This window comes from Capra hircus, chromosome 4 (genome assembly GCF_001704415.2).
Source record: "Capra hircus breed San Clemente chromosome 4, ASM170441v1, whole genome shotgun sequence".
Taxonomy (NCBI): domain Eukaryota; kingdom Metazoa; phylum Chordata; class Mammalia; order Artiodactyla; family Bovidae; genus Capra; species Capra hircus.
The window spans coordinates 37,508,563-37,566,916 of record NC_030811.1 but is presented as its reverse complement, the minus strand read 5'-3'; the positions used below and the strand labels follow the sequence as shown (position 1 = coordinate 37,566,916).

The following is a 58,354-nucleotide window of genomic DNA, read 5'->3' as shown; positions in this document are numbered from 1 at the left end:
CCCTGGTCACCACACTTCTCCACGAGAATTCCACAACCACAGGTCAAGGTTTCAGGTCCTTCTCACTTCTGTGACTGCAAAAAAGAAGGGATTGGTTAGTAAAGGAACCAATTTGAACTTGCTTTTCTGGGCCAGGGACCATGTCATTTTAACTATTTCGCAACTTCAGAAAGCCTGAAGCATAAACTTACTGTTGTTTATATTTTTCCAATAAGGTTCTGTTCTGCACATTTATTTCCTTAATCTGCTTTGAATTCACATTTTGGGTATGGGGGTAATGTAGAGAACTCTCTGCAGAGAGTATTTTATACAACAAATTTTTCCTGACATCTGAGTTCTAAGAATTTTTTATGGAAAAAATAGGCATAACAACTCTATCAAGTCAAAGAAAAGTATCAGGATGGAACACAAAGACATGCCCCTTGATGATCACGTTTGGTGCTGCACCGCTCCATATCACCCTGCTGGGAAGGACAGAAATGTTCTCCATAGGTGGCAGGAAAAGAGAGTAGAGGACTTCCAGCTCAGTCATGGGCACTGAATTGATAGGTTGGTTTGACCACTTTCTTTGCTGGAATTCTTCACTGAAATTCTTTCGGACACACTCCTGATCTCATTGGTAACAGTCTGAGAGCTGCTCAGAAATGGAAAACCCTTTGTGATAAGAACCTGAGCATTAGGGTGTATGGTGTAACTAAGAGGTCATTGTGCCTGAGCTGGGAGAGGACAAGTTCATGGAGGAGGCGGCCACCACATTGAAAAAATTCAAAAGTGAAGCAGGGATTTTCGGAAGCAGCTGTACAGAGTGTTAATCGACTTACTGTGTGCCATTCAAAGACTGTGTTGGAGCATGTTCCTTTCCACCTATGACACCCCTGTTTTCTAATATGTGTAGGTACCCACACAAGGCATACAGCAACCTTGCTCACTGTTCTCAGCTTCAGTCTCTCCATTATTTAAAAGGATGTAATAAGTGTTCCCATGTTGTAGGATTGCTGGAAGATTTATTGGGTCAATACATATAGAGAACTTAGACCTGTGCCTGTCACACACTAATAACCGTTAGTGCTTGTTAATGTTATCTGTGGCCTCAGCCCTGAGTAAAGAGGGTATTAGTGAGACAGACAGGAGTCCTCCACAATGAGCTTTCCTCCCAGGAGCCACTTGGAGCCCAGATGGTTAAAAGACAAAACCACAGCCTTGGCTGAGATAGGCCCATGACTCTCTGCTTCCTCTCTGCTGCCAAAAGTATTCAGCAAGGGCTGAGCACAAAGGAGGTGCCAGAAGTCTTAGTGGAGCTAGAAGATTTAAATTAATATGTAGCTGAATGAGAAAGGGCCTCCCTGGTAGATCAGGTGGTAAAGAATCCGCCTGCAATGTGGGAGACTTGGGTTAGATCCCTGGGTTGGGAAGATTCCCTAAAGAAGGGAAGGGCTACCCACTCCAGGTATTCTGGCCTGGAGAATCCAATGGACTGCAGTCCATGGGGGTCACAGAAAGTTGGACACAACTAAGTGACTTTCACTTCACTAAATAAGAAAATGAGAGGGTCTGCTTTTGTCATACTTGGCATGGTTGAACCAGTAAGAGGGATCAGTAAAACAGCTTCTGGAATCGTTTTCTATACTGAAAGAATAGGTCTTTGGAGAAGAACATCCCAAAGTTTCAAACTTCCTGTGTCTCCTTGGCACAGGAAAAAATAGAATATTTGCACTCAGCTCCTTCTTTACCTTGGTTTGCTGTGAGGTGACTGAAATCTTACTGAAGGACTTGGATAGGATGGCTCCCTACAACCTTGACCTTGAAGCTCCACCACAGAGTGTGTATTGGGATATTAAAACATCTTTTTCTTTACTTTCAGCATTGTTGATAATTTTAATTTTCCCACGTGAATACCTTAGGAATTCTGACAAACATGCTAATATTTATTGTACCAGCCCTTCTGTCCATCCTCACTGTCACTGCAGCAACCTGGGTCCTCAGACCCACTCAGTGGCTTATGGCGACCATCTCTGAAACATGTCTGCTTCCCTGGGATTGCTCCCCTGAGCAACTCACCTTCCTGCACTGTATCTTCCTAAAGCTCAGAGCTGATCATGTCACTCTTCTCTCTACAATCTTCAGTATCTTCTCGTAATGAATTCTTTTTAAAACATACTGATCTGGAAATGCTGTAGAAAGGAAAGATTGTCTATATCCCTCTTTCTTAAAAATTAAGTATGCCTCCTGTTCTCTTGTCACCTTTCTATTCCAAGTTTCTCTACCCAAGGACCCAATTAGTTTCCTGCTTGTTCTTTCCAGCTCATACCTCTAGACGCTTTTAAATATAAATCTAACTTATGGTGTTTGATAGAAAGCTATTTTTGTTTTTGTAACAAATAACCAATAGTTCAAGTCTAGTTTTAAAATAATCTATCATTTCTCCAACATTTAAACATGCTTTTGTAGTAGTTTTATTTCAGTACATACTTGGAGTATTGGCTGGAAGATTTTGGATCCATTTATGTCTCACTATTCCTATACCATTATTATATTATTTGCAATAGCAGATGAGGTCTGCTATGCCAAATGTCTATTCATTATTATTCTCAAAAAATAATTTTTAAATTATTTTTATTTATATAACTTAACTAGCTTACTCCCCAACACTTATACAATAGAACAAAAACAAAATATTTTCTTAATCTGATTGGAATTATAAGCATATACATGAATTTAGGAAAGATTAGCATCTTTATGATTTTGAGTTTTCTTTCACAACTATGATATGTATTTCATTTACTCAGGTTTAATTTTAATGCCCTTTACTAAAATCTAATATGTTTTTTCTTATAGTTCTTGTATTTCCTTAAGAGTTAATAAATAAAAGATTAAATAAATGATTTTATAACTATACTTATATTTTGCATTTTATTATTCAAAACTTTTATAAATTTTGAAATATATGCAGCTCACATCTATTTCTGTTTTATTGACTATGGCAAAGCCTTTGACTGTGTGGATCACAAGAAACTGTGGAAAATTCTTCAAGAGATGGGAATACCAGACCACCTGACCTGCCTCTTGAGAAACCTATATGCAGGTCAGGAGGCAACAGTTAGAACTGAACATGGAACAACAGACTGGTTCCAAATAGGAAAAGGAGTATGTCAAGGCTGTATATTGTCACCCTGCTTATTTAACTTATATGCAGAGTACATCATGAGGAACGCTAGGCTGGATGAAGCACAAGCTGGAATCAAGATTGCTGGGAGAAATATCAATAACCTCAGATATGCAGATGATACCACCCTTATGGCAGAAAGTGAAGAGGAGCTAAAAAGCCTCTTGATGAAAGTGAAAGAGGAGAGTGAAAAAGTTGGCTTAAAGCTCAACATTCAGAAAACGAAGATCATGGCATCTGGTCCCATCACTTCATGGCGAATAGATGGGGAAACAGTGGAAAGAGTGTCAGGCTTTATTTTTGGGGGCTCCAAAATCACTGCAGATGGTGATTGCAGCCATGAAATTAAAAGATGCTTACTCCTTGGAAGAAAGTTATGACCAACCTAGATAGCATATTAAAAAGCAGAGATATTACTTTGCCATCTAAGGTCTGTCTAGTCAAGGCTATGGTTTTTCCAGTAGTCATGTATGGATGTGAGAGTTGGACTGTGAAGAAGGCTGAGCACCGAAGAATTGATGCTTTTGAACTGTGATGTTGGAGAAGACTCTTGAGAGTCCCTTGGACTGCAAGGAGATCCAGCCAGTCCATTCTAAAGGAGATCAGTCCTGGGTGTTCACTGGAAGGACTGATGCTGAAGCTGAAACTCTAATACTTTGGCCACCTCATGCAAAGAGTTGACTCATTGGAAAAGACTCTGATGCTGGGAGGGATTGGGGGCAGGAGGGAAAGAGGATGACAGAGGATGAGATGGCTGGATGGCATCACCGACTCAATGGACATGAATTTGAGTAAACTCCGGGAGTTGGTGATGGACAAGGAGGCCTGGCGTGCTGCAATCCATGGGGTCGCAAAGAGTTGGACATGACTGAGCGACTGAACTGAACTGAATGATAGAATAAAAGATTTTTTTAATATATTTTTTTCTAGCTTTTAAAATTTATTTTATAATTGGTGGAAAATTTCTTTACAATGTTATGTTGGTTTCCACCATAGAACAGCACACACAAATCAGCCATAATTATATACATAACACCTCCCTCTTGAGCCTTCCTCCCCTCCCCTCACCCCCCTTCTGGGTAATCACAGAGAACCAAGCTGGACTCCCTGTGTCAAGTAGCAACTTCTCACGAGTTATCTATATTACACATCATAGTGTATATATGTCTATTCTACTAATGAAAGAGATGGTTTAAAAATGTGTTCATAAATTCTGGAAGCCTTGTACGGGGCAGTTAAAAGTCACACCTCACTTTAATATGTGGAGAAAGAGCGAAGGGCACCATAATCTATCCTCTGTTACTTAGTAGCTGGGACTTTTTCAAGTTACATGATGGCTTGAATTTCTATTTGCATTGAAAATAAGAACAACAGTGACCACGTACCATCTACTGTAGATGAACAGCCAGGCTATAATTCAATGGCAACTTTTCTTCCTTTTACCTCTTCCTGGGTTGTTTCAAACCACACAATGTTTGTATTTATCTAGCAGCTCTTTTTAATGACTACTTTATTTTCCCCTACAGATAGAGACTTTGATGTAGACATGTCCCCCAAGCCCACTATGTTTCTTCCTTCAATTCCTGAAATCAACTGCGATAATGCTGGAACGTACCTTTGTCTTCTGAAGAAATTTCCCCTCATGTTATTAAGGTTTATTGGAGAGAGAAAAATGGCAACAGAGTTCTGCCATCCCAACAGGGAAACACCACAAAGACCACTGACATATACTTGAAGTTCAGCTGATTAACCATGACTGAAAATGCATGGAGAAAGAACACATACGTATCATCAAACATGAGAAAAATAAAAGAGGAAAAGATCAGGAGATCTTTTTTCCTTCAGTTAGTCAAGGTATGTGTACGTACTGACAGCCTCCCGGAACATTTTTTTCAAAGGGAATACCCCATATCTTCTGTCCGTTAATGAAAAACAAAGATAAATCTTTTTTAAAATGTTGAGCTATGTCCTTACCAGAGAAGGCAATGGCACCCCACTCCAGTACTCTTGCCTGGAAAACCCCATGGACGGAGGAGCCTGGTAGGCTATAGTCCATGGGGTCGAGTTTGAAGCTTAAGAAAGCGATAAATGTGCTTAAATACTACCCACCTTGATTTCATCAGCCAAAATATTTTTTATAATGATGCCTTTAAGGACTGTTATATGGTTTAAATAAAACAATATATATGGAAGCACCTAGAAGACTCTTGAGAGTCCCTTGGACTGCAAGGAGATCCAACCAGTCCATTCTGAAGGAGATCAGCCCTGGGATTTCTTTGGAAGGAATGATGCTAAAGCTGAAACTCCAGTCCTTTGCCACCTCATGCGAAGAGCTGACTCATTGGAAAAGACTCTGATGCTGGGAGGGATTGGGGGCAGAGGGAGAAAGGGACAACAGAGGATGAGATGGCTGGATGGCATCACGGACTCGATGGACGTGAGTCTGAGTGAACTCTGGGAGTTGGTGATGGACAGGGAGGCGTGCTGCAATTCCTGGGGTCGCAAAGAGTTGGACACGACTGAGTGACTGAACCGAACTGATAGTGTTCATAGTACACTTGTTCAGTCTCTCAGTTGTGTCTGACTCTTTGCAACACCGTGGACTGCAGATCGCCAGCAAAGCACACAAAGAGAAATTCCACTGTTGTTGATCTTACATGATCAGGAAGGAAGAATAATTGTGTCTTTTATGAATATTCTGCTTATCAAGCAAAGTCACCTCGTTTCAATCTTGCTTACTCAAACTATAATCCAGAAATACATATTATTGACAAAATGGTGTTTGTATGAGGGAGTCAGATTGCAGCTCAATAGAAAGTGGAATAATTTGACCACTGTACTTTTATTATGATACAGGGTCTTACATTTTCAAGATTTGTGTTTTATATTCCACCATAAGGTAAAATTTTGTAAACAAAAATGGGGTGAGGCTAAAGTGTAGAGACGTACATTCTATATAATGAATGTATTGCTTGCTAATGGAAAATTCCTCCCACAACTCTCATTGCAACCCTAGCACACACCAGGCCTGAAGGGATGTGTGGATGAACACACTGGGGTGAATTACTCTTCCAGGAGGATGCCGTACAGCAATGAGTATATGGCCTTTCTGTAATCACTCAAAAGTTCTGAATCACTTAAAGTCCTTCATATGAACACAACTGCCTAAAGGTCCCAGAGGGCCCATAAGAAGGAATCAGTTTGAACTTTTCCCTCTGGTTAAAACCCTTTTTAAACAGTGGGAAACATGTCCAAAATATAATAAAATGTACAGAGACTTTTGCACTGAGCCATCCATATTTCTGAAGTAAGTTTCTCTGACCCTTAGTTTGTCCAGTGATCAAATTAGGTTCAAACACTTACTTTGAACATTTTGTCCTGGGACTGCAATGAAGAGTAAGTGAAGCAATGACAGTGAAAATGCTTGCTTTCAAAAACATAACACAGGCGTACTTATTCATAACTTCATTGTGGGTTTTTTGTATCTTTTATAAGACTCTTTAAGATTTTAAAGTAACCCTGAATCTTTATTTCTGTGGCTAACGAAGGGGAAGCAAATAGACAAAGTGCTGGTTTAATATAACTATGGACTTAATTGTCCTTAGATTTTAAGTTTTCTAGTGATCAGAAAAAAATAAGAATTCAAGTAACTTTCATGATGATGATTATCATAAAGGAGAGGTTTGGGTTATAATGTGTTACACTTGGCACTTAATTGATCAGACAAATGTTTCCCATAGGCTACTCATGGCAACAAAGTTCCTGAGGTCATTTCAGTTAACTTTATTTTGCAGCAAATTTCTAAGGAGGAACCCAGTTGACTTTTGTGACTGTTTTCCTCTATCCAACAAACCATTATCTATACAAAAAATGTTTTACTTATATGAATGCCTTTTTAAAATTGCAAATAAATACAATTCTTGCCTTTGGTTTTCAATGGTCAGGGGATTATAAACATGATTTGACCTATTTTTCTGTCTTGTAAAAAATTCCACTGAAATGCCAAGCTCCCATAATAAAATTGTCATTGGTAAGAATACTTGAGATATATAGAAGAGAAGGTTTTAGCGTCCACAGTGGTGGAATTCTGTTTTCTTTCTATAGATTAATTTCTTACATTTCTATGTTATTTTTACAAAGTACCTTCCATATGTTTTGTCTCATTTATTCCCCCACCATGATCCTTGGAATGCTGGCTCTGCCATCACTGGTATGACTCTCGGCAAGTTACCCTCTAATTCTTATTCCTGTTTCATATCATGAAATCTTCCAAAACACAGTTCACTCCAGTATCACTGGGACAAGATATCGCATGTGCAGTATTTAAATCAGTGCCTGGCACAGTAATAATCGCTCAGTGACTATTAGACTCTCAATATTGTTTTCTTTATTCCCACCCACACCGCATCTGTAGGATCTTGTGCAAGAGTAGCTGATAATGGGAATATGAGTGATACAGAAAGGTGTGGCTGGTTGTTTATTTTACCCAGATTGGAAATTTGCTTGAGCCAGAGCCAGACTCCTTCAAACACGAGATTCTGTTTTAGTTTCTGGGATCAGATGAGTTCATTTTGATGCTGAATTGATCTACTGAATTACACAGAATCATACCAACTATTCTTGGTTTACGGGGCTCCTATTTTTAATGAATTTTTTTTTTGTCAGCAGAGTATATACATAGGTGTGTGTTACAATTACACATGTATAAACCCATGTGCACACTGTCAAATAACAGGCATGAAAAGCTTATTAATAACTGTTCTCATTTCTTGTAGTTGTCACTTCAATTGTCATTACTATTGAACTTCCAAATAATGGTTTGATGGATGAAAGTGGTAAGTTTTTGTATATGTTTGCCCGTAAGTCAGGCTTCAGTCACTTTTCCTTTCTGATTATTTTCCCTTTTGAAGTTTTCCTGGCTTAAAAGGCAACCCACACCAGTATTCTTGCCTGAAAAATTCCATGGACAGATGAGCTTGGTGGGCTACAGTCCGTGGGGCCTCAAAGAGTCGGACAGGACTGAGCAACTGAACAAAGTAAAAAAGACCAATTAACTGCAATTGGGTTCATCATTGTCAAACTTTTAATGACTCCTCTTTTGTCTCTCTGTCAGGAGAATATATATATATATATATGTACAGATATATGCACACAGACACACATGTATATGTACAGACATATGGACAGACTCTAAAATAATAGGCAAAGTTGACTGATATTATTTGATCTCATTTCTTCTAGAAGGCACTGATATTTATTCTACAAAAGCTGTCCAACACAGGAAAACGGTAAAATTTTCAATATATCTGCATTCATTTCATCCTCTAGCTTTTCCCCCTCCTGATCAAATTATCTTTTTAACTTCCCTGATCTATAGTGGGAAAGACCAATTATTTGTGGGTTTGTGGGGCTGATATTTTTAATCAGTATCTCTCCTGACTCTTTATTGGCAAAGTATATATTCTTCCCTGGTATATATATATATATATAATACATAGATTATACATGATAAAATATGTAGATTATGAGTGTGTATATAGACACACACATACATTCATATCGTGGTGTCAAAAACTAGGTATGAACAATAAACTAATACTTGGTCTCCTTTCTTCCAGAAGTCACTGATGTTCATTCTACAAAAGCACGTCTGAACGATGGAAACAGTAAGTTTTGTCTATGTTTGCCTTTATGGCAGGCTACAGCACATTTTTTTTCCTCTGGATAAACTTAAGTTTTGAACTTTCTTGGTTTAAGGTAGAAAAATCAGACTGTTTGGATTTGCAGAAATAGACTGAGTGATATTTTAATTCAATATACTATCATTTCCTAGGACCCATCTTAATACAGTAAATGCTGGTTTTGGTGTGAGTGGACTGTAAATTAGAGGGTATAGTGATAGGCCCTGAATTATCTAAACAATGGGCTTCATTCATTAGTGTGGCTTTGTTTCTTTTTAAATTATTTTTAATTTTTTTCTCTTTCTTATTTTTTAAATTATGAAAGTACAATAACACATTAAGAGGAGACTTGGAAAATACAGACTTGATTGAGGTCATACCTGAATGGTCTAGTGGTTTTCCCTACTTTCTTCAATTTAAGTCTGAATTTGGTAATAAGGAGTTCATGATCTGAGCCACAGTCAGCTCCTGGTCTTGTTTTTGTTGACTGTATAGAGCTTCTCCATCTTTGGCTGCATAGAATATAATCAATCTGATTTCGGTGTTGACCATCTGGTGATGTCCATGTGTAGAGTCTTCTCTTGTGTTGTTGGAAGAGGGTGTTTGCTATGACCAGTGCATTTTCTTGGCAAAACTCTATTAGTCTTTGCCCTGCTTCATTCCGCATTCCAAGGCCAAATTTGCCTGTTACTCCAGGTGTTTCTTGACTTCCTACTTTTGCATTCCAGTCCCCTATAATGAAAAGTACATCTTTTTTGGGTGTTAGTTCTAAAAGGTCTTGTAGGTCTTCATAGAACCGTTCAACTTCAGCTTCTTCAGTGTTACTGGTTGGGGCATAGACTTGGATAACTGTGATATCGAATGGTTTGCCTTGGAGATGAACAGAGATCATTCTGTCATTTTTGAGATTGCATCCAAGTACTGCATTTCGGACTCTTTTGTTGACTGTGATGGCTACTCCATTTCTTCTGAGGGATTCCTGCCCGCAGTTCCAAATAGGAAAAGGAGTGACTCAAGGCTGTATATTGTCACCCTGCTAATTTAACTTGTATGCAGAGTACATCATGAGAAACCCTGGACTGGAAGAAACGCAAGCTGGAATCAAGATTGTCGGGAGAAATATCAATAACCTCAGATATGCAGATGATACCACCCTTATGGCAGAAAGTGAAGAGGAACTAAAAAGCCTCTTGATGAAAGTGAAAGAGGAGAGTGAAAAAGTTGGCTTAAAGCTCAACATTCAGAAAACGAAGATCATGGCATCCGGTCCCATCACTTCATGGGAAATAGATGGGGAAACAGTGGAAAGAGTGTCAGACTTTAATTTTGGGGGCTCCAAAATCACTGCAGATGGTGATTGCAGCCATGAAATTAAAAGATGCTTACTCCTTGGAAGAAAAGTTATGACCAACCCAGATAGCATATTCAAAAGCAGAGACATTACTTTGCAGACTAAGGTCCGTCTAGTCAAGGCTATGGTTTTTCCCGTGGTCATGTATGGATGTGAGAGTTGGACTGTGAAGAAGGCTGAACACCGAAGAATTGATGCTTTTGAACTGTGGTGTTGGAGAAGACTCTTGAGAGTCCCTTGGACTGCAAGGAAATCCAACCAGTCCATTCTGAAGGAGATCAGCCCTGGGATTTCTTTGGAAGGAATGATGCTAAAGCTGAATCTCCAGTACTTTGGCCACCTCATGAGAAGAGTTGACTCACTGGAAAAGACTCTGATGCTGGGAGGGATTGGGGGCAGGAGGAGAAGGAGACGACAGAGGATGAGATGGCTGGATGGCATCACTGACTCGATGGACGTGAGTCTGAGTGAACTCTGGGAGTTGGTGATGAACAGGGAGGCCTGGCGATTCATGGGGTCACAAAGAGTCAGACACGACTGAGCAACTGAACTGAACTGAACTAGAAAATACATAACAAACTTACATATAGTTCCACTATATATTACAGTTATTTTTTAAGTAGGTAAATTAAGATTTTAGTTGGAATTTCAATATCAAACTCTGAAAATTAATAGAATGAATATACAGAAAACTAGGAGGATAGAGTAGATACGAAAATCACTATGAACCAACTCAACATAATTAAAATTTATATAATTTTCAAACAGCAGCAAGATACAAATTCTATTTAAGTTCCCATAGACTATAAACCAGGAGACACTGCAACATATCTGGGGACATAAAGCAAGGTGCAAAAATTTCATAGTTTTGTACTGAAATCATACTGAGTCTGTTCTCTTATCACAGTGGAATTATGTTATAAATCAATATAAAAAGATATTTGAAAACAGCCCACATATTTTCTAGTGCAGGCTAAGTTGTGTTCAACTCTTTGTGACCCTATGGACTCACCAGATTCCTTTGTCCATGGGCTTCTCCAAGAACACTGGAGTGGGTTGCCATGCCCTTTGCCAGGGTATTTTCCTGACCCAGTGATGGAATCGCGTCTCTTTTGTCTCCGGCATTGGCAGGCGGATTCTTTACCACTAGCACCACTTGGGAAGCCTCATTTTCAAGGACAACATGACGTTTACCAAGAGAGATCTTTGATTAAGCCATTGAAAGCCTCAGTGAAGATGAAAGACTGAGAAAACATAGAAGGTGATTGTAGAGAAAGTGAAAGAAAGAAAGAAAGAAAGTGAAGTCACTCAGTCATGTCCGACTCTTTGTGACCCCATGGACTATAGCCCACCAGGCTCCTCCATCCATGGAATTTTCTAGGCAAGAGTACTGGAGTTGCCATTTCCTTCTCCAGGGGATCTTCCCGACCTAGGGATTGAACCCGGATCTCCCGCCTTGCAGGCAGATGCTTTTACCATCTGAGCCACCAGAGAAGAAAGTATTTAAATGAGAATTTATATCAAAATGAGAGGTTAATATTCAAGATACTTTTGAAACCCCATGGGTTTGGAAATCAAATGTTTACTTTTAAATTATGGGCAAGAAGAGTGTTACTTTCCTTCTAATGACCAGGGAAACCTGATTTCTCTTTGCTTCTAGATTTTATCTGTATTCAATGCTAGTAGCTAATACATGAAATCTGACACTAATTGAAAGCTTCTTATGCACAAGGTGTTGGGGTGTCTCTTGCATCCATATATTTTCTGCTTAATCCTCATTAAACTCCCAGGAGGTGGTATAATATTTCCCCTGTCCCGACTTTGGTGATGGGAGCAAGATGTTAAAATTAAGCCCCTTGAACAAAGCCACACAGCTAGATTTGGGGATTCAACCAAGTCCATCTGAATCAATGGTTTATCAGTTCACAATGGTTTATACATTTACTCAATTCTCTATTCCTACTCTATGATGTAGATATAGAGCAAGAATCCCAAAGCCCAGGCCCTGAGACAGGATGGCCCATGGGCAAGGGTGTAAGTGCATGGGCTTCTGGGTATCACAGACTGAAATTTAAACACCAGTTCTTTTCTTTATTAGCTATATGAAAAATGGGTAAATTCCTTACATTTTCTGAGCAATATGTTCCATTTTTGCTAATAGGGAACAGATTCCTTGGGGACTCTTAATCCCTTTGCCTGATCCCCAGATTGGATAGTCTGATGTGGGGCCTAGAACCTTCACAACAGTGTGAGAACTTCACTAATGTTATTGTTCTCCAGTTTGTGGGTCACCAACCCAGGGGGTATGGGATTTGATTTTAACATGATTGCATCCCTCCTACCATCTCATTGCAGTGTCTCCTTTGTCCTTGGACCTGGGGTATATTTTTTTTTGTGCATTCCAACATCCTTCTGTCTGTGGCTGTTCAGCAGCTAGTTGTGATTTTAGTGTTAAGACAAATGCACGTACTTCTACTCTGTCATTTTGGGAGCGCCAACTCATTGGAAAAGACCCTGATACTGGGAAAGATCGAGAGCAGGAGGAGAAGGGGGTGACAGAGGAAATGATGGTTGGATGGCATCACCAACTCAATGACATGAGTTTGAGCAAACTCCAAGAAACCATGAAGGACAGGGAAGCCTGGCATGCTGCAGTCCATGGGGTTGCAAAGTCGGTCATGACTTAGCGACTAAATAACAATAGGGAACAATCACACCAACTCAGTTATTGGAGAGATAAGATCACATATGTGGAAAGTCTTCCACAAGGTATCCATTTAGCTAGCACAGAATCAGAACTAGTTGGTGGCCTTTTCTCCCTACATGAAGGTTCTTAGTGAATTTAGACGCTCTGGCTCTGGTCCTGCTGATCCCTCCTCCATTCCCAGTATCAGGGGGCCTGGAACTAAGCTAACACCTGACCTGATCAAGGGCAGTGAGATATGAGCACGTCACCCTCTGAGATCCTTTCCATACCAAATGCTAGTGACTCCGGAGTTCTGACTCTATTGAGATAAAGTGTGGAAAAGGAAAATTTCCACAGGAAGAAACTCAGCCTTATAGTTATTTGAGTAGACAAGTCACGTCCATCATCATTGTTGTTAATTAATTTTTGAGATCATATATTTCTTGCAAAACTTCAAAGGAGAGTAAGTGCAATTTTCCTATAACATGACAGCTGTGATGTTAGACATTGAAGAAAAACAGGTGAGTGAGGCTTGAGCTCCTAACGTTTCAGGGACCTGGCACCAAGACTTTGATCTGTTATTTACAGTATCCTCTTTACTAAAAGCTCCTGCCCACACGACTGTGAACCCCACCTGATCTCCATGGTTTCTATTCTTCTTGGGAATCTCATTGTTGCACAGTATATAATGGCTCAGATGCCAAATCAGCTATTTAAGTTCATATTTATACTTAACTCTAATGTCTGGAGTATTTATTGCACATGGAAATGCAGGATTACAGAGCAGCTAAGACTATATTCTTCAAAGTCACGTTGCTGCCACTGAAATGTGGTTTCTTGTACTTTTTAAATGTAAGGCATCAGGCAAATTATTTCTGTGTTCAGTTTACTGGTAAAATGGGATTGAAACTAATAATCTCATTGGTTATTTTTAAATAAGAGTAGAATTTTACATATGAAGCTCACAGAATAGGTGTTTGACATTTGATTAGTTGTTAATGAATATTACCTATTATTAATACTCAGAGATGTGGTGGGGGAAAAATAAAAGGCTAAGTGCTACTTATCAAAAATACTTTTTTCTATTGGACTCATTCATTAAAAGCATAACCTTGCTTTTTAATATCTGGGGAGGATCTAGTGAATTTAGCTGAGGTTGTTGATTGACTTGAATTGTCAAGTGGGTTCTGCGTTGTACTGGTGCTGACAGTGCTCATGGTGGTTGTACTTGTTTTCTTTGGGTACAAAGATGGTGGAGAGGTGTCACTAGGTTACTAGAAATAAATAGTTGTGACCACTGCTTCCATTAATATATCCTATTCTCTCAAAAGAACACTTGAAACTAACCAAAATGACTTCTCCTAGATACCCTGCAACTACAGCTCATGAACACCTCTGCCTACTACACCTACTTCCTCCTCATCCTCAAGAGTGTGGTCTATTTTGTCATCATCACCTTCTCTGTGTTTACAAGAGGCATCTGCTGTGATGGAAAGAGCTCGTGACAGAGGGGACCACAAAAGGGTCAATTTTCCCTCATCATCTATCCCTAAAATTCTCTACTTTTTTGCTGGATTTGGATTGTCTCAGTTCATAGGTGTATTTATCTATTATGTCATTTTTAGGTAACAATTTTTCAAGCCATTGGGCAAACAGAGAGTTTGACTCTGCAACAAGAATTCTGCCATTACTTGGGGCAGGGCCCGGGGCTGGTCCTGGGAGCCTTTCCCACCACTGTCCCCACAACCTCAGCAGCTCCTCCCACCCCTGAATCCACAGGCCTCCTGAGCACACACAGCAGGCAGCTCCCTGTCTCCTCCCTCAGCGCAGCCACCCAGACCATGACCCTGCCCCTCCCTGCCCCACACCCTGGAGCCTCCAGCTTTGTTGCTTGAACTCTGAATTTTAATTTTCATAATAGGCATAAAATTTAAAAATATATAAAAAGTCAATTTTTGTCTGTGTATACTTTAATTTCATGAAATTGAATCAAGATAAGAAACAGCATGACAACTGAGCTATCAAATTCAGGATGCTTGTAATAAGGTCAATACCACATTTTTATGTTTCAGTGATTATGGTCTTTGGGGCACTGGTTCCAAGACGAGCTACAGCTAAAAGAAAGTGCCCATCTAGTGACTTCTCTTTCAAAGTCATCAGATTCAGACTCATTGGTTTGGGATATTTGTATGGTGATACTGTGACACCCAGCAGACTTTGCACTGTGTGTGCTCAGATTGTACTGGAGTCTCACAAACACTACCTCCTGATCCTCACATAAACCCCATGAAAACTGCTCCAGCACCAGAGGAGCATCAGGTGGAGGGTGAAGCATGTAGACCTTTGAAGCCCTGTGTTTGAACCCTGGGCCTGTATTAGGATCTGTGTGACCTCAGCAGCAATTTGAACTCTCTGTGCCATCATTCCCTCATCTGCGTAATGAAGGTACAGAGCCCTGTCTCCTGGGCATGTGGAATAGAGTCAGTGATGCCTGATCCATGCAAGTCCTCAACAGCAACTAGTTTCTACTGTTGGTAGCTCTACCGTAGAATCAGTAGGTTCCACATAAACATGGAACCACTAAGAATCATCTCTAATTTAATTTCCTTCATAGGTTAGATGTGGATAAAATAGGGATTCAGTTACTATCTTTCACTAGGTAATTTAATTAATCCTCTAAGAGCCCTTGAAGGAAAGTACAGTTATAGTCCACAGTTTAAAGATGGAAGAGGTGGAGTTATCTGCTCACTACAACCATTTTGTAAGTAATAATTATTTAGAGCCCAGTTTCTCTGATCTCTGTGCCTGTATTTTGCTATCTCATATCTCTGCTGCTGCTGCTGCTGCTGCTAAGTCACTTCAGTCGTGTCCAACTCTGTTCCACCTCATATCTCTAATTCATTCATAAGAAGGAGGTCCCAGAGAGGTGAGGAAATACCCAAGGTTAAACACAGAGCAGTAGCAGAGTCCACACAGGCCAGGTCTGCCTGACTTAAATCCTGCTGCTTTTTTCAGTGTATCAGTGGCTCTCTTATTATAACTGTAAATAAATGATTACACTGATAAATAAATGAACAATACGTGCCTACATGCTCAGTTGCTAGGTCATGTTCGGCTCTTTGCAACCACATGGACTGTAACCTGCCGGGTCCTCTGTCCATGGGATTCTCCATGCAAAAATACTGGAGTGGGTTGCCATTTCCTTCTCCAGGGGGTCTTCCTAACCCAGGGATCGAACCCATGTCTCCTGCATTGGCAGATGTATCCTTAACCATTGAATCACCAGGGAAGCTGAAGTAATACAAAGATAATAATAGTAAATAGATAAATTAAAAAAAAGTAATTAATCATATAAGAAAAAAAAGTTACCAGAGTCAGAGTTCATCACAGCCCAGATATCAGACTTTTAAAATCTCCTTCAATATTAAATAACTCTAACGTGCAGCCAGGTTGAGGCATCAAGTGACTGAAATAGTTCCAGGGTTGCCAGCTCAGATCTCAGGCACAAGGAGCCATCACAGAACTCATTATACAAGTGCACCATGTGCTTTGCTCTGAAAGTGACTTACCATCCACTTATCAATTTCACAAGGAAAGAAAATGTACGTACTAAACTTATGTGCCTGGATGTTCATTCATTGTAGTACCATTTACTGCAGCCCCTAGTGAACTGTAATCCTCAATAAGAAACTGAAAATAAATGATGTCATGTGACAGACTACTTTGCATCTTAAAAAAATTAGATTATTTTTAGAATTGGAACATCAATCAGGAAGTGTCATTGAAAAATAATTTGCATTATGAAAGTGAAAGTCACTCAGTTGTGTCTGACTCTTTGTGACCCCATGGATTACACAGTCCATAGAATTCTCCAGGCCAGAATACTGGAGTGAGTAGCCTTTCCCTTCTCCAGGGGATCTTCCTAACCCAGGGATTGAACCCATTGCAGGTGGATTCTTTACCAGGTAAGCCACAAGGGAAGCCCAAGAATACCGTAGTGGGTAGCCTATCCTTTCTCCAGTGGATCTTCCCGACTGAGGAACTGAATCAGGCTCTCCTGCATTGCAGGCAGATTCTTTACCAACTGAGCTATCAGGGAAGCCAATCTTCATTATAGTATCCACCAAAAATTTTGGATAATATCTTTGCATGGATCTAAAATCAATCAAAACACTCTAAAAAATATACCAAGTAATCTTGCTTGAACCATTTTATTTACCCTTCTTCATCTTTAACGTTATGCTTTTGCTTTCTCTGAATCTTTTATAACAAATATGAGTGCACATATAAATATATATGCATTTATACATACTCTAACTTCCCTCTTTATACTCAAAGGTAGCATACAGCATATATTGTTTTGAACTTCTCTGTACTTACACAACCTAGAGCTCTTTTTCTGCAAATGTACAGAAAAGTTTGAATAGCTAGGTTAGTGTATAATAATTTATAAAATAATTTTCCCTTATAATACACTATTATCTTACACATTTTGCTATTATTTTAAAAATGCTGAAATCATAATAGTGTGTTATGTCATTAAGACCGTGTGTATTTGTCATTTTTATGGAGAAAAAGTGAAAGTCAAAGTTCAGTGGAAAGAATCTGTCTGCTAAAGCAGGAGACTCAGGTTCAATCCCTGGGTAGGGAAAATCCCCTGGAGAAGGAAATGGCAACCCACTCCAGTATTCTTGCCTGGGAAATCCCATAGACAGAGGAGTCTGGTGGACTACAGCCCATGGGATCGCAAAGAGTCAGCCATGACTTAGCGACCAACTATCAATTCACCTTTTTTTTCCAATCATGAAGTAAGTGAATGTCGAGAGACTGTTGTGAAATGTAGGATTTTGCTAATTGGACAAGTGAAAATAGACAAAACCTAATCTACTCAACTCTTTGTTGTTTAGTTTGTGAGCTGTGTCTGACACTTTTGGGACCCTACAGACTGTAGCCCTCCAGGCTCCTCTGCCCATGGGATTATTCCGGTAAGAATATTGGAGTGGGTTGCTGTTTCTCCTCCAGGGGATCTGCCCAACCCAAGGATCTAACTTGGGGTCTCCTGCATTGGCAGATGGATTCTTTACCCCTGAGCCACTTGGGAAGTCCAGATCAACTTCTTGGTTCTTAGGAATTTGATCAGACCTCTTTAGATGAAATATGTGGCCCTGGTCTTAGAGATTTGAAACTATTTCTTCACTGTGAGAAAACAGTGTATTTAAGTGTAGAAGGCAAGAAAGGGAAACGTGCAAATCACTGAAAGTTTTATGCAGCTGATGTCACAGTCAGGGCCCTGCTGGGCATGTCTCCTGTGGTTTCCAACTTCTCAGCAACCTCCTGCCCCAACTTGCCCTGGACTGCCCTGGCCTGGGAGGGGCAGAGAGGGAAGGGCAGTGGGGCTGGGGGTGACAGTCTGCGAGGCAGCAGGAGGGCATTGATGTGCTGATGTGTTGATCGGGTTCCATTTTCTCAGGCTTCTTTGTTCACCTGCTCTGTCGAATGTGGTTGATTCGTGGAAAATGCTCAAACTGGCCTCTACTGGTTGGGACTGTACAAGGGGTAGGTGGGTGTAGCAAGGAAATGAGAACAGTTAAACCACAGCCAACTTTGCTCACTTTCAAAGGGTCACAGCTAATGGAAGAAAAGATTCTTCTGCAAGCACATGTGATTGTTATCAAACATACTCTAGACTATGTGACCCGAATTCCTCATTATTTCATTGTATAGTTCCTCTGATGAGCTCCTACGTGAGTTGGGAACTTTATGCTCAGGATGTTCATATCTGAATCTTTGTCTGTGCTCATGACCCTGAGAAAGGAGCAGACAAGACTCCTTGCAGCAGTAAGATCATCCCTGACTTTCCACCAGCCACCTAGGATCTTCCATGATTTGTGACTTTCTGAGGAAGCTACTTCTTGGTTTCATTTTTCTCTGCGTAGACTAGGTGACACAAGACCCAATCCTTGAACCAAGCTTCATGGACAGATGTGACATGCTTGGTTCCTCACAAGAACAGAGATTTGGAGGCCTGATCTCACCAGTGCAATTGAGTCTGTCATATACTAAGTCATGCAAGTTCTCTAAAAAGGAAAAAATGATTTCATAGTCAATCTGAGCAAGGCTTGCTAGGGGCACTAACATCAGATATGCAGATGACACCACCATTATGGCAGAAAGTGAAGAGGAACTCAAAAGCCTCTTTGATGAAAGCTCAACATTCAGAAAACGAAGATCATGGTAGCTGGTCCCATCACTTCATGGGAAATAGATGGGGAAACAGTGGAAACAGTGTCAGACTTTATTTTTTGGGGCTCCAAAATCACTACAGATGGTGACTGCAGCCATGAAATTAAAAGACACTTACTCCTAGGAAGGAAAGTTATAACCAGCCTAGATAGCATATTGAAAAGCAGAGACATTACTTTGCCAACAAAAGTCCATCTAGTCAAGGCTATGGTTTTTCCAGTAGTCATGTATGGATGCGAGAGTTGGACTGTGAAGAAAACTGAGTGCCGAAGAATTGATGCATTAGAACTATGATGTTGGAGAAGACTCTTGAGAGTCCCTTGGACTGCAAGGAGATCCAACCAGTCCATTCTAAAGGAGATCAGCCCTGGGTGTTATTTGGAAGGAATGATGCTAAAGCTGAAACTCCAGTACTTTGGCCACCTCATGCGAAGAGTTGACTTATTGGAAAAGACTCTGATGCTGGGAGGGATTGGGGGCAGAAGGAAAAGGGGATGACAGAGGATGAGATGGCTGGATGGCATCACCCATTCAATGGACGTGAGTCTGAGTGAACTCCGGGAGGTGGTGATGGACAGAGAGGCCTGGCATGCTGCGATTCATGGGGTCGCAAAGAATCAGACACGACTGAGCGACTGAACTGAACTGAACTGGACATCAGGTGACAATGTAACGGGTAACTAACAGAGGGCTGCTCAGACACATGAGCATGAAGAGCAGGTGTCCTACCCCCTCCCCACCCAGCAGGCCCAGGATGGGGGTCCATGTCCTGGATTCCACCTGTCCAGCCTCAGAGGGAAGCAGGGCTCCACTGCTGAGGTCATGGTTTCAGCTCTCACATTCTGACCTCAGGTCACATTCAAGTCACATCCTTCATTCCTCTTGGTCTCTGCTCTGAGAGTCAACATCTAGGGAGCCTTGGCCTCCTAGGAGGACTGGCTGCATCTAACTGGTGCAGCCAGTGTGTCAGGAGTGGAGTCCCTTCTCAGGTTAAAGTCACACCCTGACGCCGAGCTCAGGCCCCATCTGTGGTCGGGTTGTAGACACGAGTCCACTCCTGACACAGGATAAATCATTGTGATGACACTATTGAATTCTTGAGGTTTCGGTCCAAGGCCAGACTCAGCATGTTCCCCATGTAAGGAGCTCTCCCTGCTTAGACCTCATCTTCCCAGGGAGCCTTCGTCTGCATTTCTGTCCTGTGGCCCATTCTTAGACCAAGCATGGATGAAGTTGATTAGATCCACATAAATGACCAGTATCCACCTGAGCCAGACCATTTCCTTCATGAAGTTGGATTTTGCTTGAATGATGGTACATAACGAAAGGAAACTGGCAGACACACTGCCTCCCCATGAAGCATTGCATTGAATACTTCTGTTTTACAAAAGCAACTCAAAATATAATTGAGTTCATTTGAATTCAAACTAGCTAAACACAAGGGAAAAAGATTTTATAGTTTGGGTTCAAAATAACAGTACTCAGACTATCTTAGAGGCTACATCTGTAAGAAAACTATTATTTCATAATACATAATAAAAAATGTCTAGTACCTTTTATATATATTCAAAATCCATCATGTTGTCTTACTGTGATACCAGTACTTCAGGCCAAATACATAATGCAAAATAAGAAAAACAAAACTAATCATTTTGATGTTTCAGTATTATTACTTTTTACAATAGTACAAATAGCGCATGTGCGTGAGCTAAAAACCTGCAAAGAAATGTAAGGTGTTGAAAAACATAAAAAAGAAATCTCAGACATGAAATGAGAATTACCTTCTGTAAATCAAAACAGAAAGAGATGTTGCTTACAAATAAATGCTACTCGAATTTATTAAGAGGTTTTTTGATCAGGAACACAACACAAAACTTGTCTCCAACTTTTCATTAAGAGATCACTCAGTCTCACTGAATATAGGGTGGATCTTAACATTATCTTACCAGCCACAGTCAGGTGTATGTATATATGTGTGGATATGATACCATGTCTGTGAATCAATAAATTTTTTACTAGTCATTCACTAACGTCAGCAGTGGGTGTCATCATTTCAACTTTCAAAAAGGAGACATCATCTTCAGTTTTTTCCCTTTGGTGACTTTCAACTATGTTTCTTTAATTAATTAATTTTTTATTGAAGGATAATTGCTTTACAGAATTTTGCTGTTTTCTGTTAAACCTCAACATGAATCAGCCATAGGTATACATATAACCACTCCCTTTTGGAACTCCCTCAATTATGGTTTTATTTTCATGCTTAAAAAGACAGAACCCCCAAAAATTTGAGATGCAATGTGAAAAGCAAAAAGCTACATTTAACTCTATTTTTATAGCAGTTTATGTATCAAACATGAGCCATGAGATAGACACTGAAGAGACCAAGAATGAGGTCAGCCAAGAATTTAAAGTATTTTAAAAAAGGATCGTACTCTTCACATGCCCACATTTTTGCTTTATGTCTGAACACTGTTGTGGAAAAGAGAGGCTGGAGTGTCTTGGGAACCATACATTCAGGGCAGGGCTCCTGTTTGCTGCAACTGGCTGCTTCTGCTGGCTTGCTTGCCGCTATGCCTGCTGCACAGATACTTCATTCAATCCACTACTTTTCTCTCTTTTTAAAAAACATATTTAAAAAATAAATATTATATTATTCTCAGTTATACAAGATAGAAATTTTATAGTTTATATATTGAAATGGTCACTGCATTATGTCAATATCCTTCACTGTATATAGTTACAGATTATTTTTTTCTTATAAGATAAAATTGTAAGATCTCCTCTTTCCCTTCTTGGTTAAATATTTAAGCAGAGTTACGCTTACTTATTGGAAGAAAAGTTATGACCAACCTAGATAGCATGTTGAAAAGCAGAGACATTACTTTGCCAACAAAGGTCCATCTAGTCAAGGCTGTGGTTTTTCCAGCGGTCATGTATGGATGCGAGAGTTGGACTGTGAAGAAAGCTGAGCGCTGAAGAATTGATGCTTTTGAACTGTGATGTTGGAGAAGACTCTTGAGAGTCCCTTGGACGGCAAGGAGATCCAACCAGTCCATTCTGAAGGAGATCAGCCCTGGGTCATTCCTTTGGAAGGAATGATGCTAAACCTGAAACTCCAGTATTTGGCCACCTCATGCAAAGAGTTGACTCATTGGAAAAAACTCTGATGCTGGGAGGGATTGGGGGCAGGAGGAGAAGGGGACAACAGAGGATGAGATGGCTGGATGGAGTCACTGACTCGATGGATGTGAATCTGAGTGAACTCTGGGAGATGGTGATGGACAGGGAGGCCTGGCGTGCTGTGATTCATGGGGTCACAAAGAGTCAGACACGACTGAACAAATGAACTGAACTGAACCGAACTGCTTTTATAATCAACTGTATGTTTATATGCTCCTTGTTGTGAGACTGAAGTATTTTTTTTGATGTTTGGAAGGGACTGAACAATATTATCTGACCTGGATGCACATGGATTCTGTCTTCTGTAGCTGGACCACATCTGTCATCTAAGAAGCTCCAAAACACTCCAGTAGAGTGCTGTAAATCCACCACATAATTAGGGCACAAAATGGTAATTCTCTCTCTATATATATAACACACACATATATACCATATATATATATATACACACACATATATATACCATACTTAGTTTATCTGTCCATCTGGTTTTGGGCACTTAGGCCGTTTTTGTGTCTTGGTTGTTATAAACAATGAACATAGAGGTGGTGGTATCTCTTAGCATTTTTGTTTTCTATGGATAAACACTCAGAAGTGAAATTGCTGGATCGTGTGGTAGTTCCATTTCTAACTTATGGAGGAAGCTCCATATTGTTTTCCATAGTGACTACACCAGTTTACATTCCCATCAACAGTGCACAAACCTTCTCTTTTCTCCACATCTTTAACACTTGTTATTTCCAGCCTTGTTGATACTAGCCATTCTGACAGGAGTGAGGTGAAATCTCATTGTTGTTTTGATTTGCATTTCCCTGAATTTCAGATAGACAAAATATATATTTTCAGTTCAAGTTTGTTCCAAATATTGTAAAGCTCCTTGCTTTATTTATTTTTGTTTTTTTTTGAGAAACCTGGAAACCCAGTGTGAGGTGGCTTTTTACTTAGGGATGAACATACACTGTCTATCAAAATGATTTGTAACGCAGATACACACACACACATATCCCTTTACTATTGAGAGTCAAATGCAGACCAACATTATAACCTTAACTTTAATAGAGCAGGTTCAGTTCTTATTGGATTTGCTGTTTGTTGTCTCAAAGTTTGCTTACAGGCATAAGAGGAAAGGTAGCCAGGGAAAGACTATAGACGCTTCATCACTGGAGAAGACCATGGCAGCAGCATTAGCACTGAAAGCTTGAACTGCAGGGAGCTTAGCCTCATTCAGGTCTGCTCACTCCACTAGGCAACAGGCAAATTTTGTCCGTGTTTCTCCATCCACCCCCCACCTGATCCCTCTGCTTGCAGTTCTGAGCTTTCAGAGCTCAGGCTTCTCTTCTCCCGTCGGGGAGGTGGCTGCTCCCAGCCTGCCACAGGGGGCCCTCAAGAAAGGCATTGGTGTAGAGAGGCGGGGCTCCTCCGTAGGCCTCCTCCAGCACCCACCCCTTCTGGGCTCAGTCTGGTGGTCTTTAAGAGAGATCCTCGCTAACTCCCCTGCCCGTCACATCTGCTGGGAACCCCAGTCTCACTATTGTCCCAGCCATGCTGCGGGCCCCAGTGCTGCTTCTGGTGTTCCTGGCTCTTGGTGAGTGTGTTGCCTGGATGCTCCTGGGATTTTTCTGTATTTTTTTGGCAATGGTGTGTATGTGTACGTGTGGTATGTGTGGGGGGGTCATACTAAGAAATGCTGTTTCCTCTTCCTCAGGATTTTTTGTTGCTTTTCCCATTGCAGTCACTCAGGTATCTTCCAACATGGAAGGCAACAGGATGTCAATCACCAGGGCAATTGGGTCCTCTGCTGTAATCCCTTGTGATCTTCCTACGCAAAACATCAAATATATCCACTGGTACAAATTCCAGGAGGGAACCATACCCCGACGCCTTCTCTACTATGATGTCTCCTACTCAAAGGTTGTGTTGGAATCAGGAATCAGTCCAGGGAAATACCACTGCTATGAAGGCACAGACAAGATATATAAATTTGTAATCTCAAGTCTTCAAGAAAGTGATTCTGGAGTGTACCGCTGTGCTGTCTGGGAGAAGCACATTGGTTCAGCCCTCCTTTACACTGCACTGAAATTTTGCTTGTCACTGCCAAAAAACAGCCCAGATAGACCAACCCCTGCCTCACTTCCTGCTGTCAATGCCAATTCTCTTTACTCTGAACAAAATGAAATCCTGAGCTCATCGCCCATCCCCCAACTTTTATACTCAATTGTCACTCACCCCTCCCCACCAAAGCCACAGTTTTTTCTAAAAGCAGGCTTCCATCTTCATGCCTCAGACAAGCAACTGTCAGGCTTCATCTTCTTTTAACTCGCCTAGGAGGTGCTGGAGTCTATTCAACCTCCTCTTTAGGAGACAGGGCACCTAGGATTGATCTGTTAAGGGAAATATTTAGGAGAGCATGGAAAGGTTGGGAACCTCACTGTGGTTCAGTGTTTAAGAATCTGCCTTGAAATGCAGGGTACTTGTATTCTGGAGCAACTACACCTGCATGTTTTGAAGACCCTGTTCCACGACTAGAATTTCCTGCGCCACAAGGGAAGACCTCACACGATGCAACAGAGATCCTGCATGTCGCAACTAAGACCTGATGCAGAAAGTAAATAAGTTTTAAAAAATAATGAAAGAAAAATCACAAACATAAAAAATAATGAAAAGCTTAGCTATACTGAATCATTGATCTGATCATTATCCAGAGAAAATGGCTGGGAATGAAGCATCTTCAATATTCAGGAGTATGAAGAGTAAGACAAGATGAAAATGAAAACTTGGACTTCCTGAACCTCAAACTAGTATCATATTTCTCTTGGAAAAACTGATATTTTCCTCATATAACCAATCAGGGCATGGCTGACATAGTGAAAGTGTAGGAAAACAGTGATTTCTGTAACAATGTCAACCATTGTATTCTTCTTCCACTTTCTTTTGAATTCAGCCCACAACCAGAACTGTTCTGCATTAAACAAGTCAAGCCAGGGGTTCTTTCCACCCCTACACTCTACATTAACATGGCCAAGTCCCAAACTGGAATGAGATTTATCAGGTTATTTTTTTCTCAATAATTCATCATAAAGAATGCTTTGGGTGAACAATTAGACAATGAATAGTATCTCTTTCAGCTGAAGAGTCATACATGAAAGGAGTATGGCTTTCTTATTGGGCTAGATTTAAGGATGTGAAATTCCTGGCGGCTCAGTGGTAAAGAATCCACCTGTAATTAAGGAGCTACAGGAGACCTGGGTTTGATCCCTGGGTCGGGAAGATCCCCTGAAGGAGAGCATGGCAACTCACTCCAGTGTTTTTGCCTGGAGAATCCCATGGACAGAGAAGTTGGTGGGCTTCAATCCATTGGGTCGCAAAGAGTCAGACACAACTGAAGCAACTTAGCATGAACAGAAATGTGAGATTCACATGCATGTGATCTCCTGTGTATTGGATCCTCCAAATTTCTACCAGAGGAGTGTTTCTTAAACTGTGGTCCGTCGACCACTTGCATCAGAAACACCTGAGTTGGGATAATCGTGCTAGTTCTAGGTGGCACCTAACACCATGAATACAAATATAGGAATGAAGGCTGAAAATGTGCATTTTTCAATAAACTCCATAGCTGATTCTTATTCAAGTTGATTTTTAAGAACTGCTGTCCTGGTGGTAAGAGATAAAGTGACACACTTCTCTCTGAAATGGACAGTTTCCCAGCCTGACACAGAAATGCATTCCAGAATGGTACTCATGGGCTTGTTCCTAACCCAAAACCCTTCCTGTCTTCTTGCACCCTGTACACTCCTGCTTTCCCAGGTCATCATATTTTTGCTTGAGAATCCCACAACCACAGGCCAAGTTTCAGGTTCTTCTTATTTCTGTAATTGCAGGGAAGAAGGAATTGGATAGTAAACAAACCAACTTTAACTTGGTCTCTTGTACCAGGGACCATGTGTTTTAACTATTTTATGACTTTAAAAAAGACTGAAGCATAAACTTATTGTCATTTATATTTTTCTAATATTGTTTAGGTTTTGTTCTGCATATTTATTTCCCTTATCTGCTTTACAATGAAGTTTTGTGTATTGGGAAAATGTAGAGAATTCTCTGCAGAGGGATTTTTTTATGCAATGAATTTTTCCTGACTTCTGAGTTCTAGGAATTTTTTTTCAAGGCAAAGAGACATGACAAATCTCTTGAGCAACAGAAAATCATAAAAATGAAACACTAAGATGCCCTTTGATTACTGCATTTGGGGTTGCACTGCCCCATCTACCCTGCTGGGAAAAACAGAAATATTCTTCACAGGTCATAGAAAAGAGTAAATGATTTCCTGCTCAATCACGGGGACTGAATTGAGAGGTTGGTTTGACTGGAGTTCTTCACTGGAACTCTTTTGGACACACTCCAGACCTCACTGCTAGCAGCTTGAGAGCTACTCATAAATGAAAACCTTTAGTGATGAGAACCTGAAGTTTAGGGTGTATGGTGGCAAGGAGGTCATAGTGCCCAAGCTGGGAGAGGATAGGTTCATGGAGTAGGTGGCTGCCATATTGAAAAAAATTCAAAAGTGAATCAAGGATTTTTGGAGGCATCTGTACAAAGGCTTATGGGCTTATTGTGTGCAGTTCAAAGCTTGTGATGAAGCATGTCCCTTTCCACCTCAAATGCCCATTTTTTCAAATATGCATAGGTGCCCCCACACAGGACACGCAATTACCCTGTTCAACATTCTCAGATTCAAGCTCTCCCTCAGTTAAAGGGTTGTAATAAGTGTTCCCACCTTGGAGGGTTTGCGGACAATTCATTGGGTCAATCCATGTAAAGAACTTAAACCCATGCTTGTCACACAGTACGAGTTCAATAACCGTTAGTGCTTGTAACTGTTATCTGCGGCCTGGCCTCTATGTAAAGAATATACAGATGAACCAGACAGGAGTGTTCCTCCCAGGAGCTACTTGCAGTCTACACAGTTGAGGACAAAACTGCAGCCTTGGCTGAGATGGCCCCATTACCCTGTGCTTCCTCTGCGGCTGCTGGGAACACTTGGCAACGGCTGAGCACCACTAATTTCCAGACCTGAACTTGACCTCATTTTTCTGACTTAGGTACTATCATATCCTCCCTTACCCCTAATGCATGGTGAACTTGGAATTCAGAGAAACTCTGTAGCATCCAAGATCACAAAGGTATTGATATCAGAAGAGACACAGTTTGAAGCCAAGTATAAATGCCATTTAAACATATGCTTTTCCCTACACTCTACCCAGAACCAACAAGAAGTAATGAAAGGGTAAAGAAGAGAAGTGGGGGAGTCAGGGTGATCTGTATATTCACAGAGATGCAGCATGTGTTCTTGCAAATGTATCCAGGTAGGAAAATTGATCCTCTGATGAAAATGGTTGGAACAGAAAGAATTCCCATCTTTTGGATAAAACATGACTAAGCGATATAACAGCTCACATATTTAGAAAATAATGATAGGAATTGCACTGTGCTATTTACTATGTACCTCAAAGGAAATATCAAATTAAACTAATGATTTGTTCATTTCCTGTAGTCAGAAATTAATGGACCTTTGAGAGTGCTTTGTGGAGCCAGAAGATCCAAGTCAATATGTAGCTGAAAAGTGAGAGGGTCTATATATGTCACACTTTGTGTGGTTGAACCAATAAGAAGGATCAGTAAATAGCTTCTGTAGTTAAGTTTTCTATACTGAAGGGACAAAATTTATAAAATAGCAGCCTGAATTTTTGATCATCATCTATCTGCTTGGCACAGGAAAAATAGACTATTTACACCCAGCTCCTTCCTTGCCCCTGATTGCTGTGAGATGGGTAGGAATTTCCCTGAAGGACAAGGATGTGTGTGGCTGCCCCACAGTCTTGACCATGAAGCTTCACTACACAGAATGCGTCCCAGGATGTTAAAACATCTTTTTCTTTACTTTCAACCTTGCTAATGGCCATTTCATTTATCTTTTGTGAATTCCTTAGAAGCTCTGACAAATCTGCTGATATTTATTGCACCAGCCCTTTATGCATCCCCACTGTCACTACAGTAACCTGGGTCCTCAGAGACCTCTCAGTGGCTCATGGCAACCATCTCTGAAATGTGTCAGCTTCCCCAGGATTGCTCCCCTGACAACCAATTTTCCTGCTCTTTTTCTTTCTAAAGCACAGATCTGATCATATCACTTTCCTCCCTACCACCATCAGTATGTCTTCATCGTTCATTCTTTTCTAAAACTATATATTTGAAAATGCTGTAAAAATTGCTCACATTCCTACTTCTTAAAAAATAACTATTAAGTAAGGATGTCTCCTGTTCTCTTTCTATTTGAAGTTTCTCTACCCAAGGATTCAAGTAGTCTCTTACTTGTTCCTTTTAACTCACATCTCTCAGTTCAGTTCAGTCACTCAGACATGTCTGACTCTTTGTCACCCCATGGACTGCAGCACACCAGGTTTCCTTGTCCCATCACCAACTTCTGGAGCTTGCTCAAACTCATGTCCATCGAGTTGGTGATGCCATCCAACCATCTCATCCTCTGTCGTCCCCTTCTCCTCCTGCCTTCAGTCTTCCCCAGCATCAGGGTCTTTTCCAGTGAGTCAGCTCTTCACATATGGTGGCCAAAGTATTGGAGCTTTACATCTCTGCTACTGCTGCTGCTAAATCACTTCAGTCGTGTCCAACTCTGTGCGACCCCAAAGACGGCAGCCCACCAGGCTCCCCTGTCCCTGGGATTCTCCAGGCAAGAACATTGGAGTGGGTTGCCATTGCCTTCTCCAATGCATGGAAGTGCAAAGTGAAAGTGAAGTCGCTCATTCGTGTCCGACTCTTCGCAACCCCATGGACTGCAGCCCACCAGGCTCCTCCGTCCATGGGATTCTCCAGGCGAGAGTATTGGAGTAGGGTGCCATCACTCACATCTCTAGACGTTTTTTAATATGAACTTCACTTATATTGTGTTTGATAGAAAACTATTTCTGTTTTCCAAACAGATAATTAATCATCCTAATCTAGTTTTAAGATAATCTCTTCATTTCCCTACAATTTAAAAATGACTTACCGTATTTTTATATCAACATGTACTTGGAGTATTTGCTAGAGGATTTCTGTTTCATTTATGTCTCAGTATTCATACACCATTATCATACTGTGTCAGTAACTTTGCAATAAGGGTTTAGATCTGTTAGGCCAACTGTCTGGTCAATATTATTCTTAATCATATTTAATGTTATTTAACTTGCTAACCCTGAACCTTATACCATAGAACAAAAAATGAAATATTTTCTTAATTCTCATAAGAATTATAGTAACTTCATAAATGTGAATTTAGGAAAGATCAGTATCTTTATGATATTTAGTTTTTCTTACACAAATGTGATATGTCTCTTTATTTATTCAAGTTTAATTTTATGCCCTTTATAACCTTATATTCTTTCTTCTTAGAGCTCTGGAATTTTCTTATAAATTTGACAAATGATTTTATAACTCTTTACTTACTCTTTTGCATTTTATTGGTAAAGTTTTCATGGGTTTGGAAAAGTAGGCAACTCCTAAAGCTCCTGATAATTTCATTCATGGTCTAGAATAAGGAAAAACAGAGTACAAGGTACAGAGTACAAGGTATCAGAGTGGTACCTCAGATACCACTGAGATCTCAATAGGTCCAAATGGTATTTGACAGCTCAAAGTATTAATACTAATAACTTAATTTTCAATTAAAAAAGCTTTCTAAACAAAATATTCATCCAGATCTCTCATCTTCTCCTGTGTATTAGGGGCTCAGCTACTATGAATGGACAGTTGTCACTGTGACCGTCTATTTCCATTCTCAGGGCAAAGGCACTGCTTGGTGATAGGACTTAGGCCAGCACCAACCAGGTGGATCTGGCATGGACAGAGGGACACTTGACCTGTTTTGTATGGGTCCTGGAGGATGGACAGCTCATCTGTGCTCAGAGGAGCACCCAGATGCCTCTGACAACCTTTTTTTAGCCTGATCCAAGATGAGTATCTCCAGATTACGAAACAGTCTCCAAGAGTCTTCTTACAACATATCAGATAAATGGATATTGTTTTCAAGTTATAGTTTCAATAAGGAATCTATTATTTCAAAGGAGGGAAAATTCTACAAATTTATTCTTTTATCCTGGGGGGTGGGGGGAAACTCATCACAGAACTTATTTTCTCATCTTGTGTTGCCATGGTAAAGAATGTTACCCAGTAAGTGGAGAACTTTGCTCACATTTTACAAGTACACTTGTGATGGAGTATTTACATTTTCAGTGACTGAAGAGTTTCCTCCTTTCAACAGTATAGCCCCAAATCCCTAAGGGAGAAGTTCTGGTGTTTGTGAGAAAAGAAGGGTCTTTCTTTGATGCAAACTCTGAGCGGTTTCAACAGAGTTGAACACCTGGAAATTTTTTTTTTTTTTAAAAAGGCTTAATTCTTTGAATACTATTACTGGAAATTTAGGAAGGCAGGTGGTTAACCCGTTGGTGGTGAACTCTTCTTTTCCTGTTTTTATTCCTTTCATTTTTCATCAGTGTCTTCAGTGATTTCTCCTCCATGGAAAGCAGATATTTGGGTCCATTTGTCTGAGGAAGATTAATAAAACATCAGACACCATAAAGCCTATGTTTAAGGACTTTCAAAGGAATCCAGATCAAATTTCCAGCACAAAATTTTTAACTTCCAGTCGTGACATGAAGTTAGGAGAAGGCTAAGATTATTGTAGGAGCTTCAACCAGTGTGACAGTGCAGGCTGGAAGAAGCTATTTGGAAAAGCAACTGAGCTCATAGTAGCTTCCCCTGGTGAGTAATGGTTTTCTCTTTTTTGCCTTAGTTATGGGAAAGTAACAGGTGTTTTTGCAGAGAAAACAATCTGTGTTGTGTGTTAAGTTGCTTCAGTCATGTCCACCTCTTTGCGACCCTATGGACTGTAGCCTGCCAGGCTCCTCTGTCCATGGGATTCCACAGGCTAAAATTCTGAAGTGGGTTGCCATTTCCTTCCCCAGGGTATCTTCTTGACCCAAGGATCTAAAGTATTCACTTCATCTAACTGCCGCATGCTTGGTCTTAGCATATGAATAATAATTCTGCAGGTACTGGTCACTGTATATGGAAACTCAACTACTTTGTAAATGATTTATTCTCTCCTCAAAAACAGAATGGAATTTTTATTTTAAAATACACACACACACATAAACTATTAAAATAGACTCAGACTAGATAGTAAAATACTTGAGTATCATGTTTTTTTTATTGTTTCGTTTATGTGTCAGTATTCTTACACCATTAACATAACATGGCATTACAGTGGTATAAGCTATTGATTAAATTTCCTGTTCTTCTAGACAATCTATTAAGTGAGAATCACTTTTCTTAATTATTTTTTCTCTACAGTTTGAGATAAAACACAGTGTCCTTGTCTCCCAATACTTTACAAAACTACTTTATCTGTTTTCATCATATCCCTAAAATCGGTACATAAAAATTTTTATAGTAAATGACTATAAAGTTAAGTCGCTCAGTCGGGTCTGACTCTTTGCAACCCCATGGACCGTAACCTACCAGGCTCCTCAGTCTATGGGATTCTCCAGGCAAGAGTACTGGAGTGGGTTGCCATTTCCTTCTCCAGGAGACCTTCCCGACCCAGGGATTGAACCCAGGTCTTCCGCATTAGCATATGAACAATAATTCTGCAGGTACTGGTCACTGTATATGGAATGACTATAGAACATAGATAAATTCCAATTCTTACTACTGTAGCTTCTTAGAGGGAGGCTGAGATAAGTTGAAATGTATGCAGTCACATCTCTTATTACATTGCCTGGATATGGATCAGTTTCATGGAATTTGTGAGCTCAATGAGCCCTGTCTTCCCTGGTGGCTCAGATGGTGAAGAATCTGCCTGCCATGCTGGAAACCCAGGTTTGATCCCCGGGTGAAGAAGACACCCTGGAGAAGGGAATGGCTACCCACTGCAGCATTCTTGTTTGGAGAATTTCATGGACAGAGGAACCTGGTGGGCTACAGTCCATGAGGTTGCAAAGAGTCAGACATGACAGAGAGACTTTTACTGCCTCACTTATGAGCCATGTCTTCCCCAAAGTCCATGAAAACTGTTTACATGGTTGAACATCCTCATCTGCCCATTCTCTCAGCATTTATTTATTGAGGACAGTTTCTGTGTTGGATGCTGGAGATAAAAGAGTAAGCTAGACAAAGATAGAGTGAGTCCCAACAGTCAAACAGTTTCTATTCTACCCAATGAGCTTTACAGATTCCGGCTTGATTGGGACCCATGTTCTATGATCTGTGGCTGCTAGACAGACAGCAGATCTTGGATTGATGGGCTTGTTTCTTTCTCAATTGATGTAATATTTATAGCTTATAAAACTCATATATTTTATCTGGTGGAAGAATTTAATGAAATGTCCTTACCTTAAGTCATCCCACTAAAGAGAATTTTAGTATCAGCTTCCATTTACTGAGAATCAGACAGCAAAGGAAGTTTCAGTGCCGTATCTCATTCCTCAGCAGGAATCATCTTATTCCCAGTTCATATATAAGGACACTGAGGTTTTAAGAAGCTCAGTTACTAGCCTAAAGTCACCTGACAAGATACATTGCAAAGTTTAGGATTCAATAAGGATTTGTCTATTCCAAAGTGAATGGTCTGGACTGTTATTGATGTTAGAAACATTTGTTATGTTTTTATATCCTGAGTATTTACAGTTCATAGCCTGACCCTTTCCAGTATCCTCACCTGAAAAATCCATGGTCAGAGGAGCCTGGCAGGCTACAGTCCAAAGGGTCTCAAAGAGTCAGACACCACTGAGTGACTAAGCACTCAGCCTCACCATTTAAACGAGTACTTTGATTGACTACTTAGTAGCTTATAATTAGCTTTACTCCCATGTGTGAAAACAATGCTTCTGTTCCTCTTTGGTAATGAAAGACATATTTACTCTAAGTGACACTCTTGACTAGGAACTGACTTTACACTGAAAACACTTTTTGAAAGATTTAAAAAGATTCAGGCAAAATAGTGAGAAAAGATGGAACTCTACTCCCAATGGATGTGAGATGGAAACAGAGGTAATCCAAGCAGCCCAGAGAGAGAAGGGACAGTTCTTCAGTTCTTGACACATTCTTACCTTATGTGGTTTGCTGAAAGTCACCTCTGTGTCACCGTAGCAGAGTCAATTTCTCCATATATTTATGTAAATATTGAAAAAAGTTGGACACAAACTCAAAACAGGCACCATTCTCTATGTCTTGCATCTATCTCACATAACTAGGATTTGCAAACACATTATCTGATTCCTCATGCTCTGTTGGAGTTAGAACTTACTAAATTAGCAAAACCCAAGGTAGAAAAAGAAACATACTATTTGTCATTTTATGTAAGTTGCTTGTTTCCAAACTTTATTTGAGAAGAACTCCGGGAGTTGGTGATGGACAGGGAGGCCTGGCATGCTGCGATTCATGGAGTCGCAAAGAGTCGGACACGAACTGAGCTGAAGATAAAAACACACATCAGGGACTTCCCTGCTGGATCAGTGACCGGGTCTCTGAATTCCCAGTGCGGAAGCCTGGGTTCCTTCCCTGATTGGGGAACTAGATCCCGCATGCTGCAAAGAAGATCCTGTGTGCCACAACTAGAGACCTGGTGCAGCCGAATAAATGAATATTTAAACACACACACACACAGGTTCAGGTAGGGGCAAAAATAGGAATAGAAAATCAAAGGCACTCATGGAAGTAGAAGGAAAAAGGCCTGTGAAGACCTGGCAGGAAGCACAGGGTAAGATTTCATTCTCAGAGACAGGAGAGATATGTGCATGTTCTATCTCTAAAACAAGTGATTGAAAACTTTAAAAGCTGAAAAAATGTAGTGGAATAGTATTTTTAATAAAGTGATAAAGAAGCGTACCAAATTTTCCAATAAGGTATGTTAAAATAATATTAGAAAGATATCTCAATGCAGGAGTCTTTGGGAGGAAAATGAAGTAAAAGGGGGACATTGGCTTCAATATCTGTTATATAAAATGGAAGAAATGGTCTTTAAATAAATCCAGTTCTTGCTTCCAGGGCATGAATGTTATGAACATCATAAAGTTTAATGTCATTCAGAGATGACCCTGCAGAGAGGGTCAGGCAGGGAAGGTTTTCATGATGCAATATGACTCTAGGAGAATTTGAGGACCAGGTATCCTGCCATTTTTCTAGTCATCCTGTCTTAAAGGCCTACTGCAAGGACTCACAAGTAAAACTCTGTTCATGAGCTGGATAGAAGTCAAGTCAAGGCTAAAATTTCTAGTCAAAGCTTGGAGCCAAAATCAATTGCGGTCTTGATTGGGGGGAATGCCATTTGTTTTAAACAAAACAAGTGAAACAGTTTAATATGCTAACTGCATATATTAGGCTTTAACCAATGTTCCTTTTGATTTTTTTAACCCTGGAAATACATTGGCTAAGATAAGACTAATAATTGCCTATCTGTTTGGTTTGTGAAAGGCACGTTTCCTGTAATGATGGAGTTGAGGATTTCAGACAGTTGAGAGCACAGTGGAATTGCAATCACGGGAACCAGTGTCCAAGGTTAATTGGCAGGGATTCAGTTGCAACCAAAATACTGAATTCTCATCAGTAAGGATGAGCTCTGGTACCATGATATAAAAATGTCATGTTGGAACACACAATCAACACAAACAAATCACTAATAATGATAACTATTATCTCTTATTTCCATAGCATTTTTAATCAACTTGCTTTTCAGATCTTGTTTCATTTTGGTCTCACTGCAGCCCTGGCTTGCTGTTGCTGTTTAGATGCTAAGTTGTGTTCAACTCTTTTACAACCCCATGGACTGTAGCTTGTCAGGCTCCTCTGTCCAGGGGATTTCCGGGGCAAAAACACTAACAATTTACATGAACTTCATTCTCAAATAAATAAAACATCAAAGGCTTTAATAGACCTAATTGGCTCAGTCACAGAGCTTATGAGGAAAATGAAGCAGGACCAGAAGCCTGATCTCTTGAACTGAAGGCCACCATAGTTTCCCTAGGGTTTGAAGTCAGAGAAGCTAAATTAGTCTAACGATTTCTATATGAGTTGAATAATTTTGAAATTATTATAGAAAAATGTTTGTCAATGGAATAAAATTTTTGTCATAGGTATATAGCAGGAGAAAGCAACTTTTTTCCCAAGGGAATTGGGGAAGGCAAGAAACAATTCAAGGAAAAATATATGGTTAAGAATGTTTAGGAAAAAATGGGAATGTGAAAGGGGATTAGATGTGAAAATCTTAGGAAGAATTTTGAAACAAATCCCTGTTTGTAAAGGACAGCATGGAAAAACATTGTGCAAGGAACCTAATAGGATTTGTCTTGTGTACATGTGGACTACTACTAAGGATTCATGTATAAAGTGTGCAGTCATCTTGAAAGTGTTTGGCTCAAGGTTTAAATTTGTTATTACAAGTAAGTTTTGTGAGTTGACACATTTCCTTTCCTAATGTGGAAGGATGTTTCAAAGAACCTGGGCTTTGGAATCAGGTTGACTTGGAACTTCAGGTGTACCACTTACTGCTTATGTGAAGTTGGGTAATTATTTTCTGGCTTCAGTCTCCTAATCCATAAAGTGGGATAATAATGTATACCCAGTAGGGGTTGTATGAAAATTGAATGAGATAATGTGTAGCTATCATATTTGGTACATTGTCTTGGCAGATAATAGGGAATGTATATAGGTACCTACACTCAATTCAAATGTTAAGGGAGAATTGTATGCAGTAGGGAGTTGTTTGCAGACAAGAAGGCTGACTGAGCAAAAATTCTCCAGAAAATACAGCTGTACTTTTAACTCCTCAAATGGAAAGTTATCTTACTATCCACTCACACACAAAAACTTGAATTTGGAGATATTTGTCTCTCTTTAGCATACTTTTTCCCACTTGACAAAAAAAAAATGAGTTATAAATATATTTTCTAACATGCCCTATAGAGACATTTTCATAGTTACCTGGTCTTCTCCCTCAACCCATTCCCACCACACACTCCCATTCACCCTAAAACAGTCTCCATTATAATAGAATAAAATAGATTTTTAAACAATAAATATGTTCATGAAAGCTGGAAGCCTTGATATGGGGCAGTTAAAAGTCATACCCCATCGTAACATGTGGAGAAAGAACAAATGTCAAGGTTAATCCAGCTTCTGTTACATATTAGCTGGGACTTTAAGTTTTATGATGTCTTGAACCTCTCTTCCCATTGAAAATAAGAACAATAAAACACACCTCACCACCTTCTGTGGATGAACAACCAGGCTATAATTCAATGACAAATTTTCTTCCTCACCACTTGCTAGGTTGTTCCAACTCACACTAACATTTGTGTTTGTGTAATAACTCTTTTTGATTATGATTTCATTTTCTCCTACAGATAGAGACCTTGATAAAGACATGTCCCCCAAGCCCACTATGTTTCTTCCTTCGATTACTGAAATCAAGCGTGATAATAATGGAACATATCTTTGTCTTCTGGAGGACTTTTTCCCTCATGTTATTAAGGTTTATTGGAGAGAAAAAAGAGGCAACAAAGTTTTGCCATCCCAGGAGGGAAAAACCATTAAGACTGATGACACATACATGAAGCTCAGCTGGCTGACCGTGTCTGGAAACTCCATGGATAAAGAACACATGTGTATTGTCAAACATGAGAAAAATAAAAGAGGAACTAATCAAGAGATTCTTTTTCCGGCAGTGAATGAAGGTATGTGAATAGAAATATAAGTATAACCTCCTAGAACAATTTTTAAAAGGGATACTCCACCTCTTCTGTCAAGCATTAATGAAAAACAAATGCAAAACTTTCTTAAATTTCAAGCTATTTCCTTACAGAATTAAAAAAAAAAGTGTAGGGTTTGAAATAAAAAAGGAAGAGAAAAGTTCACCTAAACTTTATCAGCCTCGGTTTCATCATCCAAAATATTAAGGTCATAATACAGTATTTGGGGGTTGTTATATGGTTTAAATCAAACAACATATATGGAAGTACCTAACAATTTAGCACACTATAAACACACAAAAAGAGATTCCACAGTTGAAAATCTTAGTTTATTAGGAAGTAAGAATAACTGTATGTCCTCTATGAGTGTTCTATTCATCAAACAAAGCCATCTAACTTCAATCTTGCTTTACTCAAACTGTAGTCCAGAAATGAGCCTTAACATCAAATTGATGTTCTTATGTGCAAACCAGATTGCAGATCAACAGAAAGCAGAGTGACTTGGCTACTGTACATTTATTATGGTCCATGGTGTTAGGTTTTTAGGATCTGGATTGACTAAAGATGGGGTTAGGCTGGAGTATACAGACTTACTCGCATTCTACATAATGAATGCATTTCTTGCCATTGGAAAATGCCTCTCACCAACTTTCATTGCAGCATAGCACGTGCCAGGCCTGAAGGGAGTGTGGATGAACACACTCAGGTGAATTATTGTCCTTTCCATAATTACTCAGAAGTCCTAAGTCACTTAGAGTCCTGCATTTAAGCACACTGACTAAAGGTCCCAGAGGGCTCATATGAAGGAATCAGAAGCCCTTTTAAACAGTGGGAAACAAGCTTAAAACAGCATGTGTAGCCAGTTTTGCTGTGTGCCTGTCTGAATTTCTTTCTTTTTTTTTTCAGTCTGAATTTCTGAAGTAAGTTTTTATCTTCTCTGACCCTTAGTTCATGCCATCGTCAAATTAGGTCCAAACATTTGCTTTGGTCTTTTCTTGGAGCTGTGAAGAGTGAATGAAATAATGTCAGTGAAAACACTTGCTTTAGATAACATGACATAGATGTATTTATTCATATATTCATTGTATTTTTATATCCTTTCCTAAGACCCTTTAAAAGTAGGATTACAAAATAGCCTTAAAATTTTGCTTTACCATAAGAAAAAGAAGGGAAGCAAATATGCAAAATGTTATTTTAATATAACCATGGGCTTAATTGTCTTTATATTTTAATTTGTCTGGTGATCAGGGAAAAATAAGAACTAAAATAAGTTTCATGGTGATGATTATCATAAAGGAAACAAATTTCAGTTTATAATGTGTTTCACTTGGCACTTAATCGACTAGGCAATGTTTCCCATTGACTACTCATGGCAGCAAAGCTAATGAGGGCATTTCTATTAATGCCATTTTACAGCAAATTTCTAAGGAGGAACCAAAATGACTATTGTGACTGATTTCTTTCATCCAACAAACTATTATGTATACAAATAAATATTTCACTTACATGCATGCCTTTTTAACTGGAGAAGGGAATGGCAACCCACTCTAGTATTCTTGACTGGAGAGTCCCATGGACAGAGGAGCCTGGTGAGCTACAAGTCCATGGGGTCACAAAGAGTTAGACATGACTGAGTGGCTAACACTTTGACGCCTTTCTAAAAATTGTAAATAAACCCAACTCTCACTTCAGGTTTTTTTTTTTTTTTTTAGAAATTGTCTTTCCTGTTTTAATAATTTTATTTCTTTCTTTATGGCTGTGCTGGGTCTGTGTTGCTGTGCATGGGCTTTTGTCTGGTTGCAGTGAGTGGGGGCTGCTCTTCCTTGTAGTGCTCGGGCTTCTCATTGTGGTGTCTTCTCTTGTTGTGGAGCATGGGCTCTAGCAAGCGCAGGCTCAGTAGGTGTGGTGCACAGGCTCAGTTGCTCCACAGTGTGTGGAATCTTCCTAAACCAGGGATTGAACCCATGCCCCTTGCATTGGCAGGCAGATTCCTATCCACTGCTCCACCAGCGAAGTCCTCCCCTTAGTTAGAGGACTATAAATGTGATTTGGCCTATTTTTCAGCCCTCAAAAGAATTGCACTGAAATGCTGAGCTCCAGTAATAAAATTCATCATTGCTAAAAATATTTAAGAAAGGAAGCTATTTTTGGTGTGGAATTCTGTTTTCTGTCTATAGACTAGTTTTTCTGCATTTCTATGGATTATTTCTACAAAGTACTTTTCTCAGCTTTGTCTCATTTAATCTCCCTCAACGATCCTTAGCGTTCTGGCTCTGCCATCACTGATATGACTCTAAGCAAGTTACTTATCATCTAATTCTTACTTCCTCCTTTGTAACATGGAATCCTCCAAAATACACCTCACTGCAGTGTCAGTGGGAGATTAAATGACATACTGCGTGTGCAGTATGTAAGCGAGTGCTTGGCACAGTAATAATCACTCAATGGCTATTAGCCTTATTAGTATTGTTTTCTTTATTCCCACATACCACAACTGCAAGAGTATCGGATGCTGGAGATATGAGTGATTAGAAAGGAGTGGCTGGTTTTTTATTTGTCTTTGATGGGAAATTTGCTGGAGCCAGACTCCTTCAAATAAGAGATTCTGTTTTATTTTCTGGGATTGAATGAATTTATTTTGATGCTGAACTAATCTACTGAATTACATAGAATCAGACCAACTCTTCCTGGATTGTAGGGCTCATATTTTTTAATGAATGTTTCTTTCTCAGCAGATTATCTACTTATATATGTGTGTTTAATAACACATATATAAACACAAATGCACATTGCCAAATAACAGGCGTGAAAATTTGACTAATGATTGTTCTCATTTCTTGTAGTTGTCTCTTCAGTTGTCACTACTACTAAACCTCCAAATGATGGTTTGAAGGATAGAAGTGGTAAGTTTTTCTACACGTTTGCCTTTATGTCATGCTTGGTTTTTTTTCCTTCTTATCCCACATCTCCTGCATCTCCTGCATTGCTTTCTGATGAATTTCCCTTTTGAAGTCTACCTGGCTTAAAGTAAAAAGACCAGTTACCTGCAATTGTGGGGCTCATCATTGTTATACTTTTAATGACTCCTCTTCTGCCAGGAGAATATATTCTATCAGGAGAATACATATATTCTATCACGAGACACAGACACACACATATATGTACAGACATATAGACAGACTAAAATAATAGGCAGGGATAATATATATATATATGACTTCCCAATATAAAGAATCTGCTTGTAATGCAGGAGACCCGAGTTTGATCCCTGGGTCAACAAGATCCCCTGGAGAAGGAGATAGCAATCCACTCCAGTACTCTTGCCTGGAAAATCCTGTGAACAGAGGAGCCTGGTGGGCTATGGTTAATAGGGTCACTAGAGTTGGGCATGACTTGGTGACTAAACCACAGCCATGGCTTCCCAGGTGTCCCAGTGGTAGGGAATCCATCTGCCAGTGCAGGAAATGCAGGAGATCTGGGAGATGTGGGTTCAATCCCTGGGGCGGGAAGAGCCCCTGGAGGAGAAAATAGCAACCCACTCTAGCATTCTTTCCAGAAGAATCCCACTGACAAGGAATATGATGGGCTACAGTCCATGGGGTAGCAAAGAACTGGACAGGACTCAGCAATGAAGCATGCACATAGATGTCTATATGTACACACATATGCACATACATATCACACCATCAAAAATAGGTATACACAATCAACTAATACTTGCTCTCCCTTTTTCTAGAAAAACAAGTCCCTGTTGCAAATTCTACAAAAGCATGTCTGAAAGACGAAAACAGTAAGTTTTTTTCAGTTTTGCTCTTATGTCAGCTATAGCACTTTTTTCCACCATATAAAATTAACTTTTGAACTTACTTGGTTTAAGGTAAAAAAAGCTATATTGTTGGGATTTGCAGAAATAGACTGAGTGGTTTTTAAGTAAATCTATCATCGTTTCTTGGGCTTGGTGGCTCAGTGGTAAAGAATCTGCCTGCCAATGCAGGAGACATAGATTCAATCCCTAGATTGGGAAGATCCCCTGGAAAAGGAAGTGGCCACCCACTCCAGTATTCTTGCCTGGGAAATCCCATGGACAGAGGAGCCTGGTGGGCTACAGTCCATGGAGTCTCAAAAGAGTCGGACATGAGTAACCCACTAAACGTTATCATTTCCTAGGGGTCATCTTAGCACAATAAATACTGGTTTTGGTGTGAGATGACTCTAGAAACTGTCATGATAGACTCTGAACTATTTATACAGTGGATTTCATTTGTTAGTGTGGCTTTTGTGTCTAACGACCAGGGAAACATGATGTCTTTGCTTCTAGTATTTTGATTGTGCTAGTAGTTAATACGTGAAATGACCCTTACTGAAATCTTCTTATATGGAAGGTATTGTGCTGTATCTTGCATGCATTTTCTGTGAATGCAATGTTCTCTCTACTAAACCCCACTATCCACCCTCTGTGAACACCAGAAAACTTCATGGATTGTAACTTCTGTAGGAATCTCACTAATGCACAATATATAATGGCTCAGATGCTTCCAAGTCAGCAATTCCACTTGATGTTTATGTTAAGACCTTTCCTATCTGGAGTATTTATCACATGTGGAGATGCAGAACTCCAGAGCAGTTAAGAATGTGTTCTTTACAGTCAGGTTGCTGGGAATGAAATATGGTTTCTGGTATTCTCTAAATGTATGACATCTGGCAAATTCATTTTCTCCATTCACAGTTGACTTGTAAAATGGAAATGAAAATAACAATCTTATAAATTTTTGTGAAATAAAGTAAGATTAGAGCTTTGCTTGCAAAGCTCTCAGAAAAAATGCCTGGTATTTGGGGTTAATGAGGATTAGCTGGTTTTCATTACTTAGAGACATAGTGAGGGCAAAAAAATGCTAAAATCTCTCAAAAGTTCTTTTTTCCCACTGCACTAATTCATTAAAAACACAAACTTACTTTTTAATATTTAGAAAGGTTCTAAGTGAATGAAGCAGAAGTGGTCGATTGGCTTGAACTTTGAGTTGGATTCTGAGTCGTTCTGGTGGTGGTGTGATGGTAGTGGTGGTCCTCGTTGACTGTGGGGATTGGTGATGCTGGAGTGTCACTTTATAGTAGGTCATCCGAAATTAACAATTGTGACCTCCTCCCATCACTGTGTACTGACCTTTCAAAAGAACAGGCAACTAATCAAAGGACTTCTCCTAGATACCCTGCAGCTGCAGCTCATGAACACCTCTGCCTATTACACATACCTCCTCCTCCTCATTAAGAGCACAGTCTACTTTGCCATCATCACCTCCTGTGTGTTCAGGAGAACAGGCGTCTGTGGCAATCAGAAGAGCTCGTGATAGAGGGGCCCCATAAGAGGATCAACGTTCCTTCATCATCTATGGTCTCTAAAAGCTATGCTGAGAATCTAGCCTGGTTTTTATTCTGGATTTAGGTTATTTCAATTCATGTGTTATTTTTATATTATGCCTTTATTTTGTAAGAGTTTTTCAAACCATTGGGCAAACAGACAGTTTGACTCTGTAACAAGAAATTCTGCCATTACTCAGGGGCAGGACCCAGGGTGGGTCTGGAGAGCCCCTCTCCTCACTGTCCCCACAGCTCCTTGGGCTCCTGAGTCTTCACGCCTTCTCAGCACTCACAGTGGGCAGCTCCCCGTCTCTTCCTTCAGCACCTCCCCGCAGATCCTGACCCTGACCCTCCCCGCCACACACCCTGGGGCTGCCTGCTTTGCTACTTGAATTCTGTACTTTCTATTTCATAATAGACACGATAAATAAAAAGAAAAACTCAAAAGTCCATTTTTGTCTGTGTGTAATTTCATGAAATCTAACCAAGGTAAGAGACAGCATGACAACTGAGCTATCAAATTCAGCCCTGGTTGTAATAATGATCAGCAACACATTTCTAAGTCTTTCCCTCGGATGGTGGTTATGGTGCTTTCTTCGGGGCACTGGCCCCAAGAGGACCCATAGCCAAAGCAAGGAGCCTGGGTTCTTTCTCTTTTAAAGTCAGTGGATTCAAACTTATTGGTTCAGAACATTCCTGTGGTGACTGACACTCAGGATGACTTTCACAGTGTGCGCTCAGATCTGTGCTAGTGTCTCATAAGCACTGCCCCCTGATCCTCATATTAACCCCATGAGAACTGCCCCAACACCAGAGGGGCATCGGGTAGAGGAGAAGCATGCAGACTCTAATCCCTGAGGGCCTGCATTTGAACCCTGGGTCTGTGTTAGCATCTGTGTGACCCCGGGCAGTGGTTTGAACTCTCTGTGTGATGAAGTTACAGTGCCCTGTCTCCTGGAGCAGGTGAAGTAGATAAGGTCATGATGCGTGGTCCACGCAAACCCCAAGCAACACTAGCATCTACTGTTGGCAGCTCTACTGTAGAATCCGTAGATTTCACAATTGCGCAAATACACTGAGAATTTTCTCTAATCTCATTGCCCACGGACAGTTGAGATGTAGATGGAACAGGGATTCAGTTGCTACAGTTCACCCGGATAATTCCGTTAATCCTCTAAGCACCCTTGGAGGAAGGTACAGTTAGAGGCCACAGTTTTCAGATGAAAGAGGTTATCTGCTCATCACTTCTACTTTTAAAGTAATAGTTATTTAGAACCGGGTTTCTCTGACTTCCGAACCTGTATTTTGTTACCTAACGTCTCTGATTCACCGACAAGAAGATGAGGTCCCAGAGAGGTTATGAAATATGCCCAAAGTTAAACGCAGAGCAGTGCCAAAGTCCACTTGGGCCAGGTCTGCCTGACTTAAACCCTGCTCCCTTTTTCAGTACACCAGTGGCTCTCTTATTATAGTTATAAATAAATGATTAGAGAAATAGATTGATAAATATATAAGAAAAAAAGTCACTGATGTCCAGACTACATCACAGGCCAGGCATCATGCTTTAAAAATCTTCCTTCATTAAACCTAATGTGCAGCCGGGTTGAGGCATCAAGTGACTGAAACGGTTCCAGCATTGCCAGCTCAGATCTCACACAGCGAGATTACACAAGTGTAGAACATGCTTTACTCAGAAAGTGAACTTAACATCCACTCATCAATTTCCTAAGGCAATAAAATGTACAAAGATTTATGTTCATTAACTGCACCCAATGAACCCTAGTCCCCAATAAGAAGCTAAAAAATAAAAGACCACTATGTATCTTCCAAAAAATATATATCATGCATATTTATTGACTACTCCAAAGCCTTTGACTGTGTGGATCACAACAAACTGTGGAAAATTCTTCAAGAGATGGGAATATCAGACCATCTTACCTACCTCCTGTAGGCAGGTCAAGAAGCAACAGTTAGAACTGGACACGGAACAACAGACTGGTTCCAAATCGGGAAAGGAGTAAGTACATCAAGGCTATATATTGTCACCCTGCTTATTTAACTTATATGCAGAGTACATCATGAGAAATGCTGGGCTGGATGAAACACAAGCAGGAGTCAAGATTGCCGGGAGAAATATCAATAACCTCAGATATGCAGATGACACCACCCTTATGGCAGAAAGCGAAGAAGAATTAAAGAGCCTCTTGATGAAAGTGAAAGAGGAGAGTGAAAAAGTTGGCTTAAAACTCAGCATTCAGAAAGCTAAGATCATGGCATCTGGTCCCATCACTTCATGGCAGGTAGATAAAGAAACAATGAAAACAGTGACAGACTTTATGCTCTTGGGCTCCAAATCACTGCAGATGGTGACTGCAGTCATGAAATTAAACGACACTTGCTCCTTGGAAGAAAAGCTATGACCAACCTAGACAGCATACTACAAAGCAGAGACATTACTTTGCCAACAAATGTCCATCTAGTGAACGCTATGGCTTTTCCAGTAGTCAGGTATGGATGTGAGAGTTGGACTATAAATAAAGCTGAGCACCAAAGAACTGATGCTCTGGAACTGTGGTGTTTGAGAAGACTCTTGAGAGTCCCTTGGACTGCAAGGAGATCCAACCAGTCTATCCTAAAGGAAATCAGTCCTGAATATTTATTGGAAGGACTGATGCTGAAGCTGAAACTTCAATACTTTGGCCACCTGATGCAAAGAACTAACTCATTTGAAAAGACCCTGATGCTGGGAAAGATTGAGGGCAGGAGGAGAAGGGGACAACATAGAATGAGATGGTTGGATGGCATCACTGACTCAATGGACAGGAGTTTGAATAAACTCCGGGAGTTGGTGATGGACAGGGAGGCCTGGTGTGCTGCAGTCCATGGCATCACAAAGAGTCGGACACGACTGAGCAACTGAATTGAGCTGAACTGGTCTTAGAGATGTGGAACTATTTCTTCATTGTGAAGAATCAGTGTATTAAATGTAGGAGGCAAGAAGGGAAATTTGCAAATCATTGAAAGTTTTGTGCAGCTGATTCCACAGCTAGGGCCTTGCTGGGCAGTATCTCTTGTGGTTTCCAACTTCTCAGCAACCTCCTGCCCCAACTCTCCCTGGGCTGCCCTGGCCTGGGAGGTGCAGAGCGGGGAGGGCCTTGGGGATGGGGTGACAGCTTGAGTGGCAGCAGGAGGGCGCTGGTGTGGCTGTTGGGGTTTCATTTTCTCAGGGTTTTTGTGTTTATGTGCTCTGTCAAATGTGGTTGATTCGTGGAAAATGCTCAAAGTCAAACTGGCCTCTACTGGTTGAGGCTGTGCAAGGGGTAGCTGGGGTGTCACAAGGAAATGAGAACAGTTAAACCACAGCCGACTTCCTGCAAGCAACTCCTGTGTGAGCTGGGAACTTTATGACCAGGATGTTCAGTGGCTGCATTTCTGTCCATGCTCAGGACCCTGTTCTGGAGGAAAGAGTAAACGGGACTCCTTGCACCACTAAGATCATCCCTGACTTTCTACCAGCCGCCTGGGTTCTTCCATGGTCTTGACTTACTGAGGCTGCTACTTCTTGGTTCCATTTTCTCAGTATAGATGGGTGACACAAAACCTGATCCCTGAACCCAGTGACATGGACAGACCGCAGGTGTATGCAACAGTGACAACTGTGTGCTTTTTCAACAACAACAACAATAGTGTGCCTTTTCCCTCATGAGAGCCGACATATGGAAGCCCTGGGTTCACCTGTGCAATTGAACGTCATATACTGAGTCATATTAAGTTCTCCTAAAAGGACAAAATGACCTCAGAATTAACCTGAGCAAGGCTTACTAGGGGCACTGACATCAGATGACAGTGTGACAGGTGAATAGCAGAGGGCTGCTCAGACACATAAGCATGAAGAGCAGGTGTCCCACCCCCTCCCCATCCATCAGGTCCAGGGTGGGGGTCCAGGACCAGGACTCCATCTGTCCAGTCCCACAGGAAAGAAGGGCTCCACTGCTGGGGTCACAGCTTCAGCTCTGACAGTCTGACCTCAGGGCACATTCAAGTCACATCCTTCTTTCCTCTCAGTCTCTGCTCTGAAAGCCAACATCTGGGGGGGCCTTGCCCTCCTAGGAGGACTGGCTGCATCTAACTGGTACAGCCAGTGTGTCAGGAGAGAGCTCCTTCTCAGGTTAAAGTCACACCCTGACGTCCGGCTCAGGCCCCATCTGTGGTCGCGCTGTAGATGCAAGTCCAGTCCTGACACAGGACATACTCATTGTGGTGACACCAATGAATTCCTGAGGTTTTAGTTCAAGGCCAGATTCTAGTGCTCCCCTCCCCCAAGTTCTCCATGTAAGGGGCTCCCCTGCTTAGGATCCAGACTCCCAGGGAGCCTCCAGCTGCACTTCTGTCCTGTCGCTCATTCTTAAACCATGCATGGGTGGAGTTGATTAGATCCACACTAATGGCTAGTTTGCACCCAAACCAACACCATTTTCATCACACAGAGTTGAATTTTTCTTAAATGACACAAGTGAGTAATGAAAAGAAACTGACAGACATGCTGCCTTCCCGTGAAGCATTGCATTGAAAATTCCTGCTTAACAAGATCAGCTCACAGTATGAGTTAATTTTAGTTCAAACTAGCTAAACATAAGGAAAAATGATGGCAATGGTTTCATAGAATGGATTCAAAGTAACAGTACTAGGAGTGGTTTAGAAGATATGTCTAAGAGAGAAACATTTCATGTTAAATAATAGCTTGGTACTTTTATATGTATTCACAATCCATCTTGCTTTCCTGTTATAATTCAACACTGTAGGCCAAATACATAACGCAAATCAGAAATGAAACTAATCATTTTGATAGGTTCAGGGTTTTTTATTTTGTTTTATTTTTTGGCTGCGGTGAAAGTCCTGAGTCCTAGCCACAGGACCATCAGGGAACTCCCGACATAGTCTGTTTTCTTACTTTTTACAATTGTACAAATGTGCATGAATTTAAAAACACAATAGAAAGGTAGGGTGTTAAAAAAATATCAAAAAGAAGTTCAAGACACAAAAGGAAAAAATATCCTCCATTCTGCAAATCAAAATAAAATTAAAAAATAAAAAGAGATTTTGCTTACAAAGAAATGCTACCCCAATATATTAAGAGGTTTTTTGATTAGAAACACAGCACAGGTCTTTTTCCCAGCTTTTCCTCAAGAGATCAGACTCAGGCTCATGGAATACAGGGTGGATCATGACACAATCTTATCAGCCACAGGCAGGCAACTAAATCTATGGTGCCATGTCTGTGAGATACTACAATCAATAAAACCTTTATTAACCCCTGAATAACATCAGCAATAGAAGTCACCATTTCAGTTTTCAAAAAGAATAACCAATTTCCAGTCTTTTTTTTCCCTTCAGTGACTTTCAATGAAGGTTTTTCACTCAGAAAAAGAAAGAACACAAAAATTATTTGAGATGTAGCATGAAAAGGCTAAATATTGCATGTTACTTTGTGTTTTTTTTTTTATAACAAAGTCTATTATTCCATGCCCTGTGAAATAGACACTAAAGTGTCTATGTGATTTAGGCCACCCAATAATTTATTTTAAAGCATTTTAGAAAAGGATCTACTCTTCACATGCCCACATTTTTGCTTTATGTCTGAACACTGTTGTGGAAACAAGAGGCCCAAGTTCGTTGAGAACCACAGATTCAGGGCAGAGTCTCTGCTGTGACTGTGGCTGCCTCTGCTGGCCTTCCTGTCCCTATATCAGCCGCCCAGCTACTCCATCCAGTCCTCCGCTTTCCCTTTCCTTTAGAAAAGATTTTATCAGCTTTCAGTGGGGCTATAATTGACATGAAACATTACGTTAGTCTCAGTTATCAGCATAATGATTCCATATTTGTATACATTTATAAATGGTGCCGGAGAAGTCAGTGGCATCCCACTCCAGTGCTCTTGCCTGGAAAGTCCCATGGACGAAGGAGCCTGGTGGGCTGCAGTCCATGGGGTCGCTAAGAGTCGGGTACGACTGAGCGACTTCACTTTCACTTTCACTTTCCACTTTCATGCATTGGAGAAGGAAATGGCAACCCACTCCAGTGTTCTTGCCTGGAGAATCCCAGGGATGGCGGAGCCTGGTGGGCTGCCGTCTATGGGGTCGCACAGAGTCAGACACGACTGAAGTAACTTAGCAGCATAAATGGTGCCTGGGCTTCCCTGGTGGCTCAGCGACATGAAGTTTTAAGTAAGATCTACTATCTTTTCCCTTCTATGGTTAAATAATTATGCAGAGTCACTGCTATTACAACTGCTCATATTTTTATTTGCTTGTATTTCTGAGCTTGAAATGTTTCCTTGGTGACGTGAGGGACTGAACATGGATGTTCCTCGACTTGGAGGCGCATGGAGCTGCACTGCTGGCGCTGGACCATGTCTGTCATCGCAGAAGCTCGCCTGAGTTCTGGCTCTGCCTCTGTCAGCTGTGGGACCCTGGACCAGTCACTCACCTGCGGCCTCACCTGAGGCCTCTCCATGTAAGTGGAGACAAGGACAGTACCATCCTCCCAGGACTGCTGCCCTCACTGCCTGCAGAAGTTAGGGTTTGTAGTTAAACCATGTCGGACACAGACATTTTGGCTACATAAATGAGAGTGAACTAAGTCATCATTATTTGGAAATTTGGGACTCTGGGGTGATTCTCATGTTTCACAAATTTATAGCTAAAAGGAAAAGGTTAAAAAAAAACTCACCTTATAAAATCACAATCACATTCCTGAAATTTTACTTTGAATCTACTCAAAGAAAGGCTCCATATTTAACTACTTTGTCATATAGTTTCATTTTCAAAGACTTACTTTAACAAAAGAGTTCTCATTGTCCTAAAAGTGGTTTTTCACTCTCCTGCTTTTCTTCTGCTTCTCCTGAAGATCCTAGATGGTAGGAAAGGGGAAGGAGAAAAAGTACTGCATTTGATTGCAGTAACAAATGATTTCTTTTACGTTACAGTACACATGGTTAGAATATAAAATGAGAGGTACGTAGGTTTAATCCTTGAGAGATTTAGGTTAACACAATGCCAAGAGTAAACTGAAGTTTTATTTTATTTCTTGTCAGAGGAAATCCTGTATAACAGGAGCTACCTGTTGCACTAGATTGTCAAAAGGGATTTCACATATGTTCATCTAAAAATATTCATCTAGACCAAGAACTATTATCCACCGTTCTTCCTTCTGCATCTCTTAACCGACAAGCTTATGCAGATTTTTCAAGTGCAGTTAGTTTGGACTTTGGTACAAATAATTTACCCTTCATATTTTGATAAATGGCTATATTCAGATAGTGAGAGAGTTCCTAGTGCAGAGATAAAACCGGCAGTCATGCTCTCATGCCAGCAACCATTGTCTTACAATCTTCCTTGGTCAGTATCTCCTGAACCTTTTATTGTTGTTGAATTTTACCCAGATATCCACTCAGGAGTTATCTCCAAACTACACTGTTATACATCTATTTAATATATGGATATGCTTGAAATAATAAATAATGTCTTTCTTTCTCTCTTTATAGATATTAACTTTCTGCATATTTCCCCTATCTATCTCTCCCTCTCTCTCTCTGTTCTATTGCACAATAACACTGTATAACAAACATCCCAAAGTATAGTGGTTTAAAACAGCAATCATTTATTAATCCTCATTAACTTTCTGGTCAGCTGGGCAGTTCTCCTAATCTGAGTCAGACTCAGCTGATGACCACCCAGGCTCCAGCTAACCCATCAGTGGAATAGCAGGTGAGTTTCTCTCGTTTTTCTTTTGGTCTCCCCTAGCTGGCACTCAGAGAAGCCTGAAGCCTGAATAGGCATCAGGTGCAGAGAGAGGGATGGGGTGCTCAGTGGGCCAGGAGCACTGCTTTTCTGTTTTGGCTTGTGCTTCTTTTGTCCTTTTCCATTCTCTCCCAGTCTCACCATCCCACACCCACACCCCCAACCCAGGCCATCCCAGTGTCTGTGACAGCAGTAGTGACTGCATGGAGGCTAAACCCTGAGGGAAGGGACCTTCTTGCTCACACAGGAAACCGTGGTCCCAAGAGCACATGGAGAATCCCAGTGGCTTTTGTTCCCTCTGTCCTCTTCCTGCTTGGTGTGGAAGGGAGACACAGCTGCAGGAATGCACAGCAGAGCAAATATACTAAAGACCGCTTATCTGGTCCAAGGGTCAGAAGGACTATTCCTGTGAGCTGGAAAGTGGTGCAGAGCTTGCAGAGAGCAGAGAGATTAAGAAAGAAACCTCATATAAGGGTGTTTGACAGCTAGGATCACCTCCCCCGTAGCTGCACATGCATAAAGTGAAAAAAAGTGAAAGGGAAGTCGCTCAGTCGTGTCCGACTCTCTGCGACCCCATGGATTGTAGCCTACCAGGCTCCTCCATCCGTCCATGGGGTTTTCCAGGCAAGAGTACTGGAGTGGGTTGCCATTTCCTTCTCCAGCACATGCATAAATGTGATCCAAAACAGACTTTGCAAGCTGATCTGAGTGTAAAAAAACACCCAGGGCCATTGGGTGGTGCACACAGTGCAGTGTGAATAATACTGCAAATGCTTCGAAAACTGCACTATCTGGACCTGCCCATCAAAGACAGGTAGGGATTTATAGTCCATAACTGGATTATTTCCCAGCAAACAAAATATCAACATGTGTAGGATATAATCCAAAATTACTCAACTTATAGAAAGCCAGGAAAACCTCAACATACTAATGTAGAAAAGTCAGTTAACAGATGCCAATCCTTAAACAGGGCTTCCCTGACAGCTCAGCTGGTAAAGAATCCACCTGCAACGCAGGAGACCCCGGTTCCTGAATAGAGTGACAAAGAACTTAAAATAGTTATGAAGACCATGGGAGGAACTCGAAAGAGGGAGAGATAGAAAGTAAAATAGGTAAGAGATATAACAGAGAAATAGAACAGGAAAGACAGGTGGTGGATGTAGGCAAGTAGAGAGATAGAGTCAGAAATAGAGATGAGGAAAGAAATATTAAAACAGAGAGATTAAAGAGAAAGAGAGCAGGGGAAGAAGTCAGAGCTGAAAAGAAAGAGGGCGGGGGTGTAGCAATAGGAAACAGAGAAGATCTGTGAACATAGAGATGGGCAGACAGAGGGATGTAAAGAATGGTGCATTGGGGAGATAGAGAAACAGAATGGTGATAGGAGAAAGTGAGTCAGTCAACAGACAGCTGTAAAGCAGTCAGGAGAGTCATCTAAACCCACCACATAATTAGGGGCCACATATGGTGATTTCATATATTCATATAACCACAGCTACTTTGCCTGTTCATCTGTTGATGGGCACTTAGCCGTTATAAACAGTGAACTTAGGAGTGCAGCTATATTTTAGAGTTTTTGTTTTCTTTTGATAAACTCTCAGAAGTAGAATTGCTGGATCATGTGGTAGCTCCATTTTTAACTTTTTGAGGACATCCACATTGTTTTCAGTAGTGACTGAACCAATTTACATTCCACCAAATGTGTACTTAGACGGTAAAGAATCCCTGGAGGCTCAGATGATAAAGAATTTGCCTGCACTGCTGGAGACCTGAGTTCTATCCCTGGGTTGGGAAGATCCCCTGGAGGAAGGCATGGCAACCCACTCCAGTATTCTTGCCTGGAAAATCCCCATGGACAGAGGAGCCTGATGGGTGACAGTCTATGGTGTCACACAGAATCGGACACAACTGAGTGACTAAGCACAGCGAAAGTGCACAAGGGTTCTCTTTCCTCCATATCCTTACCAACATGTGTTGTTTGTGTTCTTGATAATAGCCGTTCTGACAGATGTGAGATGATATCTCATTGTTGTTTCGATTTGCATTTCCCTGAATTTCAGATAAGTTTTTTTTTTTTCATTTGTGGATGTTTCAAATATTGCAAAGTTCCTTGCATTTTTTTCCCCACAAAATCTGGAAACCCTGTATAAGACAGTCTTTTACTTTAGGATGAACATAAATCCTCCATCAAACTGTTTTATGAGGCATGCACACACACAAACACATATCTGTTAACTTTAAAGGAGAGTCAGATGTAGACCCGTATAACTGATATTAATTTCTTTTAATAAGGCTCATTCAATTCTTATTGGATTTGCTGCTTGAGGTTGGCTTATGTAACTGGCTGATGTAAAAGGGAAGGTAATTCAGGGAAATGATATAAAGATGTTTAATCACCAGATAAGACCATGGCATCAACATTAACACTGAAAGGCTGAACTGCAGGGAATTTAGCCCGATTCAGGTCTTCTCACTCCACCAGGCAACAGGCAAGTTTTGTCCATGTTTCTCCCCGCAGCCCCCAGTCTGACTGATCCCTCTGCTTGGAGTTCTGAGCTCTCTCAGTGGTCAGGCATCTCTTCTTCTGGGTAGGGGAGGTGTTCCCAGCCTGCCACAGGGGCGTCTTCAAGAAGAGGGTTGGTACAGCGAGGCGCAGCTCCACCCAGGCCTCTTCCAACACCACCCCCTCTGGGCTCAGCCTGGTGGTTTTAAAGAAAGATCCTCCTTGACTCCCCTGCCTGTCACATCTGCTGAGAACCCCAGTCTAGCTCACTGTCCCAGGCATGTTGTGGGCCCTAGTGCTGCCTTTGGTTTTCCTGGCTCTTGGTAAGTGTGTCGCCTGGATGCTCAGTGGATTTTTTCTGTGTTTTGTGGCATTGGTCGGGGCAGGGAAGGGTCATACTAAGAAATGGGTGTTTCCTCTTCATCATTATTTTTTGTTGCTTTTCCCATTGCAGTCACTCAGGTATCTTCCAACGCAAAAGGGGCCCAGATGTCAGTCACTGGTAAGACTTGGGAGACTACTTCTTTCACTTGTGATTTTACACAAGATGTCAAATATATCCACCTGTACAAACAACAGGAGGGGATGGCTCCCCGACGTCTTTTCTACTACGATGTCTACTACTCCAAGATTGAGTTCGAATCAGGAGTCAATAAAGCAAAATACAGTGTTTATAAAGGTGCAGCAGGAAGGAGCTACAGATTTGCAATCCTAAATCTGGAACACAGTGATTCTGGGACGTACTACTGTGCTGTCTGGGATAAGCACGTCAGTTCAGACTTCCTGTACACTGCACTGGAAATTTTGCTTGTGGCTGCCAAGTGCAGCTCTGGTAACAACCCCTGCCTCACTTCTTCCCCAAATTTTCTTTACTCTGGACAAAGAGAAACCCTGAGCTCAATGCCCATTTCCGAAGTTTTCTATTCCATGGCCACCTCCTCCCTCTCCACAACAGCCATAGTTTTTCCTGAAAACAGACATTCATCCCCAGGCTGTAAGCAAGCAATCTAGCAGGCAAGCATATCCTCACTTTCCTAGGAACTGATAGAGTTCATATAAGTTTTTCTTTAGGACAAACAGGGCATCTAGGCTTGATCTCTTAGGAAAGACATTTAGAAGAGCAAAATGGAAAGGCTAGACAATATGGAATCATCAGTTCCATCATTATCCAGAGAAAATGGCTGGGGATGGAGCATCTTCATTATTCAGGAATATGAAAAATAAGAAATGATTGAATGAAAACTTGAGACTTCCTAAACCTCAAGCTGGTATCTGATCTCTCTTTTGGACAAATAGATATTTTCCTCATATAACCAGCTAGGGCATGACTGACATAGTGAAAGTGTAGGAAAAAAGTGATTGTTTTATGTAAGCCAACCATGATATTCTACTTACACCTTCTTTTGAAGTTCAGCCCACAGCCGAAACTGGTCTGTCTGGTAACAGATAAAGTGGTATGTCTCCCTTTGAAATGGGCCAGGTCCCATTCTGACACAGGAGTGCATTCTAGAAGAGTGCTTGTGAGCTTCCTCCCAACCAAGAAGCCCCTCCTCTCTTACTGCACCCCTGGACACTGCTACTCTCCCAGGTCATCATATTTGTTCATGATAACCCCACAACCACAAGTCAAACCTTCAGGTCCTTCCACTTCTGTGACTGCAGGGAAGATGGGATTGGCTAGTAAATGCACCAGCTTTAACTTGCTGTACTGCTCAGCAAGCTCTGGGAGTTGGTGATGGACAGGGAAACCTGGCGTGCTGCAGTCCATGGGGTCACAAAGAGTCAGACATGACTGAGCGATTGAACTGATCTTGAACTGATCAGCAACCACATGGTTTAACTGTTTGCAGCTTTAGGACAGTCTGAAGCATTAAATATATTTTAATTTAGATTTTTCCAGGGGTGGTAAGATTTTGTTCTGCACATTTGTTTCTTTGATCTGCTGTGATTTCAATTTCTGTGTATGGGGGTAAGGTAGCAATCTTAATATGGAGATCCAGTTTATTCCCCAGTTACTGACAAATGCATCATTACACCACTGTTTTTCATCATCACGTAGTGATAACTATCTTTTTATATGCTCACATTTTCTCCCTCCTCTTCCACTTTGTACCTGCTTATACGGGCCAGTTTCTCCAAGGGCACAACTAGAGGTGGCAGTTACTGTGTATACACAAGGAACACAATCACAATCATGTGTAGGATAAAAAATATGCTATACACAACCTGTGTGTGACCAAAGAAATCAGAGAAAAGAAAAAAATACTTGAAGACAATAAAAATGGAAGTGAGTGAAGCAAAAGTTGCTCAGTCACGTATAACTCTTTGCTACCCCATCGACTTTGCAGTCCATGGAATTGTCCAGGCCAGAATAATGGAGTGGGTAGCCTTTCCCTTCTCCAGGGGATCTTGGATCAAACCCAGGTCTCCTACAGTGCGGATGGATTCTTTACCAGCTGAGCCACAAGGGAAACCCAAGAATACTGGAGTGGGTGGCCTATCCCTTTTCCAGTGGATCTTCCTGACTGAGGAATTGAACCGGGGTCTCCTGCTTTGCAGACGGCTTCTTTTCCAACTGAGCTATCAGGGAAACCCCAAAATAGAAGAACACCATAAAAATCTGTGGCACACAGCAGAAGCAATTCTAAGAGTAAGGTGTATAGTGATACAAGCCTACCTCAGGAGACAAGAACAGCCTGAATAAACAGCCTAAACTAACACCTAAAAGAACTAGAGAAAAGAAGAACAAACAAACCTAAAAGTAAATAGAAGGAAAGAATAATAAAGATCAGAGCAGATGTAAATAAAATAGAGCCTAAAAGAACAATAGAAAATATCAGTGATATTAAGAACTGGTTTTTTGAAAAGACAAATTGGAAAAACAAATTTATCAAGTAAAAAAGAGAAAAATCTCAAATATGAAAAATTAGACATGAAATAGAAGAAATTGCAATTGACACCATCAAAATACAAATGATACTAAGACATTACTGCAAATCATCATTTGCCATGCAAGAAAACAGACAACCTAGAGTAAATGGATAAATTCCTAGAAATGTAAAATCTCTCCACTTAACCAGGAAGAAACAGAAAATATAATACACCATCAGAAATGAAACTACATCAGTAATCAAAAGCATTCCAAAAACAAAAGTCTAGGACCAGACAGCTTCTCAGATTAATTCAACCTAATATTTATAAAAGAACATCTGTCTCAAAATAATCCAAAAATATCAAAAAGGAAGGAACACTTCCCACCACATCATCAAACATTAAATATTAAATAATGATGTCTCCTAATGTTTAGTCCTTAAGTCACATCCAATTCTTTTCAGCCCCATGGACTGTAGCCTGCCAGGTTCCTCTGTCCATGGGATTTCCCAGGCAAGAATACTGGAGTGGGTTGCCATTTCCTTCTCCAGGGGATCTTCCTAACCCAGGGATCAAACCCACATCAAACCCTTGCATTGGCAGGTAGATTCTTTGCCACTGAGTCATCTGGAAAGCCAAAGATGTCTCTTTCCATCTTCTCATTCCAAGTTTCTCTACCCGAAGATCCAATCACTCTCCTACTTGTTCCTTCTAACTCACATTTCTAGATGCTTTTTAACATAAACCTAATGCTTTCAGGTTTATAGGCTAGGTTTAGAAAAGGTAGAGGAACCAGAGATCAAGTTGCCAACATTCTTCGGATCATAGAGAAAGCAGGAGAATTCCAGAAAAACATCTACTTCTGCTTCATTGACTATGCTAAAACCTTTGTGTGGATCACAACAAACTGTGGAAAATTCTCAAAGAGATGGGAATACCAGACCTGTCTCCTGAGAAACCTGAATGCAGGTCAAGACACAAGAGTTAGAACTGGACATGGAACAACTGACTGTTTCAAAATTTATAAAGGAGTATGACAAGGCTGTATATGGTTACCCTGCTTATTTAACTTATATGCAGAGTACATCCTGGGAAATGCCAAGCTGGATGAAGCACAAGCTGTAATCAAGACTGCTGGGAGAATTATTAACAGCCTCAAGTATGCAGATGGTTCCACTCTAATGACAGAAAGTGAAGAGAATCTGGAGTCTCTTGATGAGGATGAAGGAGGAGAGTGAAAAAGCTGGCTTTTCAACATTCACAAATGAAGATCATGGCATTTTGTCCCATTACTTCATGGCAAATAGAAGGAGAAAAATTGGAAGCAGTGACAGAATTTATTTTTTTGGACTCCAAAATTACTGCAGACTGTCACTTTAGCCATGAAATTGAAAGACACTTGCTACTTGGAAAGAAAACTATGACTAACCCAGATAGTGCATTAAAAAGCAGAGACATCACTTTGCCAACAAAATCTGTATAGTCAAAAGTACAATTTTTCTAGTAGTCATGTATGGATGTTACAGTTGGATCATAAATAAGGTTGAGTGCCCAAGAATTGATACTTTTGAACTGTGGTACTGGAGAAGACACTTGAGAGTCACTTGGATAGCAAGGAGATCAAACCAGTCAATAATATAGGAAATCAACCCTGAATCTTCATTGGAAGGGCTGATACTGAAGCTGAACCTCCAATACTTTGGCCACCTGATGCAAAGAGCTGACTCATCAGAAAAGAACTGGATGCTGGGAAAGACTGAAGACAAAAGGAGCAGGGGGCAGCAAAGGATGAGATGTTTAGATAGCAACACTGACTCGATGTACATGAGTTTGAGCAAACTCTGGGAGACAGTGAAATTCAGAAGAGCCTGGTGTGCTGTAGTCCATGGGGTTGCAAAGAGTCAAACATGACTTAGCAACTGAACGACAGCAACACATTTATATGGTATTTGATAAAGAGCTATTTTTGTTCTCCCAACAAATGATCAGCAGCTCAAAGCCAGTTTTAAAACAATCTCTCATTTCCCTACAATTTAATAATTCCTTATCATATTTTTACATTAATATATGCTTGGAGTGTTTTCTGTAGGACTTTGTTTCATTTATGTTTCAAAATTCTTACAACATAATTAGCTCAACCCCAATCTTTACAACATACAACAACAACAAATAAAGTTTATCTTAACTCTGATTGGAATTACAGTCAATTTATGTGATTTTAGGAAGGATTAGCATGTTTATGATACGGAGTTTTTCTTTCATGAATATGATATGTCCCTATAAGTGTGCAGGTTTTTTTTTCAACCCTTTAGTAAAATCCTGTACTGTTTTCTTCATATGGTCTTGTATTATTTTGTAAATATAATCATAGATTTTGTAACTGTTTACCTATTCTTTTACATTTTACTACTTAAATACTTCATGGGTCTTGGAATACAGACAACTCCTAAAGCTTCTGAAAATTCTGCTCATGGTCTTAGAATAAGGGAAAACAGAAGACAAGATGTCAAAAAGGAGATGAGTGGGCATCATTCATGTCTATAATAGATGCAAAGAGTATATGTCAGCCCCAAGTACTAATAACTCAGAATTTTCAATTTAAAAAAAGAGATGAGATGTGCTTAGTCGCTCAGTCATGTCCAACTCTGCAACCCCATAGACTGTAGCCTGCCAGGCTCCTCTTTCCATGGGGATTCTCCAGGCAAGAATACTGGAGTGGGTTGCTGTTCC

General features: G+C 40.6%; 1 pseudogene and 1 gene segment (V, D, J or C); both read left to right on the top strand.

Annotated features, from left to right (window-relative positions):
* The window catches only part of LOC108635838, a 16,680-nt pseudogene extending 2,294 nt beyond the window's left edge, over window positions 1-14,386 (top strand). Inside the window, exons 3-6 of the transcript XR_001917957.1 lie at window positions 4,690-5,017; window positions 7,939-7,998; window positions 8,782-8,829; window positions 14,247-14,386. The product of XR_001917957.1 is annotated as a T-cell receptor gamma chain C region DFL12-like (transcript). The remainder of the gene's footprint in view (window positions 1-4,689; window positions 5,018-7,938; window positions 7,999-8,781; window positions 8,830-14,246) is intronic.
* LOC102191761 lies at window positions 23,805-42,904 on the top strand. The segment is given in 7 exon segments: window positions 23,805-23,889; window positions 24,037-24,354; window positions 31,065-31,115; window positions 36,755-37,084; window positions 39,943-40,002; window positions 40,836-40,889; window positions 42,302-42,904. Coding segments are annotated over 7 exon segments (999 nt in total).